The sequence below is a fragment of the Mobula birostris genome, chromosome 27 (genome assembly GCF_030028105.1).
Source record: "Mobula birostris isolate sMobBir1 chromosome 27, sMobBir1.hap1, whole genome shotgun sequence".
Taxonomy (NCBI): Eukaryota; Metazoa; Chordata; class Chondrichthyes; order Myliobatiformes; family Myliobatidae; genus Mobula; species Mobula birostris.
The window spans coordinates 24389355-24460976 of NC_092396.1; the positions used below are offsets into that span (position 1 = coordinate 24389355).

Here is a 71622-nt window from a genome sequence, read left to right on the forward strand (position 1 = left end):
GATTGGACACACTAGAGGCAGGAAACATGTTCCAGATGTTGGGGGAGTCCAGAACCAGAGGCCACAATTTGAGAATTAGGGGTAGGCCATTTAGTGCGGAGTTGAGGAAAAACTTTTTCACCCAGAGAGTTGTGGATCTGTGGAATGCTCTGCCTTAGAAGGCAGTGAGGCCAATTCTCTGGATGCTTTCAAGAAAGAGTTAGATAGAGCTCTTAATGATATCGGAGTCAAGGGATATGGGGAGAAGGCAGGAACGGGGTACTGATTGTAGATGATCAGCCATGGTCACAGTGAATGGCAGTGCTGGCTCGAAGGGCCGAATGGCCTACTCCTGCACCTAATGTCTATTGTCTATTGACCCTGAAGCAAAAGGCTCTTTATCTCCTGTAGTTCCCCTGTCATATCCACCCCCATTGACTCAGGCTCTGTAGTTAACTCAATTCCACCTGAGTCACTCTCGCTTTCTGAACACTTTTGAAGATTATGATCCTCTTCAGGGTCATCGCAATTGCTTGCTGCCAGTGTACTGGGCCTTAGAGAATAGGCTCACCCTTCTCCAAGCCTTTTAGGTTCCTTAATGTTTGCTGGGGTCAGCGGTTTTGACAATCAGCTTCTAGGGTTGCTGAAGATGCTGCATACCTTGACATCCTCTAGTGCTTCCATCTGGCCTCTGGGGGTGACATCCAGTTTGCTCTTGGCCCAGATAGATCACCCAACTGCATCAATAAGTGGTTGAAGTCACCAGTCAAAGGTCAGCATCAGTGTCGGCTGGAGGGTGGCCAGCCACTCACGTTTCAGAGTTGCACTTTGATAGCCAGAACTTCTGTACCTTACATCTGCTATGAGGAAACATCTGCCCTTAACCTCTCAGATTCAGTAATGATGAATATGACCCCCCCCCCCCCGCCAAACCCATGCATAATGCTCCGATGGCCATGACCATACAGACAGCCTGTAGCACCATCCTTGTGACCACTGCCTATAATTACCAAGTGCGCAAGAACAGCTTTGGCATTATTTTTGGCTTCGACATTGACAAGTTATCCTGAGGTCGCAATACGTTGCACCTTACTTCTTACAACCCTAATTGACGTGATTACTGTTTCAAACTTATAAAGTTCAAAGTCACCAAAACCCACAGCCACCTGTTCTGTGTACTAACGTGCCCAGCACTTAGTTCCCAGAGCCTGGCTTGACACCAACCTACTGTACCCTCTACTGTGCCTACTGTCTTGCTTATTATTTATTGTAGTGCCTGCACTGTTTTGTCCATTTTATGCGGTCCTGGATATGTCTGTAATCTAGTGTAGTTTTTGTGCTTTTTCTTACGTAGTTCAGTGTAGTGTCTGTATTGTTTCATGTAGCACCATGGTCCCGGAAAATGTTGTCTCATTTTTACTATGTTCTGTACCAGCAGTTATGGTTGAAGTGACAATAAAAAGTGACTTGGCTTGAATTCCGTAGGCTGCTGCCAGTGCAAGAGAGATGGAGGCGCAGGCTCTGCTCGCCCTCCACCCCCTCACGGACGTCTTCACCACCAGGGAACTTCTGAGCTCTTCCCCTGAGATGGGTGAAAATTGATCTGACCAGCCTGAAAATCAGTTTTAAAACAAAAATTGCGGTTGCTGGAAACGTGAAGCAAAGCCAGGAAATTCTCAACAGGCCGGGCTGCGTCTGTGGGCAGGGAAACATAGCCAGACTGGAGGGGAGTGACTGTTTTTGAGTGGGCTGGTCCTGGAATGGATGCTGCGTAGCCTCTTCGCTGATGGGGATGGGACAAACAGTCCATGAGCGGGGTGGGTGGGCTCCTTCACGGTATTGCTGTTCTTTTTCAGGGCACCTTTCTGCATGTATCTCCTTGAAGGCCAGCAGGCTGGGGTGCTGGTGATGGTGTGACGGGCAATTTTAACTACCCGTGGTAGAGCTCCGCATGGATCGAGCAGAGAAGCCGCAAATAAAGTTATCTAGTCAGTGCTTGAGGGTGAGAGGCAAAAGAATCGAAATGAATACTGTACTAGTTGTTCATTCCCCTCCATTGACGCTGCCTAACCCGCAGCATTTTATTTGTTGTCAACATCAAAGAATGTGAGTACGTGAGTATTGCGGAGGGTGGGTTCCTACGCAGCCGGTAAATCTGGGCTTGTTCACTCCCAGAGGGAGAGAGGAAAGGAACCAGCTGAGCTCAAAATGCCGACGGATGACGCAAACAGTCCGGGAGATCATCGTGGGACAGGGGGGTCACTGTGACAGTACGGGAGGGCACTACGTTAGAGTGGGAGGATTGAAGCCTTATCTAAGTTCAGGGCCGCCCCGCCACAGAGCGATCACCCAGTCTGCATCCGTCCCAACCCCGGTACACAGGAGATCACATTGTGAACGCAGCCTCCTGATTTAAAGATCCTCAGCCCAGCGCACCACGTCTCCCACGCCGGGCAGCCGGTGGGCGTGGCACGTCGGGAGGCGGGGCGCGATGCCGCGTTGCCATTGGTCGCTCCGGTGGGGGTGTGAATGGATTGTGGGCGTGGCGAGTGTTGATTGACGCAGAGACGAAGCTGGCAGGGTCCCTGGCGCCCGGGCTGCGCTGCTGGCTGCTGCCGCTACTGGCGGCCGGGTTGGCAGGGGATGGTGGGCTGAGCGGGCGATGGAGCACCGGAGCCAGGCGCTGGACTTCGCGCTGGGCGGCGCGGCGGCCGCCGGTGCCTGCGTGCTAACTAACCCGCTGGAGGTGGTGAAGACACGGATGCAGCTGCAGGGAGAGCTCCGCGCCCGGGGCTCCTACCCCCGACTCTACCGCAACGTCTTCCACGCACTGGTCCTCATCGCCCGGAAGGACGGGCTGCTGGGGCTGCAGAAGGGACTGACGGCCGCGATCTTGTACCAGGCGCTGATGAACGGCGTCCGCCTCGGCGCCTACTCGCAGCTGGAGGGACTGGGCTTCACTCGGCACCAGGACGGCAGGGTCAGCACCGCCTGCAGCATCGCGGCGGGGGCAGTGGCCGGAGCCATGGGCGCCGTGGTGGGCAGCCCTGCTTATTTGGTGAGTACCCGTGTGTCTGTGTGTGTGTGTGTCTGCGTATGTTGGCAGCTTCGGCGCAATGGTAACACCGCGGGCTGTTTACTCGGTGAGTTTGGGTGACAGAGTCACAGATACGTCATGGAAACGGGCCCCCCTGCCCATGGAAAAGAAGTGCGTTCGCAACTTCTGCCTGCAGACTCTACCACTCGGGACAATTTACAGTATCCAATTAACCACAGTGGGAGGGAGGCGGAGTAGTGGGTTCTATGCAAATAAAACAAATGCTGGAGATACTCGGGACAAGTAGAGTCGTGGGGGGGGGGGTGCAGAAGGCTGGAAGCAAGGACAGTTGATGCAGGACTCCGTTGGATTTCCAACCTTTTTTTATTTAAATCCCCCGTTTTTAGTTCAGATTTCCGGCGTCTGCGGTGTTTTGCTTTCCAGTCGTTGCACGAACGCTAATGGGGCCTCACCGGCTCTCCCACGAAACGGTGGTCTGACAGGATTTGGAGAGGTTGCAGGCCTGGCTGCTTGCTTGTGCACCGCCGGTAAAATCACGGGCGAAAACAGTTTTTTTTAAAGAAAGGGTTGCCGTGGTTGGGATTTATCTGGCCCGGCATTCGCCACTGGCAAATCCACTGAGTAAAGTAATTAGCCTGTGTCAACAGAGACCGCGACAACCTTCATTCTGCAACCTCAGTGTTTCAATAACTGTTATCAACTGTTGAACTTTACCCGTGTTCTTAATAACTTTAATTATGCATAGCTAAGCTGCCGATCATAATCTGTGTACATATATCTACTGATGCTTCTGGACACATCTTGAGTGATGTTCCTGGAATCATCGGGTGTTTCGGGTCTTTCAACATCATACAACCTCCTCCAGGTGACCCAGCCGGGGCTGATCAGACCCCAGCTTGTGGCCAGATGTCTAGCTACTTATGACTCCATGGCTCCCCTCTTTCGAGCCACAGCCATCTTGATGCCCTCTCCGCCGCATCAGTGGTACTGCGGATGGCTCTCCTCTTCCTCTCTCCCTCGATGCCCAAAATGCTGAAGGCTGTAACTAAAGAATGGGCTATGAATCCCCTACAACCAACCTCCACTGGGAGACACCTCGCTCTCCATCCAGCCTGCTGACAGTATGAGTTAGTTTAAATTGGAACGCGCCCTTCTATATCTCTGAACCTTGCACCGAGTGAAAAAAAATCATTTTAAGTGACGGGTAGACTCAACATATATTTCGTCCCATTAATCGGTGTTGGCTATTGGCAGCTTAGGGGTTAGCACAACGCCTTACAGTAATAACCCGGGTTCAATTCCCGCCGCTGCCTGTGACCACATGGGATTTTCCCCGGGTGCTCACAGTCCGAAGTCGTACCGGTTGGTAGGTTAATTGGTCATTGTAAATCGGGGGATTGCTGGTCGGCGTGGCTAGAAGTGTATTCCGCGGAGTGTCACAATAAATAAATAGGGGGCTGTCAGGTTTCAAAATGTCTTTCCCAGCAAAATCGCACACCTTCCTCCCTGTCGTCAGCCCAACATCCATCATCACACCCTTGTCAGTGCAATGCCTCCTTATTCCCCTTCAGTCCTGTCAGCTCCAGTTTGACCCGATGGCCCCGTCCATCGCGGGAAAAGCCCTGGCCAGCATGGAGCACGAGGGCCCCCACCCTCCGGGCCACGCTCTCCGTGCACTGTTGCTGTCGGGAAGGAGGTGCAGGAGCCTTAGGGTAAACACCACCACGTTCGAGAACAGCTATTACCCCTCAACCATCAGGCCCCTGAACCAGTGTAGATAACTCCACTCACCTCAACACTGAACTGATTCCACAACCTGCCTCCAAGGACTCTACAACTCATGTTCTCAGTTTAATTATTTTACCACTTATTACTATAATTTGCCTTATTTGTATCTGTAGCTTCTCTTTTGCACATTAGGTGTCATTGTGTGTAATTTTTCACTGATTTATTGATCTACTCTGAATGTTCTCAAGAAAACAAATCTCGGTACACAGTGACATGTATAGGATGTACTTAGAAAGTAAGTTTTCTTTGAACATTGAACTTTGATATGGAATCGTCAGCCAATACACAGCTGGAGCACCTTTACCCATCCACCATTCCCTGTCACCCCTCTCCCCAACTTCAAATTCTCTCCTTTTATCCCCACCGCAGGTCACGGTGACAGTTACAGATCCCGCAACCCGCCTGGGTCGCGTAGGCGCTGAGCAGGTGACCAGTTGCCTCCACCTCTCACGGCTGTGGGCGAGTGCCTGGGGTTGCGGCAATGTCTGCAACGTTGCCTGCCCATTTCTGCCTCTGTCTGCCCCCTTTTCCCTGCACCGTTCCCTCGTGCACAGGTTACCTTGTGCGTAATATCTCATATTTCATTCCATGTGCGACCTTGTTATTCCATTGCGTTCCTTGGGGTATTTTGCTGGTTGCTCCAAGGTTGGCTGCAGCAGCTATTGACACAGTAGATCAGAAAGCTTTTGGCTTTAATGATAACATCGGCTGTCGACAACAATAACGTCTGCCCTCTGCCTAACGCTCATAAACACAGCCTGGCTTAGGCAGATGAGGTCTTGTCAATGAGATAGAGACACGGGTGATTGCAAATGGTGGGGTTCCAGCCCAAAACATTGACAAAATCCTCCCCGGCCACTGATGCTACTTGACGTGCTGAATTCCTCTAGCTAGCAGACTGGTTGGTGCCAAAAGTTCACAGGACGATCTTAAAGAAGGAAAAAGAAGTGTGGAAGTCAGGAGGTTAGATCAGACCTTTGAACCTGAGCAGAAGGTATGACTTGGCAAAGGTAGAGTGGTGAAAAATTGAGAATTCTCCGTGGGCCAGAATCAGGGAATGCCGTCATCTCGGGGCATTTTGTGGCTAGGGGAGGTTATAGAGAGATGCAAGCTTGTGAAAGGGTTTAAAATCTGTTCTACAGGCACTATCACAGACCAGCAAGTTCAGAGATGGTGGGTAAGCGGTGTTACTGGAGACACAGGCAGAGATTTGGAAGGGGGTTTACAGGGAGTGTGTTGGGATACACTCAGTATTGATTGTCAGCTGGTTTGCTATCTGTGGATCGATTTTGAGTTTATTCAGAGGCTTTCAGCCACACCAGAAAGATATAACACGCCTTTAAGAGAGAGGAATGTGTACGGATGAATTCCTATGGCCATATTTCCTGCACCATCCAGGTGTAGCCATCCTATCGTCTCAGTTCTACACACAATCATAGCCCTATGGACCTTTGACTCCTTATGCCAACTACCTAATTACATTGATCCCATTCTCCCTACATTCCCATCAGCTTTCTGCAAATGCAGCCACTCAGCTGCACACTGGGGGACAGTTTATGGCGGCTACTTACCAAACTGCAGGTCTTCGGGAAATCAGGAGCACCCAGGGAGGAGGGGAAACTGTCGAGTCGCAGGGGGGGAGCAGGCGAACTCCACACAGACAGGTTTGGGTCCCTGATGCTGAGCAGTGAGGCAGAGCTCTGCTGTCAAACATTTATTAATGATCCCCCCCAGACCTGCGGCAATAAAAACTGCACAGTGCTGCGTCTTTGTTAAGTGCCAGCGAGTTGTCGTTGACTCATGGCCATCCTATGGATAGTGGCTCTGAATGAGTTTCGATCCTCGCAAAGGCGGCTCATTGTTGATAGCATTGGGTTCGTAGCTGCCCTTATTATGTTCAAACATCTGATTGGCGGCCTTACTCTTACCATTGTCCTCCACCTTGCCGAGCAAGATATCCTTTTCCAGGGAGCTGTTTCTTCGCATGATGTGCCCAAAGTACTACAGGCGGTATCTTGTCATTTGAGCCTCCAGAGAGAGAGAGAGAGAGAGACTTGGTTTGATCTCGTTGAGGACCGATTCATTTATTCTGTGAGAGGTCCATGTGATGTGTGATGTTTTTCCCCAGCACCACAGTACTCTGTTACTGCTTTCTGTATCATCTTCTGTAAGCATGTGTACTTTTCATGATAATAAGACCATAAGACAAAGGAGCAGGATTAGGCTACTTGGCCCATTGAGTCTGTTCAATAGTATTTTGTTAACTACTAACATAGCTTCCTTTTAAGTGTTGAAATGCCCTGATATGTTTGTTAAAGCACTTGAACACCAGAATATTGTATGGCATATTTTTGTGGAGATGCATTGTCTATAGGGGAGAGACAACAGTGTATTTGCAGTGTTCTATCTTTACAATATAGGAACATAAGAACTAGGAACAGGAGTCGGCCACCTGGCCCGTCGAACCTGCTCTGACATTCAATAAGATCATGGCTGATCTGACCATGGTCTCATGCCTACCTATCTGCCTTTTCCCCATAACCCTTAATTCCCCTACTATCCGACCTTGTCTTACATGTATATACTGAGGTAGCCTCCACTGCTTCATTGGGCAGAAAATTCCACAGATTCATCACTCTCTGGGAAAAGCAGTTCCTCCTCATCTCTAGCCTAAATCTGCTCCCCCGAATCTTGAGGCTATGTCCCCTAGTCTCACCTACCAGTGGAAACAACTTTCCTGCCTTTATCTTTTCTATCCCTTTCATGATTTTGTATGTTTCTATAAGATTTCTTCCCATTCTTCTGAATGCCAGCGAGTACAGTCCCAGGTGACTCAATCTCTCCTCATAGTCTAACCTCCTCATCTCTGGAATCAACCTGGTGAACCTCCTCTGCACCACCTCCAAAGCCAGTATATCCTTCCTCAAGTAAAGAGACCAGAACTGCACACAGTACTCCAGATGCGGCCTCACCAATACCTTATACAATTGCAACATAACCTCCCTGCCCTTAAATTCAATCCCTCTAGAAATGAAGGCCAACATTCCATTTGCCTTCTTGATAGCCTGCTGCACCTGCCAATCAAACTTTAGTGATTCATGCACAAGTACTCCCAAGTCCCTCTGCACAGCAGCATGCTGCAATCTTTCACCATTTAATTAATAATCTCGTTTTCCAAGAAGTGTGTGCCCCTATCCCCATGGAAACTAAGGACCTAGAGTAGCTTATCCAGGGGGAACCATGGCATGTCAGTGTGCACTACATTAAAAACGGGCTGGGAGTGAGACAGGGTTAAGGAGTGATAGCAGTGGTTTCGATACATGGACCAGACATCTGCTCCATGTCAGATTTGTGAACCAGTGTGAATGATTGACAGGGAGACGGATGGAGCCAGTGGCTAAAGGACAGGCTCTGTGGTGGGATCCCAAGATAATGGCTGTGGTCATCTCAGTCTCTATTGGGAGAAATTTCTGGCAGATTTGGGAGAAACAGGCTGGCAGTTTAGCACTTTGCGAGGTGGTGGGCAACCAGGGATGGGTGTCACTAGTGAACGTGTCTAAACTGACACCATACCTGGCGAGCGGGACGGAGGTCAGAAGCAGTCTTCTGAGACCGCTTCCAATCTTTGTCACCAGAGTTTTTTTTAAATTTCAAAATATACTTTATTCAAAAATAAATATATACAATAAACCATTCAATAACTTTCCATCCTTTACATACGTTTCCATTATAGTCAGTACATATCTGTATTTATAGCCACCTACGTGGCACTCCAGTAGTTCAGCTTAGCATATCATTGTTGAGGGGTTTACTCCCCACCCCGACCCCTCCCACTCCCACGGGTGGAGAAACCTATACTGTGGTCCTTCCCCACCGGGCCCTTGCGGTGGCTGCACCAAGTTTCACTGCGTCCCTCAGCACGTACTCCTGCAGCCGAGAATGTGCCGGTCGGCAGCATTCTCCCACGGACATCTCCATGTGCTGGTAGATCATCAAGTTTCGGGCTGACCAAAGAGCGGCTTTCACCGAGTTGATGATCTGCCAGCAGCACCGGATGTTGGTCTCCGTGTGCGTCCCCGGGAACAGCCCGTAGATCAGAGAGTCCTCTGTTACGCAGCTGCTGGGGATGAAACGTGACACTAGCCCGTCCATCCTCCTCCACACCCTCTTTGCGAACTGACAGTATGTGAAGAGGTGGGTCACAGACTGCTCCTCACTGCAGTCCTCCCATGGGCAGTGGGGTGCGGAGACGACATTCTGGGCGTACAGGAGGGATCTGACTGGGAGGGCGCCTCTCACCGCCAGCCAGGCGAGGTCCTGCTGCCTGTTGGTGAGATCTGGCGATGAGGCACTTTGCGAGATGAACTGGACGGTCTGCTCAGGCAACCACGCCACTGTGTCCATCACGTCCTTCTCCTGCAGTGCCTGCAGGACACTACGTGCCGACCACTGCCTGATGGCCCTGTGGTCAAAGGTGTTCTCCTGGAAGAACTTTTCTACGTAGGACAGGTATGCCGGCAACGACCAGTTGACTGGGGCGTTGCGCGGGAGTGGGGCCAGACCCATCCTTCATAGCCAGAGCGACAGATAGAACCTGGGCACATAGTGGTACTTGGTGCCCACATACCTGGGTTCTACGCACAGCCTGATGCAGCCACATACGAAGACAAAGACAAAGTATCTTTGTCACCAGAGTTATCCGACTGGGAGCAGGAAGCAAACCCATTGGAATTGATTTTCCGGCTATGAGTGGTGGATAAGGATGTACTCAGCTGCCCCATTTAGCTGATGGCAGTGGAGAAGAGTGGGGCGGTGTGGTCACCCGTGTTAAAGGCTACAGAAGGATGAGGACTGCCCGGTTACTCACACCTAGGTGACAAAGGATTGGCTTACTCCATCCATTATTTCAGTACAACAGTGGGAGCAGAAGCTAGCGAATTTTAATGACATAAAGACACTGATATTTGTACTGTCCTCACAGTCCATCAGGGAGGATAGGCCATGTTTGTGCTTCATTCTGAGGGGTTTTACAGGTCTGCTGCTTAGCTGAATAGATAATCCAAATGATTTTAAGGCAGTGTTTTTCTACTGAGGAGCCTGGTGAGGGCCCAGGTCCTTGCTGTCGCCTGTACAACACTTTTATCACCTAGTGAAGGCCCAGGTCCTTGCTGTGCAACACTTTTATCACCTAGTGAGGGCCCAGATCCTTGCTGTACAACATTTTCACCAACAACTCATACTTCCAGATGCAGCATGCCCCCGTCCTGTTGAAAATATCTGTCTTGACACAATAGCCCCGAATTCAGGTCTGCCCAACATTCAGGGATGGTACAGCATTTAGCAGCATTCCAGAAGTACTCCCATTGGCATTTACTGTCCAGTCTTTTTTTCACTCTTCACTTTCTGCCAGTGATCCCATTGGCAGTGTCAGTGTAGCTGGCAGCAGAGGTCAGGACTGATTCCTGTCGCCGAGCTATGAGGTTCCTGTAGCCTGTAACAAACACCAGCAAGCCCAGTAGCAACGATTACTGTTGGGAGGTCAGAAAGAATCCTCGCTCTCCATTTTCATAAAATTTTGCTGAAAATACTGAGCTGGGAAACCTAAAGGCAAACAGGATTAGAAGATTATTTTAGTGACCCCTGCTGTCGCAACACCCAGAAAGTGTCTCCACTTTACTTTGCCACAGTGGAGTGTCTCTGAAATGATTCACACCAGTTCTCCCATGCGTTCACTGACATGGCATTTCATTGTATCCAAGATTTCGTGGCATGCAACTTTTGCTTGAACGGCATCACCGTAGCAACACATTAACAAAGAGAACACGTCTAATTTTACTTGTAAAATAAAAAGTTGTGGGTGCTTGAAATCTGACAATGCAGGAAATACTCAACTGATCAGATGGCATATTTGGAGTGATAAACCGAGTTTGTACTTCAGGTCAATGAATTTAATTTCAAGACATCCACTGTTCTCATCGCATTCCGAGATCCATGCTTTATGCGGTGTGACAATATGTGGTGCTCTTGACCTCTCTCTCCTATAGCACTGACTTGCTCTAACTCAGTTCTGCCATCACACATCCAGTAAAGGAGCAATTTCTATCTACATCTGAAATTACAGATGTCAATTAGATTATGAGAACACTCAGTCCTCTTTTATTGTCATTCAGAAATGCATACATGCATTGAGAAATGATACAATGTTTCTCCGGCGTGATATCACAGAAAACAAGACAGATCAAAGACTAACACTGACTGAACCACATAATTATAACATATAGTTACAGCACTGCAAAATAATACCATAATTTGATGAAGAACAAACCATGGGCACGGTAAAAAAAATAGTCTCAAAGTCCCCGAGTCGATTGACTCCTGAGTCCCCGATAGCGGCAGCAAAAGGGAGAAACTCCCTGCCATAAACCTCCAGGCACCGTCAACTTGCCGATGCCTTGGAAGCAGCCGACCACAGCCGACACTGAGTCCATCCGTCCGAAAACTCCGAGCTTCCGAGCAGCCTCTCCGATACAGCCTCCCGAGCGCCATCCTCTGCCAAGCGCCCTTGACCTCTCCCCGGCCAATGAAACACGCAAAGCCGAGGATTTCGAGGCCTTCCGCTCCAGAGATTCCAGTTACCACACAGTAGCAGCGGTAGCAAAGCAGACATTTCAGAAGTTTTCCAGATGTTCCGCTGTGCTCTCACGTCTGTCTCCATCAAATCAGAATTGTGCACGGTCCCCTACTTGACAGATAATAGATATTCATCACCGGAGAGGCTGCGCGGGCTGTTGTCGTGCCGCCATCCTCTAGGGTTAATCTTCAATCGAGTGCTTCTCCGGAGCACTCTGCCCCATCACTTCCCTGGGAGCCTCGACTTTAATGCTACTCTACGCCACGTTCTCACCAGGCCTTCTAGATCTCAAATAGTTTGTCTTCACCGGAGGTCTCAGCTTCATCCTGTGGTAATGAATTCTGAGCCTGGCATGATATTGGACACTTCTTTGGCCTGTCTCGCCTCTGTGCCCACCCCTTCAGACAGGGAGGGCCATAGACCCTTCCTCCCATCTACAGAACTTCCGATCCATTGGACACCTTTCTCTGGCCTCTGAGCCTGACTATGCCCACTGATGATGAAATATTGACTTGGATTCCCTCTCCGGAGATGCTGCCTAACCTGCTGATTTTCTGTTTCTTTTAACTGCCCATTATGCTGCTGGCATTTAGGACAGCAATGAAAGTCCCCCATCTGTGTTTGTCCTTGCCGTCACACACAGATGAAGAAGGATTCTTCATTGCTGTGTGCAAACCAATTTATTTTGTGTCCAGTCAGTGTTGTTAGCCCTGGTGGACTGGTGGGTCACTCTTTGTCTGATCTCTGCCCTTTGACCTGTTTGGCACAGGTGACCCTACTGAGAGCCAACGCCCTGAGTCCAGCCAACATAGCTCTCCAGGTCATTGAGGCACGCAAGCCTCCGAACCCAACGGCAAGGTTGTGGTCCTCTTGGAGGTTTCTGGCTTGATCTGTGACATTTGCAGTGGCTGACAAGCTTGTTGCACCACACCTTCCAACAACAGACTTTCAACGGATGCTTTTCAGATGCCCACTCTCAACCTGACCTTACAGTGACACGCTCTTCACTCTCCCGGTCGACAAAATGCCAATAAAAAAGCCCAGATACCCAAAGGGCGAGAGAGTGTTACTGTGCACTTAAACTAACGGCCGTGCTGTGGGCTGTAAGTAGCCTAGTGGTTAGTTACAACATATCAGAGAGCAGTTGAAACTCAACCCCACTGCTGTGGGTCTGGAGCCACACGTCTGCCACACCAGGTAAGGATAACAAATTTCCACCTCTGCATGAATCTAAGTTTAAAAGAACAATTAAAGTTCAAAGTAAATTTACTATCAAAGTATATGTCACCATATACTACCTTGAGATTTATTTTCTTGCAGGCATTTACAGTAAAATAAATAAATACAATAGAATTTATGAAAAACTATGCTTAAAAAAGACTGACAAATATCCAGTGTACAAAAAAGGACAAATTGTGCAAATAATGAATAAGAAAATAAATAAATAATAGTGAGTCCTCGAAAGTGAGTCTGTGGTCGTTGTTAGACATTTTAATTCAGTTTTAAATTTCGCACCATCTGGTGTGGTGAGATTTGAACCCAAAGTCCCCAGGAATTTGCTCTGGGTATCTAGACAATTAATCCAGTGTGAAAACCTCTTCCCCCATCACCTCCGCTGCAAAGGTACAAATGATGAAACAATTAACCAGCTAATTTGGGGCCAGTAAGTGAGAAATGATAAGCAAGCCTAACACCAGAAAGTACTAAAAACACTCAGCAGCGTCTGTGGAGAGGAGATCTTTCAGGTCGATGAATGTTAATCAGCCCTTATGAAAACTCGCAAACACCAAACGTTAACTCTGTCTCTCTTGGCACAGGCAGTGCCTAACCTGCTAGGTATTGGCATTGCCTGATTTCAATTCAGCAATATTTGACTTCTGAATGATGAGGGACGGACAGTTGAGCATGTCATTGCTATGGAGGGGGCCTGCAAATTGAACTGGGCCATAACTGAACTGGGCCTACTCCTGTCACTTGTGATGGACAGCCAGTCTGACTCACTGACCTGGAGCCCAGGACCCTTCCCAGTTCATCCCTAGTAACCCCTTAATGATGCGAGAGGTATCAGATTGATAAAGTGTGGAAAATCAGTGATAATTAATCCGGTTTAGGTTCAGCCCTCCTACACCCATTTCTGAACCCCCAAGGTTATCCTGTTTTTTATCAATCTGTTTCTATGCACACTAGTCCTAAGCAAACAACTTGTCTTGCTACGGAAGTGTTCCATAGAAACCGTAGAAACCATAGAAAAACTACAGCACAGAAACAGGCCTTTTGGCCCTTCTTGGCTGTGCTGAACTATTTTCTGCCTAGTCCCACTGACCTGCACGTGGACCATATCCCTCCATACACCTCCCATCCATGTATCTGTCCAATTTATTCTTAAATGTTAAAAAAGAACCCGCATTTACCACCTCGTCTGGCAACTCATTCCACACTCCCACCACTCTCTGTGTGAAGAAGCCCCCCCTAATGTTCCCTTTAAACTTTTCCCCCCTCACCCTTAACCCATGCCCTCTGGTTTTTTTCTCCCCTTGCCTCAGTGGAAAAAGCCTGCTTGCATTCAGTCTATCTATACCCATCATAATTTTATATACCTCTATCAAATCTCCCCTCATTTTTCTACGCTCCAGGGAATAAAGTCCTAACCTATTCAACCTTTCTCTGTAACTGAGTTTCTCAAGTCTTGGCAACATCCTTGTAAACCTTCTCTGCACTCTTTCAACCTTATTAATATCCTTCCTGTAATTTGGTGACCAAAACTGAACACAATACTCCAGATTCGGCCTCACCAATGCCTTATACAATCCCATCATAACATTCCAGCTCTTATACTCAATACCTTGATTAATAAAGGCCAATGTATCAAAAGCTCTCTTCACGACCCTATCTTCTAGGCTTCCATTGTCTTCTAGGCTGTCATATATATATAAAAAAAACAGCTGACTTAATTTTGTATCAGTAGGAATAACCGTAACTGCAGACTTTATCCTGGTCCAGTTCTTCTCTCTAGACCAGGGGTTCCTAACCTTTTTTATGCCATGAACTAACACCATTAAGCAAGGGTCTGTAGATTCCAGGTGGGAAACCCCTGCTCTAGACTACCTGACACAATTAAAGACACCCGATTTCAAAATCCTTTCGTAATGCGATTAGAATATTTGTCTTACTTTGAATTGTAGAGTACGGACAGTTTCCCACAGCTAGTCCATGCCAGTGAGTACATACCACTCAGCCTTCTGTCTGACTTTCCCTCTCCATTCCGTTCACCCTTATTTGCACATTGAGTATCTCCTTAAATGCATCCATGCATTTGCTTCGGCCACTTTCTGTGGTAACAAGTTCTCTTCTAACTACTCTCAAAGAAGTATACTATTTAATTTCTTAGTGACTATTTTATATACAGTACTGCATGCGTGCACACACACACACATTTATCTTGGGTGCCTAACACTTTTGTACAATACTGTAATTAAATGTATGTATTGCGCTGTACTGCTGCTGCAAGAAAGAAAGTTAATGACAATGTGAGTAATGATAGACCTGATTCTGATCTGGGTCTCTATGGTGGACTGAGGGTGGGAAGGGAGCAGGGAGAGGGGAGTCATGGTTGGGAAAAAAGGGAAGGGAGCAGGAAGCACCATACTGTAACAGACATCCCACCCTGAAAAAACTCATTTCAGGGAGGTAGCACCATCAATTTGCAGGAGATTCCTTGGAGAGGTGAGATGTCTGCAATAGAGTAGCTCCTTAGCAGCCGGCCAGCTAGTTTAAATAACGTTAGCTATGCTAGTGAACGAATGACACCTGTTAAACTCACCTCAACATGTCTTTTACAGTCTTAACCCACCATGGGCAATAGAAAAGTCACTGTTGCAAACAGTGCAGCGAGCAACACTGTCATTATTTTGAGCCCTGTTAGGCAGGGGTACACTTTAGTGTAGTCTGGGGTGACGTACGTTTTATATGTTTTTTGGAACACTCTGCCACTCTGACTTTTTTTGGAACTCTCTCTCTCTCTCTCTCTCATGCACACGCGTTCTCTCGCTTGTTGTCGCTCTCTCTCGCGCTGGCTTTCTCGCTCTCGCGCTCTCTCTTTCGTGGTCGCTCTCACTCGCGCTCGCCCTCTCACTCTCGCACGCTTGCTCTCGCGCGCTCTCACTCGCGCTCGCTCTCTCATCTTGCGCTTGCTTTCTTGTGCGCTCTCTCACGCTCGCTCTCAAAAAAATCAGTTTCCGGGACATTGTATATAATTTGCGGGCATCAGGAAGCCGCTATTAATATGCAGGAGACTCCCGGAACTTCCGGGAAGGGTGGTATGTCTGCTGTAATGATCAATAAACCAATTGTTCGGATTCAAATAACCTTGCCTGGTTGAGTGTACCTGCACCTGTGCCACCCCCCACCCCGGGCACTCCTTCTCTGCCACCTGTCCCACAACCACCCCTCCATTCCCAATATCCTTTGCTCCCGGCAGATTTACAAACTCGCTCTCTGCTCCATGTTGACAAACACAGTACCGTGCGAAAGTTTTAGGCACCCTAGCCTAAGACCTTCGAACAGTGCTGTAGATAATCTTCAGTTTCGATCTTTCCCACATGTGGAATCCCATCAACAACTTCAAATATCTATCATTCTGCTATCTTGGCTGATGGTTTTAATGTGACACCCTTCCCAGCTTTCCACTAGAGAGCATGTAGAATGTTATAACAATTTTACTCCCCATTCTTCTAATTTGATTTCCTAATTGCCATTGTAATTGCTTTGATTATTTCCTGTAATCTTTTCTCCTTTGTTGCACACTCCCTGTTGTTCGTTAGTGCTGGTGAACACTCCTTCCCTCATCATTAATATGTCCCTTGTGTCATTATTAATTTATGATGTTTCATTATCTCTCCAAAATCTTGCTATTTGGAGACAGAACATTCCCACCTATGTCATCCTGCGAGGCTTTTTTCTGTCAGGGTAACAGATAACTTTTTGTTTTCCTTTAAGATGTATTTCCAAGCTGTTAATTTTCTTCTTTCCCACGCACACTTATGCTATGGGTTTGAATAGATTATATAGAACGCAAGCCAAAAGAAAAATAAAATTTCTGTAGGTTCCGGTTAATACCTGAACTCTCTTGGGGGCTTTGTTGGCACCGGACACAAGATCATACAGATTCGAGCTTCCAGTCGACCCTTTGGATGTGACGGGGACTCTCACACTGCGGAAAAAACATCCAGGGTTTCTGCTCTAGATCACCCATCTCCAGCTCCCCCACTGAAAGTTAAACTCTTCTCGGGCTTCCAGCTGGGTACAGGTATCGATTATAACTGCCAAACTCTGCCATCTTCATCAGGGATGTTGCCCTGGCATGTCTAGTCTGGTGGTATTTATACCCCCATCGTCCATCCTTCCTGATTGGTTAGTCCTCAACCAATCAGGTTTCCACTCCCACCATCTTTACAATCGAATCCCAGTTCTTACTCAGAGTGAGACCTTTGTCTTTGTTAAGATTCTTTTTCTCTAGTTTTATTTCAATGGCTTCCTTTACCAGGCCGACCCAAAAGCCATTGGTGTGGCACAGCAGTTTTGTACCATCCTATAGTCATTGTGAATGCAATGTGCTGCTACCGTCGATTTCTCCAGGTAAACCTAAACAGATAAACCTCCCATGCTCCTTGATGCGGGTCTCCACCGTCCGGCCGATATACCCTGCTCCACATTCACAGGGAATCCTGTAAGCATCAGCTGACCTGACTCCCAGCTCACCTTTGACCTGCATAAGCTGTGATCTGAGCTTCCCTACGGGATTGTGGATGGTATTAATCTGGTATTTCTTCAGGATCCTGACGATCCTCCCAGAAACCGTGGAAATACAGGAAAGACAGGCGGTAGTGACAGGTTCCTCCTCATTGTTTGGTTTCCTGGTTTTTCCAGGAGGGATGGACTATGGGCATGTAAATGCCAGCAGACTAGACATGCCCAGGCATGAAGATGGCAGAGTTTGGCATCGAAACATCGGTTATAATCGATACCTGTACCCATCTGGAAGACCGAGAAGAGCTTATTCGTCATATACACTGGGAAAACGCTACGTCCTTTTCCCCGCTGGAAGTTGCTTTTGTGGGTGAGATCAATGTTAATTTCACTTGTTGAGCAGCAACAGATATCCAGGTCTACAGAAGGAGAATGGCTGGCACTCCAGAAATGTGTGACAACAAGGGCCAGAGCCTTCAGAAGCAGGAGGAAGAATTCTGACACAGTGCTTAATTACACTGGTTTGCACCTTCTAATGACACCTACACAAACTATTAATTGGCTAGTGTTTGTCATTTGTTGTAGTGAGGTGTGAGTGCTGTAGCTTTCTAGGTTAATTTAAGGCTGATTGTTCTTGGGTCCTGGTAGACCAATTACAACCTTAACTGGACGGTATTATTTGTGTGAGGAGTTTAGTCTGTCTGATAGGGAACAACTGGTTCTTTGTCTCACTGAGATCACATCAACCATTAAGCATCCATTTCCATGAATCCCATTCGATCCACATTCCCCTTAGTTTCTCCCACCCACCGACACACGAGGGGCAATTTACAGTGGCCAGTTAACCTCCCACCATGGGAGGAAACTGGAACATCTGGAGGAGACCCATGCAAGCTCCAGAGTCTCGGACTGAACTCTCATCTCCGGCCTCTAAGTTGCTTATCCAGTAAAACTGTAAATCCAGCTTGTTAAATTACTGTTGAGTAAGAATTAGTTCAAGCGAATTTTGTTCATTTTACTTGGTACTCAGCGTTTTACGCATCTTGATCGTGGGATGTCAAGGTTCAGGTCTTGTGCCCACTGGTCCATTTTTTTTATTATAGATAATAATAACAGTGGGTGGCGGGGTGGAGATACGTCTCTACCAAAGGAGGTGTAAGGCACTCCTTCCCTCCGCTAGCCTGCAGGCCACCCTTGGGCAAGGTGAGCCTCTGGAGCATATCACAGGACCACTGACGCCGGGCAGACAATCTCTGAAGAGTATCGATAATAGCTGGGGTCACCCGTGTTGTAAAGACACTGCCCAGATGAAGGCAATAGCAAACCACTTAGAAACGTAGAAAACCTACAGCACAATACAGGCCCTTCGGCCCACAAAGTTGTGCCGAACATGTCCCTACCTTAGAAATTACTAGGGTTACCCACAGCCCTGTATTTTTCTAAGCTCCATGTACCTATCCTGGAGTCTCTTAAAAGACCCTATCGTATCCGCCTCCACCACTGTTGCCAGCAGACCGTTCCACGCACTCACCACTCTCTGTGTAAAAAACTTACCCCTGACATCTCCTCTGTACCTACTCCAAAGCACCTTAAACCTGTGCCTTCTTGTGGCAGCCATTTCAGCCCTGGGAAAAAGCCTCTGACTATTCACACAATCAATGCCTCTCATCATCTTATACACCTCTGTCAGGTCCCCTCTCATCTTCCGTCGCTCCAAGGGAAAACGGCCGAGTTCACTCAACCTGTTTTCATAAGGGAAGCTCCCCAGTCCAGGCAACATCCTTGTAAATCTCATGATTGGCTGATTAGATATTAGACTAATGAGGTGTACAGATGTACCTAGTAAAGTGGCTACTTAGAGCTTATCATTGGAAGATTTCATTTGCACAGCAATATATAAAACACACGAACATTCTTCAGTATACGAGCTCCCCTTCTGTAGAAAATTTGCCAAGAACGATCATGGTCAAGGTCACGTCATACGACAATGCAGATAATGATGATGATGAGTGACAAGGCTTCAGGCATATTAGACATACTAAGTCAACGTAATGTTGTTACAAGAGGACATTGTGATGAGCCTCGAACCGGATAATTTAAAATGAACATGTGGGACATCTGCCCTGAGTCATCGAGGCAAGTGCTTTTTGATTGGATCTTGGAAAATAAATAGAGATTTTCTTTGCCAATTGCAGCAAGATAATTAAGTGGATTCTGCAGCTACATAACTAAACAGTGTTTTGAGTTTCATTCTGAACAACAAAGGCAGGTGCTGTTATTGTCTCCCTCTGTCAGTCTCGGCTCATTTGGAGAAAATACTATTATTGCCTGAGGGGGGACGTGCTGTTAGTTGTGACAGGGAGAGAGGAGATGTTGCAAACCCACTGTGCTCGAGCTGCAGTACAGTCAGACAACATGGAAACAGGCCTTTCCACCCATCAAGTCCATGACAACCACCAAGCACCCCTCTCACAAATCCAACCCCATTCTTACTCCCCCCACATTTTGGGCAACTGGCCCCAGTTTCTGCCACTCACCTACATAATTTACAGTGGGCAATCAACCACCCAACCCACACATCTAATGTTCTGGGATCCTCATGGAAGCTGTGTCCTGCTGACGGGTCTCGACCCCCTCCTTATTTCCCTCCACAGATGCTGCCTGACCTGCTGAGTGTCTCCGACGTTCTGTGTGGGTTGCTCAAGATTTCCTGCGTCTGCAGAATCTCTTCTGTCTCTGTGTTTGTTACATCTTTTGTGCTGGCAGTGAAGCTTCCTGGAGGACATCACTAGGAGAGTTCGGCCATTGATGGAGGCTGAGGTTTCTAAGTCAATGTCCCCAAAGGAGGCTAAAGATGCACTAGTAAATGTGTTGATTGATGTTGCTGTTACGTCTCAAATTCAAGATCAAGTTTATTGTCATCTGACTGTACATATGCAACCAAACGAAACAAGGTTCCTCCGGATCATGGTGCACCCACAGAACATATAACCCTCAGCACATAAACCAAATATTACCATAACTAAGTTAATAAAATATAACTGAAAATGCATGCAGATCAGGTAAACAGCAAACAATACAGTATTCAGTAAACAGCACGCTGATCTAGTGACAAGACCTCAGCAGGGTATTCATTCATCTCACAGCCTGAGGGAAAGAGCTTTTACCCAGTCTGGTAGTCCTAGTCCTGGTTTTTCTGTACCTCCTTCCTGATGGAGATTGTGGGGATCCTCAACAATGCTTTGGTCCCTTCATCTGCAACACTCCCGGTAAATATCACAAATAGGCGGCAGGGGGTTTTAACTATCCTCTGCAGGGCCTTGTAGCCTCCATAGCACACAATGATGCAGCCAGACAGGACGCTGTCGATGGTGCTCCTGTAGAAAGTTGGGGGCGGGAGCCTCGCACACCTCGATCTCCTCAGGAAGTGTAGAAGGTGAAAGCAGGTGCTGTGGGTCCAGGTCAGATTGTCCATTATGTGCACACCAAGGAACTTAAGATCCAACTTGCTTCCATAAACTGCTGAATCAAATCAAAAAAGTTACGTCTACAGCAGACATCCCAAACCTTTCTAAGTGAGCTACCTTTTGGATTGAAGTCACTGTCAAATGCAGGAAGCGCAACAACCACCTTATGACAGACTGTGCCACATTGAGCAAGAGGAAAGAGCCCTGACTGTCTCTTTTGAAGGATGCTGTCCAGGATGGAAGGGCCAATCCCCATGTCCATCTTCCAGGTACAATGAAGGACAGACTGGATCTCTGTTTAACATCTCGTACAAAAGACAGCACCTCTGATTCTTCCGCGTATTGGACATCAAAGTGCAGCTAGGACTCACACTGTGACTCGGTGTGTTACCCTTGGAGATACAACAGTCACGCTATTGAGTTCATGTGTGAACAGCCCTCGTGACAGATGTCAGACGGTGATCCATGCTGGGCGTCTAGGAGAAGCCATGTGTGTCCTGGATCACCCCTGTCATCATTCCTGATGAAAGCCTATGTTCTTCCGATTGAAGTGGTTACAACATGGTTTTCGCCTTGTCGCTCTGAGGGTGCAGTTTCCACGCTGAGTAGCTCAGAATAGTGATCGGTGTGTGTCCTGGAATCATCATCGTGTTCTGCTCGCTGTTTCAGGTGAACTCCATGGCCCGGCTTTCGCTGAGTTGGATGGGCATCTTAGTCAGCATAGGGCAGTTGGGCCGAAGGGCCTGTATGTGCTGTATGAGTGTTAAAGGATGAAGGAGACGCTTCAGCCCATTTAGTAGATTCTGACTCAATGTGAAAACAATCCCGGTTCATCCCACTTCCCTGCTCCTCCTGCAGACCTGCAAATGCTTTGCTTTCAGGTGCTTGTTCAGCCCGTATACGAAAACTACAAATGAATCTGCCTCCACCACTACTGCAGAGAGCGTACTGTGGACCGTGACCTCCGACAGTAAAAAAAACCTTTGCTGGTTCCTTTCATCCTCAGTCCCCTAGTTCTTGACCCCTGTGCCAGTGGCAACACTCCCTGGTCGTGAATCCTCCTGTCAGGTTCCACGCACCATCTCCTCTCTTCATCCGGTGGGAATACTGGGCTGGCAGCTGTTCCTGTGTCTCCAGCCTGCAGCCACTTACCATCTTCTTTGAAGGTCCCCACACGCCGGAGATTTAAATAACCCTGGTGTCACATGGAGAGCCAGAGCTGTTCCAGTGACGCTGCAGAGGAAAACAACAGCTGCTTCTCCTCAGGCCGCCCGCTGTGGCTGTGCGTCTTGAGGTGACTTTGAAAGGAGCTGTGGGGACAGGGTCACACACTTACAATGTGGAAGAAGGCCATTTGGCACGTCGAGTCCGTACTAACTCTGTGTAAGATCAGTCTAGCTAGTACATTGCTGCAAGTTCTTTCCTCGCAGATAGGCACCCAGATCCACCACAGCTGAATCTGCTCACTACTAACCCTGGCAATGCACTCCCAGTGCTGCCCAATTTTCCACGTATCAGATCTCGTCCTTTTGGTAATCCCTTTGTTCCACTCTCAGTGGCCACTTTATTTGGTACCTCTTGTACCTAATAAAGTGGCCACTGAGTGTATGTTCGTGGTCTTCTGTTGCTGTAGCCCGTCCACTCCAAGGTTCGACCTGTTGTGAATTCATAGATGCTCTTCTGCCCACCACTGTTATACTGCTTGTTTATTTGAGTTATTGTTGCCTTCCTATCAACTTGAAACAGCCTGGTCTCTCTCATTAACAAGGCATTTCCCCCCACAGAACTGCCACTCACTGGATGTTTTTTTTGTTTTTCACACCATTCTCTGTAAACTCTAGAGACTGTTGTGTGTGAAAATCCCAGATCAGCAGCTTCTGAGATACTCAGACCACCCCATCTGGCACCAACAATCATCCCATGGTCAAAGTCACATAGTTCACTCTTCTTCCCCATTCTAATATTTGGCCTGATCAACAGCTGGACCTCTTGACCATGTCTGCATGCTTTTATGCATTGAGTTGCTGCCATATGATTGGCTGATTAGATTATTGCATTAACGAGCAGATGTACCTAACAAAGTGGTCACTGAGTGTCTGTTCCCTAGTCCTGAACTTCTTTGCAATGGGATATCTCCTATCTATTCATCTGTATCCTTCACAATGTTCAATATTTCTATCAGATCTCCTTGTCTCTGTACCAAAGAGGACAACACCATACCCGAAGCTCCTCATCTATAATAAATAATTTTCGAACTACCTTCTGCTCCTCCTCTACAGCTTTTGCATTTTCATAAAGTGCGGCACCCGAAACAAGATACAATACTTGAACTGTGACCAGACTAGTGTCTTATAAAGACTTTCCTGTTCAGGAACTCTGGTCCACCCTTGACAAAAGTCAAAAACCCAAACCTTCATTCAGCCTCTACTGCCACAATGCTGGGGTTAGCTGTTAGCTCCTCATGTGGGATTGAATCCATAAGCCTCCCAGAGGCCAGTCTTGGGACCTGACCACTGTCCATGCAGGGACGGTCGCCTCCTCAAAAATGGTTGAGAGGATTGGTGGTGATGGATCTTCCTCTTGTAACTAAGTTATTGGGGTACGGATGATCCTCGAGTTCATTGCTGGCAATTGATTCCATTCATTTACACTGAATGTGAGTAACGCTGCACAGGGAACGTCAGCTGGAAGGTGACATTTTGTATTATCAGTGGCCACTTTCCAGTCACCTGCAACTCTTGCTTGGTGCTGTCCGTTGTCTAAATGCTTTCTAGCTTCTTATTGACGGCCATTCCAAGGTCCCCACCCTCCTGTACAGAGAGCAGTCAGCAGTTGTGAGCTGCCGACCAGTGGACAGAAAAGTTGTGGAGGAGGTTCTGAATCAGCTTAAGATTCATTAACTCACTCGAAGTGGAGCACGCACCTTATTTTGTAAGACTGGCTTTAACTCAGGTAATAATTGAGAAGAGGTTTGATAGATAGGGTATATGAAAAAGAGTGTGGGCACGTGGCCAAGTGGTTAAGGCATTGGACTGGCGACCTGAAGGTCATGAGTTTGAGCCCCAGCCGAGGCAACGTGTTGTGTCCTTGAGCAAGGCACTTAACCACACATTGCTCTGCAATGACACTAGTGCCAAGCTGTATGGGTCCTAGTGCCCTTCCCTTGGACAACATTGGTGTCATGGAGAGGGGAGACTTGCAGCATGGGCAACTGCTGGTCTTCCATACAACCTTGCCCAGGCCTGCGCCCTGGAGAGTGAAGACTTTCCAGGCGCAGATCCATGGTCTCGCAAGACTAACTGATGCCTTTACTTTATGCAAAGAGGCTTTGTCCCACTGAGGTTGGGTGGGACTACAACCAAAGGTCAAGGATTAAAGGTGAAAGGTGAAACGCTTAAGGGGAACATGAGAGGGAACTTCTTCACGCAAAGGGTCTCGAGAGTGTGGAATGAGTTGCCAGCACAAATGGTGCCTGTGGGCTGGATTTCAACGATTAAGAGAAGTTTCGATAGATGCATGGATAGTAGAGGTATGGAGGGCGATGGTCCTGGTGCAGGTCAATGGGAGTACGCGGTTTAAATGGTTTGGCATGGACTAGATGGGCTGAAGGGGCGTGCTTCTGTGCTGCGCTTTTCTATGACTGTGTTTCTCTAATCTAAATAGTAGTGAAACGTATTCAATTTCCTGATTAGTGGTTATAAACAGATAACAGAATGCAGGAAAAGGCACATCTAAATCACTGGTGTTGATGAAGCAGTCCAAAGATCCTTTGGTGGAACAGTCATTCACCCTTCACTTGAATACCCATGGGTTTACTCAATCAACACGTGGGAATGCTGCACAGTAAAGGCATTTCAGCAATCATTTTAACTAAATAGACTGTCTGATTCTTTGCTCTCTAACCTTTTTGCTGGTTTCCGAAACGTGTTACCCACATTCCATCTACCGTTTGCAAGTGAATGTGTTCTGTCTCTTCCCAGGTAAAGACCCACCTGCAGTCCCAGTCTGCGGCAGTCATCGCTGTGGGACACCAGCATAACCATCAGGTACGTGCTGTCTGGAAGGAGAGGCTTGTGTCTTCTGTAAACAGAAATTTTGTAGGCTTTGAATTGCTTTGAAGTGTACAAATCAGCGTTCGTGTGAGAACCTGGGGTTCGAGTGCTCAGTGGGACTAGACATGTCTGGTCTCAGGCTGAGAGACTAATGTTAAGCCGGGACGGGGGGTGGGGTGGGGTGTGAACTGGGTACCATATTTCCTGCAGTGACATTAGATCATTAGATACTGGAGAAACTTAAAGCTTGGCTTTAAACCTTGACGCCACTCACAATGCAGGAAGTCCCTCGCTGCAGCAAGGAATGCCAGCCAGGATAACGTGTTGAAAATTTCAGGGAGGGCTTAAATGTATAAAACTCTCCACTATCTAGCCGGGGACTGCACAGCTTGCTAACTGCAGCAACATGAATACAGCCATGGGCTGCATCGGGTCAGAGATGAGCGCAGAGAAATAAATCTAATCGGAGAGGAAGTAAGGGGAGCAATGGGTGAACACAGAGTGAAGGAGAGGGGATAGTGGGTTTCTGGTTTACCCCTCTGTTCACTTCTACATGCTTGTGGTAATTTAGTAGATTAGCTGTGTTTGTATCGACCTACCTGATGCAATATTCATACACCTGAGGACAAGGTGAGCTATTGGACAGGGAAATAATTCTCCCCCTCCCCCACTACTCCACCCCCTCCCCCATACCCAGCAGGAGAAGCTTGAGACTCTATTCACACCATGTAAAACTGTTGGAGAAAGATCCAGTGACTGTGTGGCTAGGCGTAACTCAAATGCCATTCTATAAATTTGCTGATGATACAGCCATCGTTGGCAGAATTTCAGATGGTGATGAAGGACGTATTTCCTTGTGGCCAACCAGTTTAACTCCTAACCCCTTTTCATGAGGCCACACTCTTAGGGTGGAGGAATAACATCTCATAGTCCATCTAGGTAGCCTCCAACCTGACGGTACGAAGATCGATTTCTCCTGGTAATTTTTTCCTCTTTTTCTTTTTGCCTCTCCCTTCCTTCTTCTTCTGTTCCCCACTCTGGCCTCATACTTCTTCTCCTCACCTGCCTGTCACCTCCCATCTGGTGCCCCTCCTTCTTCCCTTTCTCCTGTAGTCCACTATCCTCTCCTATCAGATTCCTTCTTCTCCAGCCCTTTACCTTTCCCTCCCACCTGGCTTCACCTGTGAATATCTAGCGAGTCCTCCTTCCCCTCCCCCCACCTTTTTTACTCTGGCATCATCCCCCTCGCTTTCCAGTCCTGATGAAGGGTCTTGGCCCGAAATGCTGCCTGACCTCCAGCATTTTGTGTGTGTTGCTCTGGACTTCCAGCCCGTGCAGAATCTCTTGTGCTAGTGTGTATGCTGTCACTTGTTCTGAGAGAGGTCAATGTGCTGACTCTGTGTTCCTCCTGTCACAGATAGCTTGTTGTTCTGTTGGGAGCTGGCCTGTGGCAATCCACAGTAAAGGTCAATAATAGTGATTCAGTCAGTGATTAACCACAGTCAAAGCTGACAGATAAAGGGAAGGGTGGCCAAGTCTGGCCTGGCGTTAAGTGATGACAGTTTGCATTTTCCATTCTGAAGTTTAATCCTGACACTGAACATCTCATCACAACTGGAATTATTCCGTTAACTGAGGGGAGAGGCAGAGGAATCGGACACTGGTTCCTGTCACTGTGGAGTCACAACTGTGAACTGTGCAGAAGCACCCTTAGTTTGTTCAAGGTCAGGTAAAGCTGGTTAGGTTAACTGATTAAACTCGCCAGATTCAGCAGTGGCTAGATTTACTGATGTACCACAAACAGTATGTTTTCTCAGGATCATTCCTCCCTCAGAAACGCTCCACTCCTTTATCAATCACTCCTTCCTTGGAGACTCCAAACTAGATATGTCCGCCCAAAGGTTAATTTATTATCAAATTATGTCCACAGTGCACATCTCTGAGATTCATCTTTTCCAGATACTGATCTTTCGTGGTGAAACAAAGACCATGGAAGTTGTGCAAAGAAAACGTCAATCCCACCCCCCGCACAAAAAAAACCAAGAAGAAAATCAACCACCAAATCCCACCCCCCGCAGAAAAAAAACCAACAAGAAAATCAGCCACCAAATCCCCTCCCCTTGCACAAAAAAACTAACAAATCACATCACATAGCAGTAAGAAAGAATGGATGAAAACACAAAATATAAAAGCCATAAGACTGAAAAGTCCACAGACCATAGTCCAAACCCATAAACTCAGAACCGTGGTAACATCCTCCAACAGCATCAGGAGAGAGACCACTCAAATGCAGGGTATTCCCCGGCAACAGTGAGTGAGAGGCCTCCCTCTCCAACAGCGGAGATCCTTCGCTGTGGCAGAGTTCATGCTCTCCCCTTCTTCCCCTCCCCCTCCCCCTTCACTGTAGGTCAGAGTCATAGTCGGGAGCTTAATATCCAAGAATACATCTTGTATCAAAAGGTCAAGCAGGTAGGCCGAGGGGGTGGGTTGGCTCTGTAGGTAAAACATGAAACCAAATCCTTTGACTAGAATTGGATATGTAGAATCCTTGTGGGTAGAGTTAATAAACTCTGAGAGTAGAAAGATCCTGATTGGAGTTATATTCAGGCCCCCCAACGGTAGCCAGGATGTAGGATGTACATTTCAACAGGAAATAGAAAAGGCTTGTAATAAAGGTAATTTTGCAATAATCATAGCGGATTTCAATATGCAGGTAGACTCGGAAAATCTGGTTGCTCCTGGATCCCAAGAGGGGGAATTTGTAGAATGCCTATGAGATGGCCTTTTAGAGCAGCTTGTGGTTGAGCCCACTGGGGGATCAGCTATCCTGGACTGGGTGTTGTGCAATGAACCAGCTTTGATTATCGTAAAGGAACTCTTGGGAGGCAGTTATGATCATAATATGATAGAATTCACCCTGCGGTTTGAGAAGGAGAAAATAAAATCGGATGTGTCAGCATTACAGTAGAGTAAGGGGGAGGGAATTTACACTTCCAAGAGGACCACAACCTTATTGTGGTTTGGAGGCTTGCATGCCTCAATGGCCCTGAGACCTCTGTTGGCTGGAGTCAGGGCCCTATGCTTTGGCTTTTGGAAGGGTCACCCATGCCAAACAGGTCAAAGGGTAGAGGCCACACTAACAGTGGTCTACCTATCCTCCAGGTTCGGCGAGTTCAGCTCAGGGCTAACGACCCTGACTGGTAAACCAAAATGGTTATGGAAATAGCAATGTAGAATCCTTCTAAATCTGAGTGTGACAGTATTCCTGAGTCTCTACCCAGGACTTGCGCGATTGACTGTAGTGAAAACCGAGTGGAGGCTATTGACGTGATGAAGGAAGCCCTGAACACTGCCAGAGATGGAGGACCTTCATTGCTGTCCTAAATACCAGTGGCATAATGGGTAGTAAGTAAGTAAGTAAAGGGAATTACAGAGGCATGAGGAAGGAGCTGACCAAAGTGGAATGCAAGTGAACACTAGCAGGGATGATGGCACAACAGAAATGGCTGTAGTTTCTGGGGGCATGTCAAAAGGTGCAGGATAGATATATCCCAAAGATGAAAAAGAATTCTAGAAGGAAGATGAAGCAACTATGGTTGACAAGGGAAGTCAAATACAGCATGAAAGCAAATGACAGGCATATAATATAGCAAAAGTTAGAAGTTAGAGGTTTAGGAAGACTTTAAAAATCAACAGAAGGCAACTAAAAAAACATCAGGAGCAAAAAGGTGAAATATGAGGGTAAGCTAGTCAGAAATATAAAAGAAGATACCAAAAGACTTTTGGATAGATAAAAATTAAAAGGGTGGTGAGAATGGATATTGGGCCACTGGAAAAAGTCTCTGGAGAGATAATAATGAGGACAAAGAAATAGTGGATGAACTTAATGTATTTTGCATTCGTGTTCACTATGGAAGACATGAACAGTATGCCAGAAATTCAAGAGCATCAGGGGACAGAAGTGAGTGAAGTTACCATTACTAGGGAGGAGTTGCTTGGGAAACTGAAAGGTCTGAAGGTAGATAAGTCGCCTGGACCAAATGGACTACCTTTCAGGGTTCTGAAAGAGGTGGCTGAAGAGATTGTGGAGGCATTAGTAAGGATCTTTCAAGGATCAGTACTAGATACGGAGTGATTCAGGAGAACTGGAAAATTGCAACTGTCACTCCACTCTTTAAGAAGAAAGGAAATTAACGACCACTTAGCTTAAAATCAGTGGTTGGGAAGATGTTGGATCTCGAACAAGAGAAAGTCTGCAGATGCTGGAAATCCAAGCAATACACACAAAATGCTGGAGGAACTCAGCAGGCCAGGCAGCATCTCTGGAAAGGAGTACAATCAATGTTTTGGGCTGAGACCCTTCATCAGGACTGGAGAGTCAAAGTTGGACTCTATCTTATCTACAATAAGATAGATTCTTGGCCTCACAATCTACCTCTTGTGATCTTGCACTGTATCGTTTACTTGGACTGCACTTTTTCCAGTAGCTTTTACACTTTCCTTTGCATTGTTAGTATTTACCGTACTCTAACTCAATGCACTGTGTAATGATTTGATTTGTATAAGTAGTATGCAAGACAAACTTTTCACAGTATCTTGGTACATGTGACTATAATAAATCAATAAAACATGCCCTACTTGGACACACTGATGTGGCAAAAAGCCATGTATGGATGCCACACAAAGCAGTTTTTTTACACTAGCTAAGTATATATGATAATAATAAACCATTTACAATTACTCCCTAATCTTTACAACCCTCTACTTTGAGCCCTCTACCCTTTGCTTTGGAACTCCCCGTCAACCCTCTATAAAAGAAAGGGTAAGATGAGGGAACACACACCGGTCGTCACTGAGGGATCAGAAGTGGAAAGAGTGAGCAATTTCAAGTATCTAGGAGTCAACATCTCTTAGGATCAATCCTGGGCCTGACATAGCGATGCAGCTACAAAGAAGGCACGACAGCGGCTATATTCCATTAGAAAGTTAAGAAGATTTGTTATGTCTTCAAAAACACTTGCAAATTTCTACAGATGTACCGTGGAGAGCTTTCTAACTGGTTGCGCCACCGTCTGGTATGAGGGTGTGGGAGGAGGGGGCTAGAGCACAGGATCGAAATAAGCTGCAGAGATTTGTAAACTTTGTCAGATCCGTCACGGGCACCGGCCTCCATAGCATCCAGGACATCTTCAAGGAGTGATGCCTCAGAAAGGCAACATCCATTTTAAGGACCCCCATCTCTGGGGACATGCCCTCTTCTCATTGCTACCATCAGGAAGGAGGTACAGGAGCCTGAAAGCACACACTCAGCAATTCAGGAACAGCTTCTTCCCCTCTGCCATCCGATTTCTAAATGGACATTGAACCCGTGAACACTACCTCACCACTTTTTTTTTTGTAATACTTATTTAATTTAACTATTTTATATATATATATATATATATATATACACACACACACACACACACTGTAGTTCACAGTTCTTTCTCTATTATTATGTATTATATAAGAAGACAACAAATTTACTGACATATGCCAGTGATATTAAACCTGATTCTGATTCTGATAATTCCCTCCCCCCCATATTCCTTCCTCCCCTTCTCTCTCTCCCTACAAGAGAGTGTCATGTAAGGGTGAGGACGTGCCTGATTTTCTCAAGCATGGAGTGGTTTTTCTGAGCTTGCTGTGTTTCCAACCCCAGGGTGTTGGGACTGCCTTCTTGGCGATCTACAGGCGGCAAGGGTTCCAGGGACTCTGGCGAGGGGTGAGCGGCGCTGTTCCCCGGGTAATGATTGGATCTGCTGCCCAGCTTGCTACGTTTGACTCCGCCAAGCAGCTAGTGAAAGACCAGCAGGTGAGTGTCTCGCCGGATTAGGAACCGGCCCGGTGGAATGATGCCGTTTTAATGTACAATTAATAAGTGTACAATGAACTTAGCGCTTAGTTCTGGTCACCTCATTCTAGGAAGAATGTGGAAACTTTAGAAAGGCCGCAGAGAAGATTTACCATGCTGCTGCCTGGGTTAAAGAGTATGTCTTATGAGGGTAGGCTGAACAAGCCATGGCGTTTCTCTTTGGAGCCAAGGAGGATGAGAGGTGACTTGATAAAAATGTATACGATGATAAGAGGCATAGACAGTGTGGACATCTAGCGGCTTTTTCCCAGGGGCGCCAATGGCTAATTTTATGGCAATTGGAGGGAAGTATAGGGGGATGTCAAAGGAATGTGTTTCACATGGAGAGTGGTGGGTGTATGGGATACGCTTCCAGGGGTGGTGTTAAAGGCAGATACATCAGGGGCATTTAAGAGACTCTTCGATAGGCATATGGATGAAAGAAAAATGGAGGATTATGTGGGAGGAAAATGTTAGATTGATTTTAGAGTAGGTTAAAAGGGCAGCACAACCTGATGAACTGAAGGGGCTGTACTATGTTCTATGGTAATCCGGTTTTGATTACAACGGGGTTTTACTAGTGTGGAGCCCTGGGGTGTTTTGGTGTGAAAATAGGGAGGAGAAAGGGTAAAGAAGGCTCCTCTTCCTCTTAACTAAACCTATCAGAACAAAATTGACAGCACGGTGAGGCTGAACCACGCCATCCATTTTAAGCTCAGGTAACGTGTAGAGATTGGCTCCAGTAACCCGACTACCGAGGGGAAAATCAGCTCCGGATGCTGCTTCTGATCCATGTTCAAAGACAAGAAATAGGAGAAGGAGTAGGCCTCTCAGACCCTCGTACCTGCCGCACCGTTCAATTTTACCTCGAGACCACCAACTCATACGAACCCCTATCCCTTACCGCCCATAGTTCTGGACTGATCATAATTAGCAACTGAATCCCAATACTTCAGGGCAGAGAATTCCAAAGCTTCACCCTGAATCCTTCTTTCAGTTTTAAACAGTGACCCTTATTTTGACACTGTGACCCCAGTTCTATGCACTGCATTGAGGGGGGAAAAATCACCCTGCTATTTACCTTGCTAAACTCCAGAAGAACTTTGCGTATTTCAGTTGGATTGCCTCTCTTTGTTCTAAACTCCTCGGACTTTCGACCAATTATATTTAATCTTATAGATTAGTCACTCTCCATCCCAGTGTTTGACTTGGTTGCACTCTTTCTATCTCAAATGTAATCTTTCATTAGGGGGAACCAGACCAGTATACTATATTCCAGGTGTGGCCTTATCAGTTCCCTTCATTGTAACATCTGCAGGTGCCTCTATCACCTCTGATATGGACTATGGGGCATTAAGTTGATTTTGTTATAGTTACTATTTTATAGATTTGTTGAGTATGCTCACAGGAAAATGAATCTCAGGGTTGTATATGCTGACATATATGTGCTTAGATAATAAAATTTACTTTAAACTTTGAACTTAAATGCATAGAGATTCCAAAGCTGAGAACCATACTATAAAATCAGGGGCTACTCTGCTTCTGCTGAAGCAGGAGGGTCAAAAAGTGATTTAACAGAAGTGTTAAGGGGACTGAGGCAGGCGGTAACCTTGGCATCTTGTGCTGTCCTAAGCTGAATTTCCAGTCCTGTTCTATTACCACTATGAAAGTGGTCAGGTAGTCAACCTGTAGCTCCATTGAATTGCCCTTTGATTCACCTCGACTTCTGCCAAAGCCTACTCATATGCCCTACTTACATCCAGCCTCCATTACTTTCCTGCCCAGCTACACACCTTCCACCCTCAATCTGTCCAAGTCTGCGTGGCTTGTATCAGTCCCATTGCAGGTTGAACCAACTCCTGGATAAAGCAGCTGCCGCCAGGATCTGAAATGAAGAAGCAATTCGCTACCACTGCTTCAGGATGTTGTACGTTGATTGAAGCATCAGTGTTGGCCTGAGCAACCCAACTCCACCGTGGTTCCACGGCACAGTTATATCAACCTGAGATGACTGCAGAACCCCGGTTTAAGGTCCCATTTGCGAGTTGACACCTTTGATGCCCTCTAATCCTGGCGACATCCTGATCTAGGTGAGGCTCTTCTCGGCCCACTCCAAATCCTTCCTACAATGGGCTGATCAAAACTGAATGTGACACTCCAGATGCAGCCTGACTGGAGTTTTATAAAGATGCAATTTAACTTCCCAGCTCTTGCACTCATTACCTCGCCTGATAAAGGCAAGCATGTCATAAGCCTTCTCCACCACCCTTTCGACCTGTGTAGGCATTTTCAAGGAGCCATGGACTTGAACCCCAAGATCCCTTTGCACATCAACACTGTCCTGCGACCACCAGTGTGCTCTTTCCACAAAGTACCACGCTTCACATTTGGCTGGGTTAAAATCCATCAAAAATGTGGCTGGCAGAAGATTAGCGCTGGAGCTAGTACTGGTAAGAAGCTGATACAGACGAGTTTATTGTCGTATACACTATTGTGTGATGAAATCCCTTGCTCGTGTGGATCGTACAGAATAAACAGTACAAAGATTGTAGTAATAAGTACAACATTAAATCGAACAGTGAGTGCAAGGCAAAGGAATGGTGTCAAGTGTAGTAGAGCAAACTAAAGTAGTTCAGAGACACAGTCACGTAAGAGATAGAATGAAGTGTTTGCAAACACAGCAGCATTACCGGGAAGTAGGTGTGAAAGGGGCGATTGGTTCAGAATTCTGATAGCCATGGGGAAGAAAGTATTCTTAACTGTGTTTGTCCAGGTGCTCAGACTCCTGTATCTTTTCCTAGATGGCAGAAGAGAGAAATGGGGAGATGACTGCCATTGTTAATTAGAAACAGCGTTTGGAAGTATGCCCAACCACCAATTAGCATATCATTATTAATCTACAGTATACGCAAACTCAATGGAACTTTATACATTGCTCAGACATCAGTAAACATCCCAAAATGCTTCGAAACAACAAATTGGCCCATTTTTGTTTTTAAACTAATTGGGAGAAAAACTTGCTAGGAGTTTAGTCGAGTAAGTAAGGTTTAAGGAAGATCAAAGAGGAGATGAGGGAGATGTGGTGTAGGGAGACTATTCTCCAAGTTGAAGGGGATGGGAGAAGGACCAGAAGTGTGGGCGATCTGTTAGTTTTTTGTGTGCGAGAGAGCAGTTATGGGGGGTTTGATGTTAATGTTTTTTTCTCTCTGTGTTAACAATATGTTTGTTTTTTTTTTGTGAGAGATGGTTGGGGGTTTGGGGTTTGATGTTCCTGCTGCCATTTTTAGTGTGGGTGATCTATTAGTTTTTGTGCAAAGGAGGGGTTTGGGGGTTTGAGGTTTGCAAATTTTGTTTCTTTTTCATTTTTGTGTGAGGAGGGAGGGATTGATGTCTTTTCTTTCAACAACTTCCATGGTTTTTCTTTGTTTCGTGGCTATCTGGAGAAGACAAATCTCAGAGTTGTATTCTGCATGCATCTTTTGATAATAAAATGGACCTTTGAAGTTATTTATTGGAGAGATGTGGAGCGGGTGAAGAATACAGAGGCAACACTGCCTTGAAGGGGAAGCAGTAATTTCCCAGATCTTTAGATCTTTGCAAGGCATCAGTATAACTCAAGGAGCAGATGGGAAAGTGTGCAATTGAGTTTTATTGATGTCAGTAATATTGGATTCCAACTCTCTCGTATTGTCACGTGCAGTATTGCCAACTTAGGTATTGAGGGAGTTCATTAATAATTGAATTGAATAAAGGAGAATTCACAACTTTATCGTGTTTATTGTGATTTATTTTAATGTAGCTGTTCCACACTGACAGCTGGTTGTGCAGCTTACTGGGCGGGATGATGAGCAGTGTTGCTGTGGTGATCACCATGACGCCTTTCGATGTCATCAGTACCAGACTTTACAACCAACCGGTCGATGAGGTTGGCAAGGTAGGTGCCCGCACCACAGTCTAACCACTCGGGCAATTATCATGTAACTGTGGGATTATATCAGCTGACCCTGCCCCAGCCTCCACCCTCCCCCAATCACCCCATCTGTCATGGCTGGCATGGGGTGAATCTGTACTTACAGAAAAAGAAGTCCCAAGGAGAAGTAACCCATCTCCCCAATTCTTCGGCAAATGGACCAGCAGTCTTATCACTCGGAGAGGCAAACTATATAATTATCTCCAGTGGTGAGACGGGGAGGCTAAGTGGTCAAATTAGCCATGATCAACATTTGATACTTTGATCTATTCCTCTGTTCTGATTTCTCAACTGTTAAGTGCTCTTTCTGTATCACACTGAGCAGCAAGACTCTGGGTCTAATCCTTAACCTATTGCAATAAAACTAGTTAGCCTGAGCTCTGGAAGGGAACAACTCCAAACTGGGCTCCAAACCAGCCCTCTCAATGTCTGGATGTGACTCACGGCTGAAGTTAGGGTGTGAGTCAGTCCCATCCATTATCCGATAGTTTTCAGGCCAGTGGCAATGCAATGGGTTCATGGGGACAGACTGTTGCCGTGGTGATCACCATAGTGTCTGTCGGTGTCATCAGCAGTGAGAGACAGCGAGAGGCTCAAAGTTCAGAGTAAATTTATTATCAAACTAAGTGTACTGTATGTCACCGTACACAACTCTTGAGGTTCATTTTCTTGCAGGTATTCACAGTAGAACAAAGTAATGCAATAGAATCAATGAAAACCTGCACACGAAGACTAACAAACAGCCACTATGCAAAAGACAAGCTGTTCAAATACAAAATAAAAACAAATAATAATAATATATAGGTAATAGAACGTGAGGTGTAGAGTCCTCAAAAGTGAGTCCATAGGTTTTGGAATCAGCTGAGTGAAGTTATCCACGCTGGTTCAGAGGCCTGATGGTTGAAGGGTAATAACTGTCCCTCAACCTGGGTGGTGTGGGGCCTAAGGCTCCTGTGCCTTCTTCTTGATGGCAGCAATGTGAAGAGGGATTGCCTTGGATGCTGGGGCCTCTGCAACCAAACACAAATGCTGTTCCAACTCCCAGCTATTCTTGGTATCCAATTCAACTTTTAAAAAATATATACTGTCCAAATAACCTTAATCCTGTGTGCCAGGCTGCAACTGATTTGTTGCAATTTTCACCGGAGACAATTTTAACTCACTTCTCCCAAGGAACAGAGAGGGCCTCAGAATGGATCTGGTTGACTTGGCGCCTCATTGACAGTGATTGCTTGCTGACCACCGGTGTCCAAAGCATCAGACGTTTGAGAGTGTTTGACCTCCTCTTGCTCATACAAGTGGGGCACTCTCTCAGGAATCCACTGTGGGACTTTGAGGGATCAGTCTGTTGAGTTGCCTCACTGGGTGTCTGTGACCGACCCATAGCCCCAAAGTACAATGAACTCTTTGTTTTCTGAGTAGACACCAGTCAATGCACTTGGGCAGCCAGCCACCCTAAGGTCAAAGCCCTTTTCTTTTCATTTGAACTCTGCTTCTCAGTGCACTCTCAGGGTGGTGGGGTGGGGGGGGGGGGAGGTGTGATGTCCCTTTAAGAAGGACCTGCTTGATTTTAACCTTTTTATTCTTGTAGGGAAAGCATTACAGGGGATTCTGGGACTGCTTGCTGAAGGTCTCGAGTAAAGAAGGGCTCCTGGGTCTGTACAAGGGGATCGGACCCAGCTACTTCCGCCTGGGACCGCACACGGTGTTCAGCCTGCTCCTGTGGGACGAACTGAAGAAACTGGCGTACCCTAACTGCCAGGAGAAAATCTGAGCTCCCCCGGCAGCCGGGAGGTAAACGTACTGGGAGCAAGACTTCCTACTGTAGAAGGACAGAGAGGGGAATGTCCCCGTTGGTGAGAAAGAAAGGTGTTTCCGCTCACAAGTTAAGCGGAGAGACAGTTACTATTTAACTGCACTGAAAGACAGGCCACACCGCCGCTCATTTCTGCTGAAGTTCCCCTCACATCAAATGGATCGATTGCTCTGTGGTGTTGTAAACCCAGCCACGACCCCAGCTCCGCGCAATGAGGGAGTTACACTGGGTCCATTCGAAGGGCCTGTGGATAGATTTGCCCACATGTTGGTCTGGAGCAACAGCAGAAATAACTTGGGGACTAAGTCACAAGGAACAAACTTGTATTGATCTGTCCCATCAACATGCAAAAAGCCTTATCATGGCTGTCTTGTCACTTTCCCTGCTAGATCAGGACCCCTTCTCTCTCTCATAGACAGCACAGCCCACAACTGCAGTGGAAAAATAACCCTTGTTCTTCGTGGGATCGGGGCGACCCATTCTGTCTCCTTTTCAAGCCTCACTGTTGGGCAGTCCAACTTATCTAAAAATAGCGTTGAACATTCAGCTACCCGAGGGATGATAGTGCAGAGAAGTGGGTAGTGCAGGCATCCAGGGTCAGCACCAGGTGCCCCTTGGTCAGATTCCTCAGTGGTCCCCCATCAAACACGGCACAGGTCAGGTGTAACGCAGTAGTGGTACAGGTTAACTGTAGAGTAAGGTTCCTTTATGCTTCAAAACTCAGCAAAATTCACCACGGAGGGTCATAGAAAGATACAACATGGTCACAGGCCTTTCAGCCCACTGAGTCTGCACTCACCGTCAACACATTTTTTTCACGCGAAGGTCTTTTATTTTGCCCGCGTTCCCATGAACCCTTCCCCAGATCCTCCCACGCACCTACACAATAGGGGCCACTTTCAGTGTCCGGTCAGCTTACGAACCCGCATACCTGTGGGACGTGCGAGGAAACCAGAGCACCGGGTTAAAACACATGCAGTCACAGGGAGAACGTGCAGGCTCCATGCAGACAACACTGGAACGGAATCAAACTCTTGTGTGTGATGTTTTTGAATCTATAGTATGTGCCCCCCTCAGTCTCTTTAAGTTATGGATGGTTCTATTCTGACTGAGCTGAGGGCAATATTAACAATCAGAGCGAGGCTACCTGGGGCCAGATGTGGATCTACATGACGTTACCATACAGTGGAGGCCACTCCTCCAGACACTAATCATGAATGGAGTTCCATGTAACACTAGTCTTTTCTCAACCACAAAGCCAACTAATGCAAAACGCAATTCAATGTGAGGATAAACGCACAGCGCTGTTAAATTTTTGAAGAGGCTGCGTACATAAACTACACTGCTGTCAACGTCTCGCGGGCATTGCTCCCACCTGGGATCAGAAGGTCTGGGTTTTGGTTTATGGAACAGGCAGCGCAGTGCAGCGACTAATCAACTAATACTCCTTGAGATGCCTGCTGAAGTCAAAAGACTGAAACTTTGCAATGCTGGAGCAAGAGGTCCAGACTGCCGACGAGCTTAGCCAAAGCTGTACCAAAGTATGCCAGTGGGACCTCCAGTACCGTTGCTTTGCTGCCCGGATTACAGTCCTGAGCCACACACTGTCTGTGGCTTTCAAAGGAAAGATGCAGTCGATATGAGTTGTCTACTAACATTGAGACAGTTGATTTCTCAGTGAAGTGCCTTTCTTTGTAGTCTGGAATCTGAACCTCAGCACACTTGGATAGGCTGGAACTATCCTGAAGGATCACTCAGCTGATGCATCGTTCTGCATCCACTTCAACTGCAGCCGTACTACAGATCGTTGTGTGCCCTGCAGATCATTGTGTGCCCTGCAGATCATTGTGTGCCCTGCAGATCGTTGTGTGCCCTACAGATTGTTGTGTGCCCTGCAGATCATTGTGTGCCCTACAGATCATTGTGCAACTCGTGAATCATATGTACCCTGTCGGTCACTCGAACCGAACTTGTACGATTGACATTAAGGATCACTAATGCACCCAGCTGATCGTGTCCTGTAGAACACAGCCCACACAGGAGTTTACTGTACACCCAGTAAGCACTGATTGTTCTAAGGATTGCTTCTGCCATCCTGCGTCGTGGATTTTGTCCACGTGGATCGTGGTGTCCAGGGAATCACTCTAACCCTTTGTGCCTTTTACTCTTGTCTAACACTTCAAAAAAGACAAAAATAAATAAGAGTTGTGAATTGCGTTGAATTGTTGCAATTGTGGTCACGAGGGATTTAAGACTGGGCTAATGCGATGAGACCTGCAGCCAGTCACAAAACGGGCCGTGTTCACACTTAGAGTCGCAAACAGTGTACATGAGCCCAACAGAAAGGTTGGGGGGGGGCACGGGGAGGCTGGGGTGTGGTAGAGGTGACGGGTGATTGTGCTGGTTGATTCTCTGGAGCAGCAATAGTCTACTGGTGGAACTCAGAGGGCCAAGCAGCATCTGTGGCAAGAAGTTCCTTTCCGCACGTTTCCCCCAACCACCCACCCAACCCAAACCCCCTCCCCAAGTTTCTCTTAACAGATTGTTTGTTGCTCCTTATTCCAGAAATTGCTGTCTCTCGTGTCTCTGACTTGAATGCTGGTCTCCTTTGGCCTAATCAGCAGCAAGATGGAGTGAAGTTAATGTCTCCAGCTGGGTTTGGATCTAATAGGTACAGCCATTGGCAAAACCCACTCTCTCACTCAGTCCCGTTTTAACAGGTCTTCCTTCTGCTGCCTTTGTGAACCCACCAGAAACCACAGATCGTGACAAGCAGCTGTGCTATGTAGACCGTATAATAAGACCACAAGGCAGGGGAGCAGGAGCAGGCCATTCAGCCCATCAAGTCTGCTCCGCCATTCGATCATGGTTAGTTTATTTTCCCTCTCACCTACCATTCTTCTGCCTTCCCCCCCCCGTAACCTTTGACACTGTAACTAGAATAAGGAATGGAAAAAGAGGGAAGGAGGTTCGAAGCTCACCTGCTGTAGTTTCACATCAATGAAGACGGGAATGTTTTGGATGGGCCTGAAGTCACAGCTGGGCCAGATTTTGTTACCTACTGTTCATAAATCTCAAGCAAAACTTCAACAAAACATCAAAATGTAAGCAAAAATAAACTGACAAGATTTCTCCAAATTATAAGCCAAAGCTTCTGAAAACAAGTCCTAATTTTGGATTTGGGCATTATAAGCGAAGGAATAAAAGTACCTAATCGTACATTTCCTTGTAGTTTACAACACGATTTGAGACAACTGCCTTGGCAAAACTAATCTGGGGAACTACATGTGTGTATTTTCTAATCCATTGAAGGTATGTGGGGCCAGCCCTGACCCTGGGTAGCTACTGGCGAGGCGGGATTTTGGTGAAGGGCTTCCTTTGTGGCAAAGAGGTGGCAAGTGCAGGTGGTATGCAGGGAGACGTGAAGGTGTTGGCATTTCCACATCCGTGAGCCGCTTTTCCTTCCCGTTGCCATAAATCACGATTAGGGTGGAGGTGAATATTGGTGGCTTGGGTTGAGGCATTTGGTGTTGAGATGCTCGCCGAGCTGGGCAATTAGCTTGCAGACGTTTCGTCACGATATTGTTTATTTGTGGAGTTATCCTATCAAAGTCAATGCCATCTTCGAACTCCTAAGAGCCAATAGAATTCAACGGTCAGCTGAAGGGATAGCCAATCAGGACCTAGGCAAACGAACGAAGGGCATGCGTTTCCAGAGAGAAACGCCAACAACTGCGCACTGAGGATGTCACCTCGAATGGTGAAGAAACGTCTGCAAGCTAATTGCCAAGCTTGGCCAACACCGCAACGTCAAATAAATCACGTGTTGAAGAAGTTGTTCCATTTTAAGCAGATGTTACCCGTAGAAGGGACAATGCACTGCAGATGTTTACATACCACCCTAAATGGAATTTTCTGTCCTAAACTATAAAGAACATTGGTCAGCCAGCCTCAAAGCGAGAATAACATTCTGTGACATTAAATCTGTGATGGTATCTAAACACTGTCCTTGGATAGGCTTTATCCAGCTTATATCTCTGATTCCTTGTGCACTCAGTGCCACAGCTGGGAGAGGCAATAAATGGGTAAAAAGCAGGGCCTTTTTAAGACCATGAGGAGCAGAATTAGGCCATTCAGCCCATCGAGTCTGCTCTGCCTTTGATCATTGCTGATTTGTTTCATAGAACACTACAGAGAAACAGGACCTTGGGCTGATCTAGTCGGTACTGAAGCGTTAATCTGCCTAGCCCCATTGACCTGCACCCAGATCAGAGTCTTCCATTCTACACCCATCCACATACCTGTCCAAATTTCTCTTAAATGTTGAAATCGACCCCACATCCACCACTTGTGCTGGCAGATCACCATCCTCTGAGTGAAGAAGATCTCCCTCATGTTCTCATTAAATATTTCACCTTTCAGCTTTAACCAATGACCTCCTAGTTGTCGTCTCACTCCACCTCAGTGGAAAAGGCCTGCTTGCATTTACCCTATCCATATCCCTCATAATTTTGTATAACTCTATTAAATCTCCCCTCAATCTTCTCTGTTCTAGGGAATAAAATCCTAACTAACCTATTCAACCTTTTCCTAGAACTCAGGACTTCAAGTCTCGGTGTAAATTTTCTTTGCACTTTTTCAATCTATTTACATCTACTTGTAGGTCACCATCATTATGTACCGTGTTGTATGACATGGGCAATCATGTTCTTTCCAAGACGATGATTGTTTTTGGCTATTTGTCCTAGAGAAGTGGTTTGCCATTGCCTTCTTCTGCGCAGTGTCTTTACAAGATGGGTGACCCCAGCCATTATCAATATACTGTTCAGAGATTGTCCGCCTGGCGTCAGTGGTCGCATAACCAGGACTTGTGACAAGCACCAGCTGCTCATACCACCATCCACCACCTGCTTTCATGACACCTGTGACCCTGATCGGGGGGCTAAGCAGGTGTTACACCTTGCCCAACAGGCTAGCAGAGGGCAGGAGTGCCCTTACACCTCCTTTGTTACAGGCGTATCTCCTCCCTGCCACCCAGTTCAGGTAGATAGGTGACTAAAACTGCACACAATATTCAAAACTAGGCCTTGCCAACAATGTATACAACTTCAACATAAAATTCCACACCTGTACTCAATACATTGATTCATGAGGACCAAAGGCTTCCTTTACGACCCTATGCACATGCAATGCCATTTTCAAGGAATTTTGGATCTGTATTCCCAGATTCCTCACTACTCACTGTGTAAGACCACCCCCCCCCACCCCCCCCCCCTCACCGGCTTGTTCTCCAAAACTGCCACACTTCACGTTTGACTGCATTAAATTCCATCCGCCATTTTTCAGCTGATTTATCCAGCTGGTCCAGATCCCACTGCAAGCCAGGATAGCCTTCCTCACTTGTCCACTACACCCCTAATCTTGGTGCCATCTGCAAATTCGATGAACCAGTTTATCATCCAGATCATTGATACAGATGAGGAACAATAATGAACCCAGCACTCCTGTGGCACGTCACTAGCCACAGGACCCCAGTCAGAGAGGCGAACATCTACAACAATTCTCCGGCTTCTCCTGCAAAGCCGAAGTCTAATCCAGTTAACTACCTCATCTTGAATCCCAAGCAACTGAACCTTGTCAAGGGCCTTGCTAAAGTCCATATAGACAACATCTACTGCCTTGCATCATCAACTTTCCTGGTAACTTCCTCAAAAAATTCTATAAGATTGGTTAGACATAACCTACCACCCACAAAGCCATATTGACTATCCCTTAGAATACCTTTCCCAATACTGATGTCAGGCTCTCCAGCCTGTAATTTCCAGGTTTATTCTGAGAGCCTTTTTTAAACAACAGAACAACATTAGTTATCCTCCAGCCCTCCATGGCTAAGGACGTTTCAAATCTTCATCAAAGTCCCACATCAACCAGGCATGCTGTCTTCTTTCTGCTGCCATCAGGAAGAAGATACAGGAGCCTCAGGACTCACACCACCACGTTCAGGAACAGTTCTTACCCCTCAACCTTCAGACTCTTGAACCAGTGGGGATAACTTCACTCGCCCCTTCACTGAACTGTTCCCACAACCTATAGACTGGCTTTCAAGGACTCTTCATCTCTCGTTCTCGATATTTATTGCTTATTCATTTATTATTATTATTTTGTTTTTTTTTTATTTTGTATTTGCACAGTTTGTTTTCTTTTGCACATTTGGTCGTCCTTTTGGGTGTGGTCTTTAATTGATTCTATTATGTTTCCTGCATTTACTGAGTATGCCCTCGAGAAAAAGAAACACAGGGATGGATATGGTGAGATTCGCGTACTTTAATAATAAATTTACTTTGAACTTTGAACATTGAAATGTCTCTGCAAGGACCCCTGCAATTTCTGCACTAGCCTCCCACAGGGTCCGAAGCAACACCTTGTCGTGCCCCATGGATTTATCCCATCCTAATTTGCCTCAAGACAGCAAACATCTCCTCCTCTGTAATCTGTATTATGATCTCACTGCTGCATTGCCTCACTCCTGTAGACTCTGTGTCCATCTCCCAAATAAATACAGATGCAAAAATTCCATTTGAGACCTCCCCCATCTCCCATATTGTGAAAGGGCTGGATGGGAAAGAATTTACCAAATGTATTCAGGAAAGTTTCCTTAATCTGTAGATGGAAGTCCCAGCTAGAGAGAGTGACATATGAGATCTCCTATTAGGGCATGAGGCAGGGCAGATGACTGATGTTTGTGTAGTGCAGCACCTTGCCTGTAGTGACTATAATTAGGTTATGAGAACACTCAGTCCTCTTTTATTGTCATTTAGAAATGCTTGCATGCATTAAGAAATGATACAATGTTTCTCCAGAGTGATATCACAGAAAGCAGGACAAACCAAAGACTAACACTGACAGAACCACATAATTATAACATATAGTTCAGCAGTGCAAAACAATACCATAATTTGATAAAGAACTGACCATGGGCACGGTAAAAAAAAAGTCTCAAGTCCCGATCGACTCCTGAGTCCCTGATAGCAGGCAGCAAAAGGGAGAAACTCCCTGCCATAAACCTCCAAGGCACCGACAACTGCCGATACCTTGGAAGCAGCCGACACCGAGTCCGTCCATCCGAAAACTTCGAGCCTCCAACCAGCCCCTCCGATACAGCCTCCCGAGTGCCATCCTCTGCCAAGTGCCTCCGACCTAGCCCCAGCCGCTGAAACAAGCAAAACCGAGGATTCGGGGCCTTCTGCTCCGGAGATTCCGGTTACCACACAGTAGCAGCAGCAGCGAAGCGGGCATTTCAGAAGTTTTCCAGATGTTCCTCCGTACTCTCGCGTCTGTCTCCATCAAATCCCTACTTGACAGATTACAGATATTCACCGGAGAGGCCACGCACGCTGCGTCGCGTCGCCATCTTCTCTTCCTCCTAGATGCCATTAGTTTCAAAGTAATTATGGAAAAGAATAGGTGTGGACTACGGGTTGAGATTCTAAATTGGAGAAAGCCCAGTTTTGATGGTATCTGGCAGGTGTGGATTGAGACAGGTTATTTTCTGGCAAAGGTGTACTTGGTAAGTGGGAGGCCTTCAAAAGCGAAATTTTGAGACTACAGGGTTTGTAAAAGGCAAGGATAACAGGTTTAGGGAACCTTGTTTTTTAAGAGAGATTGAGGGCCCTGGTTGAGGAGGAGGTGCATAGCAGGAATAGGCAGGCAGGAACCAATGAGGTACTTGAGGAGTACAAGACATACAAGAGAACAGTTAAAAACCAAAGCAGGAGGCCTAAAAGGAGACTAGAGGTTGCTCCAGCAGACAAGGTGAAGAAGAATCCTAAGGAATTCTACTGATATATTAAGAGCAAAAGGATAGCGAGGAATAAAATTGGTCCTCTGGAAGACCAGAGTGGTAATCTATGTGTGGAGCCAAAAAGATCTTAAATGGATCTTTGTGTTTGTATTTACTCGGGAGGTGGACACAGACTCTGTAAAAGTGAGGCAAAGCTGTAGCAGGGCTATGGACCCCATACAGATTACAGAGGGGGAGCTGTTGGCTGTTTTGAGGCAAATTAGGTTGGATAAACCTCCAGGGACTGACAAGGTGTTCCCACGGACCCTGTGGGAGGCTAGTGCAGAAACTGCAGGGGTGCTAACCGAGATCTTTATAACATTTTTAGCTGCAGTTGAGGTCCTGGATGTTCGGGTTTGTGCATAGCAGATCATGTCTAACCAATCTTATAGAGCTTCTTGAGGAAGTTACCAGGAAAGTTGATGAAGGCAAATCAGTGGATAATGTCTACATAGACTTTATCAAGGCCTTTAATAAGATCCCCCATGGGATTAGAATTGGCTTCTCAGGAGAAGCCAGAGGATGGTAGTAGATGACTGTTCTCTGACTGGAGGTCTGTGACTAGTGGTGTGCTGCAGGTATCGGTGTTGGGACCATTGTTGCTCGTCACCTGGATTGGCATCAGCAAATTTGGAGATGACACCAAGATTAGGGGTGTAGTAAATCGTGAGGAAGACTATCAAATATTGCAGCGGGATCTGGACCAGCTGGTGAAATGGGCTGAAAAATAGCCGATGGAATTTAACACAGTCAAGTGTGAGGTGTGGCAATTTGGGAGGACCGACCAGAGTCGTACTTGTACGGTGAGAAATAGGGCACTGAGGAATGTGGTGGAACAGAGGGATCTGGGAATACAGATCTATAATTCATTGAAAGTGGCGTCAAGGTAGATAGGGTCATAAAGAAAGCTTTCGGCTCATTGGCCTTCATAAATCAATCTATTTGAGTACAGGAGTTGAGATGTTATGTTGAAATTGTTTAGTGGGGTCTAATTTGGAGTATTGTGTACAGCTTTTGGTCACCTACCTACAGGAAAGATGTAAATAAGATTGAAAGAGTGCAGAGAAAACCTACAAAGATGTTGCCGGGACTTGAGGGTCTGAGTGATAGGGCAAGGTTGAGTAGGTTAGAACTTCATTCCCTGGAGCACAGAAGATTGAGTGGAGATTGAATAGAGATACATAGAATTATGAGGAGTATAGAGAGGGTAAATGCAAGCAGGCTTTTTCCACAGAGGCTGGGTGAGACCACAACTAGAGGTCATGGGTTTAGGGTGACAGGTGGAATGTTGAAGGGGAGCATGGGGGGGAACTTCTTCACTCAGAGGGTGGTGAGAGTGTGGAACGAGCTGCCAGTGCAAGTGGTGGGTGCGGGTTTGATTTCAACATCCGTGAGAAATTTAGGTGGGTGCATGGATGGGAGGGGTAAGGAGGGGTATGATCTGAACGAGGGTCAATGGGAATAGGCAGATTAATGGTTTGGCATGGACTAGATGGGCCAAATAACCAAAAGTGGATTATGACTCCATGTGGGATATAGATAGGGTTAATGCAAGCAGGCTTGTTCCCTGGGGTTGGGTGAGACTAGGACTGGAGATCATAGGTTAAGGGTGGAAAGTGAAATATTTCAGGTGTACGGGGGGGGGGGCATCTTCACTCAGAGGGTGGCGCAAGTGCAGAACAAGCTGCCAGCAGAAATGGTGGGTGTGGATTTGATGGCAACGTTTCAGAGAAATTTGGATAAGTGCATGGATTGGAAGAGTGTGGAGGGCTATGGTCCAGGTGCTGGGCGATGGGACGAGGCAGAGTTTTGAGTTTGGCATGAACCAGACGGGCTGAAGGGCCTTGTTTCCGTGCTGAGGTGCTCCGTGACTCTGTATCAGGTGAACGATTGTCACCTGCGCTTCATCTGTATCTAATATACTCTGTACGCACAGGTGTAGAGCCACTATCGACACTCATCCAACCGCGCCAGCTCCCTGGTTTCGACGCTCTAACTCTCAGGAACAGGGATAGTTGGCACGGTCCCTCTAAAGATTCAGGACCGTCCCGCTAATCGGCGATCGTATTTTGGGCGACAAGAATTGAGTATTTAAAGAGCAGAGAATGGAACATTAGTGCTCCGTCGTAAGCCCAAACAGAGATACTGTATAGTGTTTTGTTGTGGGCGCAGTTCGCGATTCTAGCCTCGGATACTGCCGCGCTTGGGACCAAACCATCCTCGTCAAGGACTCTCGTCACACCCAGCTCCTGAGACGGTGACAATTGCGTTGGGTTTGCACATTTGCCCCGCAGCTGCAGGGATTTCCTTGGGGTGCTCCGGTTTCCTTTCACGTTACGGGGGCAGCTGGGTGGGTCGTTCAGGTGGTCACCGTGAATTGCCACCAGTGAGGAGAAACACGCGGGATTAATGGCAACACGGAGGGAAGGCTACAGGAAAATTAGTGAGGAGTGCGATCATTCTGTGAACCAGCAGAGACCCAGTGGGCGGAAATACCTCCTTCCGGGTCATGAGGGGAGAATGGACACCAGACCCAAGGGGCGAATGGACACTAGACCCAGGGAGAAAGGACACTAGACCCAAGGGGAGAATGTACATTAGACCCAAGGGAGAATGGACACCAGACCCAAGGGGAGAATGGACACTAGACCCAAGGGAGAATGGACACGAGACCCAAGGGGACGATGGACACTAGACCCAAGGGGACAATGGACACCAGACCCAAGGGAGAATGGACACCGGACCCAAAGGGAGAATGGACACTAGACCCAGTGGAGAATGGACACCAGACCCAAGGGGAGAATGGACACCAGACCCAGGGGAGAATGGACACCAGACCCCAGGGAGAATGGACACCAGACCCAAGGGGAGAATGGACACTAGACCCAGCGGAGAATGGACACCAGACCCAAGGGGAGATTGGACACCAGACCCAGGGGAGAATGGACACCAGACCCAGGGGAGAATGGACACCAGACCCAAGGGAGAATGGACACTAGACCAAAGGGGAGAATGGACACTAGACCCAAGGGGAGAATGTACACTAGACCCAAGGGAGAATGGACACCAGACCCAAGGGGAGAATGGACACTAGACCCAAGGGGAGAATGGACACTAGACCCAGGGAGAATGGACACCAGACCCAAGGGGACAATGGACACTCGATCCAAGGGGAGAATGGACACCGTCCCAAGGGGACAATGGACACTAGACCCAAGGGGACAATGGACACCAGACCCAAGGGAGAATGGACACTAGACCCAAGGGGAGAATGGACACCGGACCCAAAGGGAGAATGGACACTAGACCCCAGGTAGAATGAAGACCAGACCCAAGGGGACAATGGACACTAGACCCAAGGGGAGAATGGACACCGGACCCAAAGGGAGAATGGACACTAGACCCCAGGTAGAATGGAGACCAGACCCAAGGGGACAATGGACACTAGACCCAAGGGGAGAATGGAGACTAGACCCAGGGGCGAATGGACACTAGACCCAAGGGAGAATGGACACTAGACCCAAGGGGAGAATGGACACCAGACCCAAGGGTGTCTGCGGAGCAACACACAGCCTGCTGGAGGAACTCAGCAGGTCGGGCAGCATCTATGGAGGGGAATAAACAGTGGATGTTTCGGGCCGATACTCTTCATCAGGACTGGAAAGGAAGGGGGAAGGGAGCCGGAATAAGAAGGTGGGGAAGGGAAGAAGTAGTAAGAAGCTGGGATGTGATGGGTGGAAGAGGTAAAGGGCTGAAGAAACAGACCATGGGAGATAGGGACGGAGGAGGCGAACCAAGGGGAGATGATGGGCAGGTGAGGAGAAGGGAGAGGATAAATTGTGGGGGGGGGGGGCTAGGCGGTGCTAGAAACGAAATTGGAAAAAAAAGAGTGGGGGTGGGGGAAGAAATTACCAGAAGTGAGAGAAATCAATGTTCGTGTCATCAGGTCGGAGGCTACCCAGACAGAATTGAGATTTGGCCGCAGAGGAGGCCATGGACTGCCATGTCGGAATGGGAGTGGGAAGTAGAATTAAAATGGCTGGCTACCGGGGAATCCTACTTGTCGTGGCGGACATTGCCACCAGAGCCGCGGGGAGTAAGTGCGTTAGAATGTATGGCGCTGTCTTGAATAAGGAGACGGTTCTGCCCGGGATCCCAGTTGACACTCTTCCATCGTCCAACTTCACACACATCACGGGCTTAAAAAGTAATTTGGTTGTCCGTGGAGTGCAAACGGCGCATTAGAAATGTAAGGTGAGGTCGCGGCCCCAATTTCAGAAGCGGCTGGAACCCGTCTGACTCGGCGCTCTGCCAGTGTTGGGATAATTAACGCACTGGAGGAACTCAGCAGGCCAGGCAGCATCTATGATGGGGAAAAGTACAGTCGGCGTTTCCGCCAGCATTTTGTGTGTGTTGTTCGGACTTCCAGCATCTGCAGATTTCCTCTTGATTGTGATAAGGATAATTTTAAGTTGCCGGGCGTGTCTGGGAGACAATGGGCCGGCAGTGGAGGATCATTGTGCTTCTTTTGGAAGTTTGGAGTTGTCTGATGCTGTTCCCAGTGGGACGGTGTTGAAAGATGATGGTTTTGGTCATAGACAGTATTAACAGGGCTTGTGTTAATGAGATGGGAAAATCCATCAGAGGCTTCGAGTGTGTTGTAGATAATGGCATTTTAATTTGAAACTATAAATAGTTATGTATTTATTATCGTATAGTGATTTTGTTGGTGAATAAACTTTTGTAAATAATGGTAAGATGCTGGCAGAGTTGGGGAATACTATACTTGCAGCGTTTGAGGACTTGTAAATCGGTGTCTCCTTACCGCATTGATAATCTTAACGCAGTTCTGAGGGTTGGTTCGTAATCCTGATGTGTACCGTAGTTCCGCGGTAAGTGCGGAGCAGTTTCAGGCCTCACGGAGACCGAGAAAGACTGGTGGATGGCTGCCGGGTTTAATGGGCTGATCTGTTTTAAGTTATTCGCCTCGGGATTTTCACTTCAAATGGGTTAGTTGGGGTTAGGGTGAGGTTGTCGGCCGGCATCTGGATTTGAGTTTTGCCTCCCGCTACCGCCGGGCGGTGCTGAACCCAACGCAAGGCGTGGGTGACTGGGACGGACTTTGATCCACGACCTGGACGGACGGAGCTGGGAAAATGTGGGGCTTTTTCCGAAGCTGCATTCCCAGTTTTGGGTGGATTTTCCAGGGAATCAATACCGTTGACAGCCTCCTACAGGGTGAGGAGCCCGACCGGAGGGTGGGAGATCGGGAGCTGAGAGGCTGGGAGGAGGGGAGCCTGGTTGGACAGGATGGAGGTGGGGAGACAATGAGGAGGGGAAGGAGGGGACGGATGGCGTAGAGAGAGAGAGAGACAGAGTGACCTACCTACCCACCCTTGGGGTGGGAGAACAAAGGAGTGAGGTAGTCTTGGGGGACAAGAAGGGGCAAGGACTGGTGAAAGAGGCAGGCTGGGGGTGAATGAGGGTCCTATCACAGCTCAGGGCAGAGGGCGGGAGAGAGGCAGGGCGGGATGTTGTGGTTAGAGAGCTTGAGCGAGGGGAGAAAGAGCAGGGAGCTCCGGCTGGGGATGGGAGAGGTCGAGGCAACTGAGACAGTGTGGGATTGGGTTGGGGTGTCAGTGGCCATGAGGGCTGGAGTGGGGTAACTCGTTGTGGGGTGTTGGAGGACCCGAGGGATCTTGTGTTGGGAGTGCGTGTGGGCCGGCTTTAACATTACCCCCTGACTCTAGGTGTGATTGCCGCCTGTGCCGTCTCCATTCTCAATCACTTGCTGCGGATCTACTTTCACATCCAACGTCTCAAGTAAGTTTTTGGTTTTTTTTTAAATTTTGGTGGGTTTTCGCTGGAGACTTGCCATTGATTTTAATCGCAATCTAGGTTTCTGGATCTAATCCCCGGTAATCTCCTAGTATAAATGTATCCAACTCAAATCCTCTTGGGACCTGATGTGGGGTCCTGACGGAAAACGTTGTCTGGTGCATTTTGGCTCCACAGATACCATGTGACCCACTGAGTTCTATCAGGGTTCCCTTTTTCTGCCGATCAGCGTCTGCAGTCTCGCTATCCTCTGATGTGTTTGTGTGCCGGGCTACCACACTGAGCTTGATGGTTCAGTGCTTCACAGTGTACCTGCGATCAGAGTTTTCCCAATCCTGTATACGTTTCCCTGCGTCCCTCAGCTCAAGAATGTTTGGTTAGCTTGCCTTGTGTTGTCGGGCATATCAGGGCAGAGAGTGCAAAGGGCCAGTGCAATGTTTGTGAACAATGGGGCCAACAGTCTAATCTCCTCCATGCGAGTTACGGATTGGCAGGACAAAATTAAATTAGTAAGAAAACAGAGCGGGTTAAATGTCAAGGGGAAAGAAAACTTCAAATGCTTGATCTCCAAACTAATTTTATTCCTTGCCAGGATCAGAATGTACAGTTTAAACCGTTGCTATGAATTCACATGACTTTAACAGTTATTACATTGTTAAATGCTATCTTTCTGTAGTAAAGGTACTTAACGTGCAGTCCCAGTGTCCCACTGAGGTTGTAAGTGAACTGCTTACCTGTAGCCTTTGTGACTGATACCAGGACTGCTCCTCCTGACACCTCCCCGCCCGCTCACGCAGGCACCTCCCGGTCTCCACCCTGCTAATATGATTCACCTGCCACTCATTCCAGATTCGTCACCTGCAACCTATTTAAACCCCAGTTCTCATCCACAGTCCCCGTTCACTTATCGAAGCAGCTGGCCTCAAACCAATTGCTCCTGGCTTCCCCTCCCCCTGCCGAATGTTTACGTCATTGCCTGTTGTGTTCAGTTTCTGTTCACTCTCGAGTTGTGGCCCCTCATGGCTTGCTATTATTAAAAGTTATCGTTTACTGCTGAATTGTCTCTGCTGCTCTGCTTTTGGGTCAAGCCTCCTCCACGTTTCCTGACAGGATGAGTGAACCGCTGACTGGCCCAGCAGCGTATGCTCACCTAAAGGAAGTCGTCCGTCAACACGAGAACACAACCCAGAAGCAGCAGGAAGCCATTGGCTATCTGTCCGTCATCCTCATCCATCCCTCTGCCATGGTGCAGCAGCTCCTGCTCCCTTTGAGCTCCCGATTCCCATGCCCGAACACTCCAACCTGATGCCGCAACTCCCTGTCCCAGTGCACCTTACACTCTGTTCCAACTGTGTCTGTATTCTGTGGAGGGGTTCATCATCTCTCCCCTGACTGGGCAAGCTCTGACCCGGGCCACCCCTAAACTGGGATGGCAAAGCCACCATTTGCAACAAATACGGAATGTGGCGGGTCTGGAAAGGCAGCAGCGGATCTGATACTGCACCTGCACCAAGGCTCGCGCTCCGTGCCGGATTACACCGTGGAATTCAGGACCCTCTCGGCAGAGCGCAGCTGGAATGCAGAACTGCTGCTGGTCCGTTATCATCACGGCAAAAAGGGATCAGCCGTGACTGAATGGCGGAGCAGACTCGATGGGCCAAATGGCCTAATTTTGCTCCGTGTCTTATGGCCTCTGGTCATCTCAGAGGGATTGAAAGGTGAGCTGTCTACCTGGCAGGTGCCCTCTGACCTCAAAAGCCTCGTCACTCTGGCTCTCCATCAGCAGCCAGACCCCCAGTTCCATTTCCAGAACCTTTGCAGGGTGCAGGACCCTCATCCCTAATGCTTCCAGAACCCTTGCAGTAAGGGAGAGCTCCCTTAACCCCCACCCCTGCCCCGCTGGTGGAGAAGCAACTTCTGTGCTTCTTGAGGACCAACCGGCCACCAACGCATCAAATGCCCACTGGTCGCCAGGTAGAAGCGAGGGTCTTTTCTGTCTGACCAGCTCTCCCCAGCCCCTCATTCCAGCACTATAGCCTGTCTCACTCCCTTTGTCCTCTCCCACGTCTGTCAGCTCTATATGCACAGGAGGCTCTAGTGATGCTGGTGCAGCAGACAACCTTCCGGATAGGACTCTGTGTGTGTGTGTGTGTGTGTGTGTGTGTAGCTTGAACCCTTTACCAAACCTGTCTCTCATCCCTTCAACATCGTGGCCATTGACGGATGTCTTTTGCAGTCTGGGATAGCCAGGGCATGCACACGAATGACCCTTTGCACGTGAGCACTGGCGGGCACCGTGAGTCCATTCAGTTCCTCCTGATCAACTCACCCAACACTCGTCTCGTCCTCAAAGTTCAAAGTTGTTACCACAGTACATATACCATGTACAACCTCGAGACTTATCTTCTTCCAGGCAGCCTCAAAGCGAAGACACACAATAAAATTCATGAAAAAAATCCACACCACAAGTGCTGTCAAACCTCCAATGTGCAAAGCGAGAGAACAAATCGTGCAAACGCTAATAAAAAGAAAAGCAAATAACAGTCCACAGATCTTGCATGGCAGAGTCCCCGGAAGTGCACAGGCACAGAGCCAGTCCAAGAGCCCAAGAGCTATAGGCCACAGCCACCGAGCCAGGTTCAGAGCTGCAGCCAGTAACGTGTCATGGAATAGTGAGCTGAATCACCCTCGATGCCTTAATGTATTCACTCCTGGCTCTCCACTCAGACTCTCCTGTTGCCTGGTAAACTGGTTCACTGCTGAGTGGGACACACCTGCCTACAACCTCAGTTGACCTCCCCCCATAAATCTGTGGAGACAGAGGGAACCCTCAGCCTCACCAAACTACGGGAACATCACGACTTAGCCATAGCCTCCAGTAAAAGGGAAGACAGCACCCTCCCACCTCACAGACCACGCAGCTGCGTGATCAACCTCCGCCTGGGCACCAACCCTCCCCTCTGTCGCCTATTCTCCCTCTCCTCTCCTGAGACACAAGCCATGAATGACTACATCACCAAAGCACTGTGGCATGGCTCATTCCAGACTCATTACCTGCAGCCTATTTAAACCCAATTCTCATCCACGGACCTTATTCACTCATCAAAGCAGCCAGACTCAACCAATTGCTCCTGGAATTCACTCTCCCTGCCTAAAGTTTACCTCATTGCCTATTGTTTAGTTTCTATTCTGTCTTATTTTGTGGCCCCTCATGACTTGTTGCTTTCCTGTCTATTATTAAATTTGTTGTTTACTGTGCTACATCGTCTCTGCTGCTCTGCTTTTGGGTCAAGCCTCCTGACAATTGGTAGATCTTATTTTAGCCAAAGTTGCTGTGTGCTGAACCGTTCATTAATGGTGAAGGTCTTTGCCTGCAATGCTTCGTTCTCTGGTTTTAACAAAGCCAGGGTGTAGCAACAGTGAAAGGAGTGACAAACACCAGGTCCGTCACTGGCATATGTTGTGAAATTTGTTGTTTTGTGGCAGCAGTACATTGCAATGTTTAAAAATCGCTATAACAAGAAACGCATATTTAAAAATTCATTAATTAGTTCAAAAAGAGAGCAAACTAGTGAGGTGTTGTTCCTGGGTTCACAGTCTGTTCAGAGATCTGATGGCAGAGAGCACAAAGTGTTTCTACCATGTTGAGTGTGCGTCTTCAAGCTCCTGTACCCTCTCCTTGATGGTAGTAGTGAGACGAGGGCAGGTCCTGGGTGCAATGATCAGTGAACGGCTTACTTCTGGCCTTCTGACGGAAGGAAGGTTGACTATGAAGCAACTGAAGGCATTTTGTCCTTGGGAAGTCAGAATCAAATCAGTTTTAATATCACTGACATACGTCTTGAAATTTGTTTTGCTGCAGCAGTACAGTGCAATACAAAAAAACTATAAATTACTATTAAAATGCACTGCATGTAAAATGAGTAGTGCAAAAGAGAGTAAAGAAAGTGAGGTAGTGCCCATGTGTTCAGAAATCTGATGGTGGGGGGGAAGAAGCTGTTGAGTGTGTGTCTTCAGTCTGCTGAACTCCTCCTTGATGGTAATAAGAAGAGAACGTGTCCTGGGTGATGGGGAGGCTGGTGCCCATGGATCTGGCTGAGTTTGCAACCCTCTGCAGCTTTTTCCAATCCTGTGCAGTGGCTCCACCTAACCAGAAGGTGATGCAACCGGTCAGGATGTTCCCACGGTGCAGCTGTAGAAATTTGTGAGTGTCTTTGGTGAGATATCAGATCTCCTCAGTCTCCTAATGAATTATAGTAGCTGTCGTGCTTTCCTTGCGATTGCATCAATATGCCGGAGCTAGGATAAGTGCTCAGAGAGGCTGAAACCACTCACCGTTTCCACAGTGACGACAGCCGGGGCTCCATTCACTAGAGTCCCTCCGACCTGTTGCTGTCAGGGGGCGGCACGAGATGGGAAGGAAGAGTTCGTGGTGACGAAAGGCTGTTGTCTTGTTGTTTCAGTGACCCTGTGCACGATGGCACTGCAGCTGCTAAGCTGCACCCACCACAACGGATCCTGCAAACTCTGTACCTCTGCGTCCTGACCGTCCTATTCTCCCTCATCGGATCGAGGGTGGCATCTCTCACGGTGCTGGAATTCTCACTTCGAACAATTTCCATATTGCTTTCCAACAACCAGGTAAGGGCCAGTGATTTTTATTACCTTTGCTAGAAGGGGAAAAAAACATTCTTGTCCATTCAAAATTGAGTAACAATAGACTGCAGGTTCTGCGGCAACGCACAAAGTGCCATCAGGAAGCATCTGCGGAGGGAAATGTACGGTCAAGACACTTCACCTGGTCTGTTACTCTTGCCCGATTAGTTTGACAGCATTTGAAGGTTTCAGATAAATGAGTCCAATCATGAATGGTGCTGAGGATGAGGTAGTTGGTTTATAAACAGAGGCAGGTGTGTAGTGAGACTGCTAGCACGGGGAGATCGAGGAAAGGGCAAAATTGCAGTCAACAGGATGAGTTTGAATGTAATAGGTGGACAAAATCGAAAAGGGTGAATACAGAACTGAAGATGTTGTATTTGAATTCACGCAACATACAGAATAAGGTAGATGAACTTGTCGCACAACTACAGGTTAGCAGGTATGGTGTTGTGGGCATCACTGAATCATGCTTGAAAGGAGATTATAGCTGGGAGCTCAATATCCAAGGATACACATTGTATCGAAAGGACAGGCGGGGAGGCAGAGGGGGTGGCGTGGGCCTGTTGGTTTAAAAAAAATGAAATCAAGTCATTAAAAAAAGGTGACAGCGGATTGGAAAGTGTTGAGTTATTGTGGGTAGAGTTAAGGAACTGAAAGGGTAAAAACTCCTTGATGGGAGTTATATACCAACCCCCAAACAGTAGTAAGGATATGGTCTACAAATTACAACAAGAGATGGAAATTGCTTGCCAAAAGGGCAATGTTACAAAAGTTGTGGGGATTTCAATATGCAGGTAAATTGGGAAAATCAGGTTGGTGCTGGATCCCAAGAGAGGGAAATTTCTGGAATGCACACGAGATGGCTTTTTGGAGCAGTTTATGGTTGAGCCCATTAGGGGATCAATTATTGTGGATTGGGTGTTGCGCAGTGAACCGGAATTGATTAGAGAGCTTAAAGTAAAGGAACCCTTTGGGGAAAGCAATCATAATATGATCGAATTCACTCTGAAATTTGAGAAGCTAAAGTCAGATGTATCAGTATTACAGTGGAGTAAAGGGAATTACAGAGGCATATGAAAGGAGATGGCTAAAACTGATTGGGAAAAGAACCCTGCAGGGATGATAGCAGAGCAGCAATGGCTGGAATTTCTGGTGCAATTAAGAAGGTGCAGGATATATACACTCCAAGAGGAAGAAGTATTCTAAAGGCAAGATAACACAACCGTGGCTGATGAGAAGTCAAAGCCAACATAAAAGACAAACAATGGCATATAAAAGATTGGTGGGGTGTTAGAGGATTGGAAAGCTTTTAAAAACCAAAAGGAGGCAACTAAAAAGTCATTAAGAAGGAAAAGATGGCATACGAAGATAAGCTAGCCAATAACAGAGGATGCCAAAAGTTTCTTCAGATACATAAAAGTGTAAAAGGGAAGTGAGAGTGCATATCAGACCACTGGAAAGTAATTCTGGAGAGATAGTAACACACATAAAAGTTGCTGGTGAATGCAGCAGGCCAGGCAGCATCTCTAGGAAGTGCAGTCGACGTTTCAGGCCGAGACCCTTTGTCAAGACCTGACGAAGGGGCTCGGCCTGAAACGTCAGTCCTGACGAAGGGTCTCGGCCTGAAACATTGACTGCACCTCTTCCTAGAGATGCTGCCTGGCCTGCTGCGTTCACCAGAAACTTTGATGTGTTTTGCTTGAATTTCCAGCATCTGCAGAATTCCTGTTGTCTGGAGAGATAGTAATGGGGGACAAGGAAATGGCAGACGAACTGAATAAGCATTTTGCATCAGTCTTCACTGTGGAAGTCGCTCGCAGTATGGTTCAAGTTCAACTGCCAGGGGGCAGAAGTGTGTGAAATTGCCAGCACTAGGGTGAAGGTTCTTGGGAAACTGAAAGGCCTGTAGGTAGATAAGTTACCTGGACCAGACAGTATACAGTCTGGGTTCTGAAAGGGGTGGATGAAGAGATTGTGGAGGCATTAATAATGACCTTTCAAAAATCAATTGTTTCTGGGATGGTTCTGGAGGAATGGAAAATTGTAAATGTTACCCCACTCTTCAAGAAGGGAGAGAGGCAGAAGAAGGGAAATTATAGGACAGTTAGTCTGATTTCAGTGGTTAGGAAGATGTTGGAGTCACTTGTTGAGGATGTAGTTTTGGGGTTTTTAGAGGCACATGATAAAATAAGCCGCAGTCACCATGGTTTCCTCAAGGGAAAATCTTGCCTGACAAACCTGTTGGAATTCTTTGAAGAAATAAGAAGCAGGGTAGACAAAGGAGAATCGATGGGTGTTGTATACTTGGATTTTCAGAAGGCCTTTGACATGGTGCCACACATGAGGCTGCCTAACAAGCTAAGAGCACATAGTATTACAGGAAAGATACTAGCACAGATAAAGCAGTGGCTGATTGGCAGGAGGAAAAGAGTGGGAATAAAGGAAACTTTTTCTGGTTGGCTGCTGGTGGAACATAAGGGTCCGTGTTGGGACCACTTCTTTTTCAATAGGTTTCAGTAGGTACTTTTCATGTCAGAGAAATGTATACAATATACATTCTGAAATTCTTTTTCTTCACAAACATCCATGAAAACAGAGGAGTGTCCCAAAGAATGAATGACAGTTAAATGTTAGAACCCCAAAGCCCCCCCAGTCCCCCCCCAACACACAAGCAGCAGCAAAGCAACGAATCCCCCCTCTCTACCAGCAACAAAGCACCGGCACCCTCCCCACCAAGCACTCAAGCGTGCAGCAAAGCATCAGTAAAGACACAGACTTGCAGTACCCCAAAGACTACTCGTCCAACCAGTAATTCGACACACCACAGGCTCTCTCTCTCCCGAACAAGGGAAAAAGACGTGTCCCCATTTCACAGCGAGAGGGGAGATGTAACAAACAACTCACTGATTTATGGTGTTAAAAGTCTGTTGCGTCGCTTTTTCCGAGTTCTGTGCCCAAAGAACTCGGGTCTCCATCACTTCCTTTGACATGTCCTTCCAAATGATCATCACTCTGTGTGGAGGAAAAACAGAAAATGAGATCTCTTTTGAATTTCTCCTTTCTCACCTTAAATCTATGTCCTCTACTTGTAGACTCCACTGACATAGGAAAGATACTCTGATTATCCACCCTATCTGTGCCCCTCATAATTTTTATAAACCCCTTAAGTTCACCTCTCAGTCTTCTACATTCCAGTGGGAATAAACCAATTTCTTATTGACCCTCCATTCTAGGCAACATCCTGCAGAATCTCTTCTGCATGCTTTCTAATGCTACCACATCCTCCCTGTAGTGCGCTGACCAGAACTGTGCATGATACTCCAGTGCGGCCTGAGCTTTTGTACGGCGGCAACGTGACATCCCAAATCAACGCTCTCCTTTTCAGATCCTGGACCTGAAACGTATGCTGTTTCTCTCTCCACAGATGCTGCCCAACCTGCTGAGTGTTTCAGGCATTTTGTGTTTTCTTCATGAGGGCTCTTGCTCTCAAAAATTGAGGGGAGACTTTGGGGAGATAAGATGGTCAGTAGACTACAAGACCATGAGTCATTGGAGCAGAATTAGGCCATTCGGCCCATCAAATCTGCTCTGTCATTCCAGTATGGGCATTATCAGTCTCTGGAAGGTAGTAGACCTCTTTGAGCAGGGACATGAGTGTAGAGTGGGCATTGGGGAACAGCTGTGGGCTCTGTTGGTATTCAACGTTCAATGTAAATGTATTATCAAAGTACAATTATGTCACCATATCAAAAAAAAGGCATCTGTTAGTCTTGCGAGACCATGGATCTGCACCTGGAAAGTCTTCACTCTCCAGGGCGCAGGCCTGGGCAAGGTCGCATGGAAGACCCATGCTGCAAGTCTCCCCTCTCCATGACACTGATGTTGTCCAAGGGAAGGGCATTAGGACCCATACAGCTTGGCACCAGTGTCGTCGCAGAGCAATGTGTGGTTAAGTGCCTTGCTCAAGGACACAGCATGCTGCTGCCTCGGCTGGGGCTTGAACTCACGACCTTCAGATCGCTAGTCGAACGCCTTAACCACTTGGCCACGTGCCCACACATATGTCACCATACACTACACTGAGACTCATTTTTTGTGGGCATTCATAGAAACACAATAGAATCAGTGAAAGCCTGAACATAAACAATGACAAACATTGTGCAAATTTAAAAAAAGAAAAATCAAAATAATAATAATAAATAAGTAAATAATATTGAGAACATGAGTCCTTGAAAGTGAGTCCATAGGTTGTGGAATCAGTTCAGTGTTGGGGTGAGTGACGTTATCCACACTGGTTCAAGAGCCTGATGACTGCGGGGTAATAACTGTTCCTGAACCTGGCTGTATAGGACATGAGGCTCCTGTACCACCTTCCCAATTGCAGCGGCAAGAAGAGAGCAAGACCTCTCTTGATGGGGGTCCTTGAAGATGGATGCTGCTTTCCTGGGGCAGCGTTCCTCGTAGATGTGTTCAGTGGTGGGAGGGCTTTACCCGTGACCGATTCAGAATGCTGAGCGTCTATTTTATAAATCTCAAGTCAATTTTCTGTTTGGTAGTCACAGAGGACGTGTCCGGACCTTTGTGTTTCAGCTCACGTCCAATATACAGATCTTCCTCCTGTGCCAGTTCTCCTTGGGATGTGGGATGACAGCCAGCCTGAGCTACCTGAATGAGGGGGCGCCTCACTCGACGTTAAGCCTGATGCTCAGTGCTGGTCTGGCCGGGCTGATTATGTTCTACATGTGGAAGCTCTCAAAGCACACCAGCCTGATGTATGAGCTGCACAGCAAGGAACGATACTGCGGGATCTGCATCCTCCTCCTGACCACCTGGCACGGCATCCCTCAGCTGCTGTGCAACGCCCTGAAAATCGTGTTCCTGGTGGCAGATGTGGCAGCCATATTCCTCATCAACAGAGACTTCATCACCACCTCAGAGGCAGTAAGGTTCTGGACACCCCTGACCATCTGTTACACACTGCTGATCATCTACATGCAAGGTGAGGACGACTGAGGGCAAAGCTGTCTATTTTATCCACTGGCTGTGAAGTGTAAGGGGAAACTGTTCCATGACACCTAGGTTAATGTATCAGTTGAGGAGATGTACAGGTCAATGTGGTCATGGTCTGGATTCCAAATCGGGGCAGAATGTCTATCCCAAGGTTAAAGAAGAAAAGAAAAAGCAACAGTCACAAAGTTCTCATCTTGATAGCTATTCAGTGACACTTGGGGACTGCAGCAGAGAGCTGAGGAGTGGAATGAGCAATCAGTGCAACTAATAAAGTTCTACTACCTATGGTTAGGTGTAAAAGAGAGTTGTGACCTGGATGGGAGCCAGTAGCGTTGGAAGGGAATCAAAATCTTTCTGGGAAAAGGGGCGTGTTAGAAAAGTTTCCGTAGTGGATAATTCTGTCTGTTTGAGGTGTTTCCCCAGTTTGGTCTGGCTCTGGTGCTCCCTTTGCAGCCTGCCAGCTTTGTAAACTGTTCTAAATGTGGCTGTAATTTGGGAGACGAGGATATTTTGACTTGGTGTGTTGATAGTTTCCCCTCCACCCTGCCCCACAAAGAGTGTGGACTGTGCCTGGTCAAAGAGACATGTGTCCACCAGCTTTTAAAAACATCTCGATGAACTCCTGATGTACTTAGGCAGAGAGGGAAATAGATCAGGATCTGGGAAATGGGACTCTTCAATTCAAGTTTAATTATCATTCGACCGTACATGAATACAGCCAAGCGAAACGGAGTTCCACTGGGGCCAAGGTGCAAAACGTACACAGCACATTCAAAATAGTGAGCGCGCGCACACAGTCACGCAAAAAAAAAACATAGCCAAGTCCTGGAGTGACGTGTCCCGCAAATTGATGGTTCAGTTCCTTGTAGTGTGCAGACAAAACATATGCACGCAATCCGGCCTGACATTCCACCGATCGAACACTGGGGGGCAGCACCGGTTGGAGAGGCCAGCCCCCGGCCGAACATAGATGACACGCTACACCACCTCCAGCCTGTCCTCTCCTGGACCGCAGCAGCAGGCAAGCCTGCAGCTGGAGGCCTAGCCCTTGTAACAACTGAGGCCACACGGCTCCCCTGCCATCTGTCCTGTCAGCAAGTAACAGAACCAGGCCTGCGGCACTTTACATTATCAATGTCCAACAGGGTCTCACGATCGGAAGGTAAAAGGTCCAAGACAGTCACCCACGGTTACACTGTGCGCTGCCTTCACACACTGACTTTAATGCCTTCCTGTAGCGGGCAGCAACACAGTCCAGCTCCTCCGACCAATGAACAACTCACTGATGAGGTAGACCTGCAGTACCCAAAGTTCTTGGAGTCCAGCATTGTCTTGTGATCATTTTAAATAACAAAAACACTTATCAGAGAAAAGAAAGCGCCTTTGGTTGGCCCCTGAGAGGCCGTTGTATCCGTATGCACTACAGTCTTACCGGAAGTCCGGAAATCTTGTCGAGGGGTGACCACTGGCTAGGGTAGATGAGCTGGCCTGAAAGGCTGGTTGCCATTGCAACACAATTGTGTGGTTTGATACGCTCACAGCAAGAGTAATCAGACTGAGTTTTCAGGGAGGAATAGAGATACATCTGTACTCTTGTATGGCCATTTCCTCTTTCTCTTGTCCCACCAGTCACCGCAGGACCTTCGGGGACCTCTGTGCTATTCTTTGGAACTCTGCACCCTGTCTATGTGGAAACCATGGAAAGGGTACAGAGGAGATTCACAAGGATGTTGCCTGGATTGGGGAGCATGCCTTATGAGAATAGGTTGAGTGAACTCAGCCTTTTCTCCTTGGAGTGACGGAGGATGAGAGGTGACCTGATAGAGGTGTATAAGATGATGAGAGGCATTGATCGTGTGGATAGTCAGAGGCTTTTTCCCAGGGCTGAAATGGCAGGCACGAGAGGACACAGATTTAAGGTGCTGGGGAGTAGATACAGAGGAGATGTCAGGGGTAAGTTTTTTTACTCAGAGTGGTGAGTGCATGGAATGGGCTGCCAGCAACGGTGGTGGAGGCGAATACGATAGGGTCTTTTCACAGACTTTTAGAGAGGTACATGGAGCTCAGTAAAATAGAGGGCTATAGGTAAGCCTAGTAATTTCTAAGGTAGGGACATGTTCGGCACAACTCTGTGGGCTGAAGAGCCTGTAATGTGCTGTAGGCTTTCTGTGTTTCTATGTTTCTAACTGTTTCCTAAATGTGCTTGTTTACAACTCTTAGACATCATGCCCTTGACTTAGCCGTCCCGTGTTCATCTGCTCATCCCTGCTTCAATATTTAGTTTTGCTCAGCCTATTACACAGGATTTGATAACACACAGCGGGTGATTGAAGCCAACCAGAGCCAGAGAGAGTGTTCTATACAGGCCCCTATCCATGTTTTTTAATTCCATCCTATCAGTAAACCCTCTGATTCCACTCTTCCTAAAATGCACCGATACCAGTCACCCCAAATACTTCTCACTTCAGCAGGTTCTGTGTAAGGTTTGCTCGGTGAGCAGGGTTTCTCTTTGAGTTTTTTTACTTGGATTTATTAGTGATTATCCTGTGATTATGGCCTCGATCTTTGGATTTCCTCACAGCTGAAATACCTTCAATGTTTAAATTAAATTGGATAGCTATATGGACAGGAAAGGAATGGAGGGTTATGGGCCGAGTGCGGGTCGGTGGGACTAGGTGAGAGTAAGAGTTCGGCACGGACTGGAAGGGCCGAGATGGCCTGTTTCCATGCTGTAATTGTTATATGGTTACATGGTTTCTACTGTATAGCAAACTTCCTTAATTTTATCAAGTTCAAACAGGTTTTCTTTTCGGGGAGTGGAAGTGGCACTTCCGGTATCTCTCGTTAGCTGGAAAATCTCGCCTCTGGTTTCATTGTTGCAGCTTTCACATCTTTGCTTTCTTGCTCATAGGAGGCCATTCAGCCCATTGAGTCGATTCCATCTTCCAGAGTAGTCCATTCCTTGCCATCTTCCTTGTAATCTAATTCTCTCTCTCCCCATCAACTCCCTTCGCTGCTCCCTGACTCTATCGTTCACTTGCACACTACGCTGGCCCATTGTGTCTTTGGGATTTTATTTATTTAGCGGTACAGTGTGAAACAGGACCTTCGAGCCACTCTGCCCAGCAACCCCCGATTTAACCCAATCCAAATCAAGGGACAATTTACAAAGACCAATCAACCTACTAACCGGTACGTCTTTGGACTGTGGGAGGAAACCGGAGCACCCGGAGGAAACCCGCACATTCCACAGGGAGGATGTACAGCTCCTTACAGAGGCAGCCAGGATTGAACTCTGAACTTCGATGCCCCGAGCTGTAAAAGTGAGGTGTTAATTGCCAAACCACCGTGTGTTTGGGGGTGGGGGGTCGGGCAGAGGAACAAAGGCACCTGAGAGAAGCTCGTGTGTTTTTTTTTTGGGAAAACATGTAAACTCCATTCAGACAGCACTCGTGGTCAGGATAAACTTGGCTCACTGGAACGATGAGGTAGTAACACAACTCTGCCATAGCTTCCCTGTCCTTTACAGTGCAACATCTGGTCTTAAAATGTTCTGTTGAGTGTCCTTCATGTATAAGGCTCCAGATTTATTTAACATAAACTCTCCACTTGAAATGAATGCCTGTGTAATGTCCGGATATTTTGATAGTAAATGTATTGCTACTTCGGAGCATAAATCTGTTTCCCAGTTCTCTCTATGGTAGAGATTCTACATAAATGCAAGTTCTAACAGTGAGAGTCCACATTACTCTAGCTTTTATCATTGGTTTATTATTGAATGTATTGAGAGACAGTGAAGCATTTTTATATATTTGTGTTCCATCCAGAGGGATGATGTGATACATCGGTATTTTGAGGTAAAGAGAAAAATAGAATGTGGAAATATAATGCATATAAAATGTTGTGACTGTGTACAAGGTCACCGGCGAGACACTGAAGCTGGTGGGTATAGAAGTCTTTCTTCAGCAAAATGAGCAACAGGCATCACATCCGAGACACCCTTGGAAGAAGTGGCCTGCCTGACCCAATATTACATGATATGTTATACGCTGAAGATCAAAGGTAACAATGGGACAATTCTGTCGTAACAATCTAACTACAATGCTTCCTTTGGATTACATACATTTTTCAAACACTTGCATCTTGACACTGACACCCCAGACACCCAAAATGAATGCTAATTCCCACTGACTCTGGGCCGCATTCATGCAGGTGTAGGCACTCGATGTCAAATGCAATTGAATTCTCCAACTTTCGGTAATTCCCTCCTCCTCCCTTCCCCCATCCCAGTTTCACTCTGCCCCCTCCCCCAGCTGCCTATCACCTCCTTCATGGTTCCGCCTCCTTCTACTACCCATTGTGCTTTCCCCTATTCCTCCTTCACCTTTCCTGCCTATCACCTCCCTGCTTCCCCTCCCCCACCCCTTTATCTTTCCCCTTACTGGTTTTTCACCTGGAACCTACCAGCCTTCTCCTTCCCACCTTCTTTATAGGGCCTCTGCCCCTTCCCTCTTCAGTCCTAACGAAGGGTTCTGGCCCAAAACATTGACTGATCATTTTCACGGATGCTGCCCGACCTGCTGAGTTCCCCCAGCATGTTGTGAGTGTTGCAGTGTTTCTTTGTTTGCCATTGACCCCAAAATGCAGCTCCAGGAAGACCATTGTTCAGAGCTGCATTTTAAACTCAACCTACAATCCATGTTCAGGTCTGAAGGCCGGCTGCTGGTGAAATTAGTATCTGCTATATAACACAGCTCCAGAATCCCTGACATTAGCGATGCAATAGAAAGTGTGGAGCACATAGGCACAGTGCGAGGGCCATGACAGTGGACTGGGAGATCAAGATTTGATCTTTCAGAGTATGAGAGGTCTGATAACGGCGGAATAGATGGCTGTCCTTTGGTCTGGTGGTACGTGATCTCCCATTTGTGTAATTGCTGACGACCCTGTGAGTTATTTTTTCCTATTGTTTCAGAAGAGCAGAAGCAGCACCCAAGCGAGCAGATGGCTTACCAGACGGTGGGTGTGAGGATGGGCGGGCTGCTGATCCTAACCCTGACGGTGGGGAGATGGATAGATGTGGCCCACGTGCTGCTGTCCGTGTTTGGGGAAATGTGGTGCCTGGTCCAGGCCGGGGCAATGTTGGAGATCTGCAGACAACAACAGGTGAGTAAACCCTTCTCATTCTCTCGGTCACCGGCTTTGAGCTGCAGGGCCATCGCTAATGATGAGCGCGCCAAGACTTTGATCTGATTTGTATCTTTAAATATTATTTCATTGACCCGGAGAGAGTAGTTATTCCTCGGGGTTTAATCATGGACAGGTAAATTTTGGGGCGAACTCCCTTTGGATATTAGTTGCGAGCCAACTGAAAATTGCTGCATTCTTTCTGATTGCTGCGTTAGTCTGTTACTTTGAAATGGTTAAACAATAAAATTAGGATGCTGGGATCAGGCCAGTGGCTGGCATGAGCCGGTCTATGCAGTGATGCCCTGTAAGCTGTTGCTGCGAACCATGGGCAGAGCCTTTGCACAGATTTTTAGAGATCTTTCTGATCGTCTGAAGCATCACCGTAAAATCAATTAATTGCGGGCTTTGCCTTAGCTTTTTGAATTTTTTTTTAAAGTTGCTGCTATTTCTATATTTCTGTTTCCCTCTCAGATAAACAACAGTTGTGTGTGTTTTCACACAGGGGAAGCATCAACAGGGTAGGCACATCCCTCCATGTTCATACTTGATCATGTCTGCATCTACCCGTATTTGTTAGTTACAGTCAGAGCTACAGCGCGGGAAACGGTCTTCCAGCAGATGAGTCACGAGAATCAATCAGCCATTTACACTAATTGTACATTAATATTCTTCCGTGTTTATAACTCAGTTGCATTTATTTGCCCCGAGTCTCCTTTCCTGGCGTTTGAATTATTTTTCGAGGTTTGGTAACATTTAATGGGTTATAATTTCCCTACCTTGCCTGCAGGGATTAAGCGGGAGGAAGGCTGGGAAGTGACACCGGACCGAACCGACCCGCTTCTACTAATCACGGACCTGTGTTGGGTGCCTGAGAACTGAAGTGTGTGTGTGAGTGTGAGAGAGAGAGAGTGTGTGTGAGTGTGTGTGTGTGAGTGTGTGTGTGTGTGTGTGTGTGTGTGTGTGTGTGTATCAGCACCTTCAGACCCAGCGGAATTTAACATCAGGGCAAGTTTTAATCGGCGTTTCCGTGCTGTTTTATAGGATCCCTCAAGCCCCCGTCACAGAAGACAACCTCGGCTCGGCGCGCAGAGGAGACCGAAAGAAATTGACGGTCAAACTTCAGATTATTAAAGACAGCAGCTCACTGTGAAGTTGACTATTTCAACATGTTTTTTTACAGTATTTGTAACAACTCGGAGGGAAGAGAAAAGTTGCCGACAGTCAAACTCTAAAACAATAATTCTCTCAAAAACAGGGGTTTGTTGGTGACGATGAAGAGGTGGAGGGATTGGTTATTAATTACCCGGAGGCATCTCCTTGAAACAACTTCTGGGAATCTCAAACAGTTCAGTAAATAGTATGTGTTTGTGGGAGGAGGCAGCTCCCTGCATTGACTCTGCTACTTTCCATTTTTGCAACCCCTCCCCCCAACCACAAGTATTTTTTAAATAGAGCGGTGTGCTGCAATTTCCTTGGATCATGCAAGCTAAGGGGGGGACAGAAACATTTCTTATATTCAAATCGTTACTTATCTGTAAAAATGGTGATTGTTGATTATTTCTGGTTGTCTTGGGGTCTATGCTCAGCCTTGCTTGCTACATTAAGACTTCTGGCTGATTCAAATTTTTCGGCTGAGATTTCTCCACAAATGTATTTACCTTCCCCTCTCATCTGCAAGGTGCAAAAAAAAATTGCAGGAAAAAGAAAATATTTGATGTCACATAAAAATGGGATGTTATTTATTCATGGATAATATTTCTGACATTATTTCTGTCCAGTATCGCCTCTGAGGGACTTCTCAGTAAGCTAGGACGTAAACCAACACAAATATGTTAAACCATTAAATCGAGAAAGTCTTGCAGATGCTGGAAATCCAAAGAGACACCTACAAAGTGCTGGAGGAACTCAGCAGGTTGGGCAGCGTTGGACTGCCCGAGTTTTCAGAGAAACTTGTGGTAATGACGTTTGTGTCCGCTAGGTGGTGAGGCCGGTCTTGTTGGGTTAATTTCTTTACATTATCGTTTTATTCCCCTCAAATGCATTTGCTTTTCTCTCTCATCTGCAAGGTGCGAAAAAAAATGCCGGGGAGAGAAAGTATTTGACGCCAAATGAAAACGTTATTTATTCAGAGATAACATATACTGTTATTTATTTCTGACTAGTCTTGCCTCTAAGCACAGCAGAGCAAAGAGCAAGCTACACTTTGAAATCCAGCGACAAGCTAAAGAAATACCATGGACCTGCATCTGAAAAGGCCATCAGTGAACTGTAACCCCGCTCTTGCTCTGTCTGATGGTAATAAACACGCTTTCCCAGTGCTCTCTCAGTGTTAGGTTTTGAGGGCTGTGAGAGGTGTAATTCCACTTACATGGGTCAATTCAGCCAGGTTTTTATGTGAACACACGAGCAACTCACCCATAATAAAACCTTGTCCCAATTAAATAATTCAGGTGTTATAAACCAGTCTACACTCAGTGGGCACTTTACTGGGTATCTCCTGTACCTAATAAAGTGGCCACAAAGTGTATGTTAGTGGTCTTTTTCTGCTGTGACCCATCCACTTCAATGTTCAATGTGTTGTGCGTTCAGAGATGCTCTTCTGCACACCACTGTGGTAACTTGTAGTTATTTGAGTTACTGTCGCCTTCCTGTCAGCTTGAACCAGTCTGGCCATTCTCCTCTGACCTCTCTCCTCTCTCATTAATAAGGCGTTTTCACCCATAGAACTGCTGCTCACTGGATTTTTTTTTGTTTTTGCCCCGTTCTCTGTAAACTCTAGAGGTTGCTGTGCATGAAAATTCCAGGAGATCAGCGATTTCCGAGATACTCAAACCACCCCGTTTGGCACCAACAGTCATTCCACAGTTAACGTCATTTAGACCACATTTCTTCCCTCATTCTGATGTTTGGTCTGAACAACAATTGAACCTCTCGACCATGTTGGTATGCTTTTATGTATTAAGTTGCTGCCCCATGATTGGCTGAGTATATATTTGCATTAACAAGTGGGTGTACCGAATAAAATGGCCACTGCATATATTAATCTGAATACGCTGTTGAGGAGGAGAGGTTAATTGTCAATTCACAAAAACTTCCCCTCAGGACAAAACACATAATTTAATCATTCATATAATTTAATCTGGGTTATTACATGCCATTATTTTTGCTGAAGTATTTGTGTAAGATGCAGGGAGGGCTCGCCCAAGGCACACATGGTTAATCTGATGATCTGGTCCATGGAATCACGTGTAAGGCCTGGGCTTCAGGTGATTCACTGTGTGTGCGTAAAATGATCTGCAGCCATTCCCCTCACAACCTCCTGTAAATGTAGTAAGTCAGGGACATGGTGGTTAGTAGGAGTAACATTCCACAGCATACTCGAATCACCATGTTTTCTGGCTCTTCCTTCTCGGCGTAGCGCTCCACGAAACCAGACTGAGAAAGAAAGAAGACAGCGTGGTTTGAACTTTAAACACTTGGATCATGTGTTACTGATAACATTGTACAGCCGGAAGCTCAGCGAAACCTCAAGCCGGCAATGACACCAGCTTGTCAGTTTTTGATGCTGTTAGTTCAAGGTCTATTGGTAACCAGGAAATCTCAAGATTTTGTTCAGATAGTGTCAGAGAATTTTTAACATTTGCCTGTTTTCTGTCCTGACGAAGGGTATCGACCTGAAATGTCGACTGCACCTCTTCCTACAGATGCTGCCTGGCCTGCTGCGTTCACCAGCAACTTTGATGTGTGTTGGTTCTGTGAGACCTGTTTCTTTAGCATTTCAGCCAAAGACCTCTGGTGCTTTGCTTTGAATTAAAAGCAATTGTGTCTCCCCATGTTGGGTATATTTCCATCAGCTGAGGGTTCGGAGGATTAGGTATCAGTGGCTTTGGTTACATCTTTGCCCAGACTCTGTTTCAACCATTCAGAGTGGTGTGACTCCTGCAACTGTCGGGACGGTGTTCCCTCCCTCTTTACAGTTGATCCTGTGATTTGGGAAAGAGGATGTCCATATAATAAGATTACATTCAAATAACTACATCCCAAGAGACTGAGGTCTCCTTCGGTTTTTGTGATGTCTCTAACCACTAAAAATAACTGAGATGTACCTGAGGGGGGACATCTTCACTCAGACGGTGGCGCAAGTGCAGAACAAGCTGCCAGCAGAAATGGTGGGTGTGGATTTGATGGCAACGTTTAAGCATAGTTTGGGTAAGTACGTGGATTGGAAAGGTGTGGAACTCCAGGTGCTGGGCGATGGGACGAGGCACAGTTTTGAATCTGGCGTGGCCCAGATGGGTTAAAGGGTCTTGTTTCTGTGCTGAGGTGCTCCATGACTCTGTATCAGGCCAACGGGACCTTGCAGAGTGACCGGTCGACATGGTCTGGATTAGATGTCTCTCTCTCTCTCTCTCTCTGTGCTGTAGTGCTCCTTGATTCTCCAACTCTATCTGTTTTGTTCTAAACCACCCTTCACCTTCCAACCTTTCACCTGCAAACTTCATTTTGTTTGTGTCTGCAGCAGCACTTCACCCGTATGCAATGTACAGTGAAGCAAAAACCTTTTAAACGTATAGAGCTGCTGCCCAACAGGTAATCGGTTCAGGGTGAAAGGTGAAATGTTGAAGGGGAGCATGGGAGGGAACTTCTTCACTCAGAGGGTGGTGAGAATGTGGAACGAGCTTCCAGCACAAGTGGTAGATGTAGGGTTCATTTCAACGTTTAAGAGAAATTTGGATCGGTACATGGATTTAAGAGAAGTTTGAGTAGGTCCTGTAAATGGGTGAGATGTGGGCTATGGTCTGGGTGTGAGTAGATGGGACTAGGCAGGAGAAACAAGACAGCATAAAATAGATGGGCCAAAGGGCCTTGTTTTGTGCCAGAGTGCCCTGTGACTCATAGCATGACAGAATTATTCAGCTTTGGGACATGTTCCTCATACCACTGAGGCTGGACCCACCCCATCAACAACCCACACACACTAGTGCCATTTTATTCTCCCTTACTTTCCCATAACTTTCTCCAAATGCTAACACTCGCCTGCATAAGACCAGAATTAAGGATATCTGGCCCATCAAAACTGCTCTGACATTTCATAATGGCTGATCCAATTTTCCTCTCAGCCACAATTTCCTGCCTTCTCTTTGTATCCCTTCATGCCCTGACCAATCAAGAATCTATTATCCCTTTCATTAAATATACATAAAGACTTGGCCTCCACGGCTGCCTGTGGCAAAGAATTCCAGATTCACCACTCCCTGGCTGAAGAAATTCCACCTCATCTCTGTTCTGAAAGGACACCCCTCTATTCTGAGGCTGTGTCCCCTGGACTTAGACTCTCCCATCATAGGAAACACATGACCATCCACAATTCGATAGCTTTCAATGAGGTCTCCCCTCATTCTTCTGAACGCTAGTGAATACAGGCCCCGAGTAGGGGCAGTTTAAAGCAGCCACTTCCTCTGCCAATGCACATGCACTCGGGATGTGAGAGGAATCCTATAATGAGAGCGTGCAAACTCCACATGTAGCACTGGGCCCAAGGACTGAATTGGAATCGAGGCAGCGGTTCAGCGGTATGACTACTGCCTTTAAGGATCAGGAATGCTCCTGCTGCTCGTTACTTGGAGTTGAACAGCGTGGAAACAGGCCCTTGGGAACGTGTCCCAACGTGTCCATGACGACCAAAGCTTACGTAAACTAATCCCACTTGCCTTTGATTCAGCCTAAAACTTTCCTATCCACAGACCTGACCAAATGTCTTTTAAATGTAATTATACCTGCTTCTGCTACCTCCTCCAGCAACTCACTCCGCATACCCACCACCCTCTGTGTGAAAAAAGTTGTTGCTCACGTACCCCTTAAATCTCTCGTTTCAGACTCTGCTAATCTAGGACAAATACTCGGAATATTCTTGTATATAGTGGATAGCCAGAGAAATTTGGAAATGGCCAGTACAAGGATCCATAATTTTAAGGCATTTGGGAGGTTGGAGGTAAGTTCTTTACAAAGAGAGTGGCGGGTGTGTGGAACGCCTTTCTGGGGTGGTGGTGGGGGCAGACATATTAAGGGCATTTAAGAAACTCTTAAATAGGCATTGGGGCCATAGAAAAATGGATGTCTATGAAAGAGGGAAGGGTTAGAACTGTTAGACTGATCTTGGTGTAGCTTCAAAGGTTGGTACAACATTTTGGGCCAAAGGGCCTGTATTTTGCTTATTTTTTAGCGTGTCGCACCAGACAGTCAGCCATTCTTGTCTGGCCCATGGTGTCAGGATTGGTCTCCTTTCAGATTAATCGGGTCACGATAAGAACGTTCCGGACTGGACCCATTTTTTTTCACAAGGCCGAGTGGCTAGCTGGACACTCAACCCGGCACAGATGGACAGCGTGCTTGATGGGGGGGTGGTCCGACTTGGATTCGAACTCGGGAACCTTCGCTCCAGAGTCCGGCGCTGATGCCATTGCACCACCAGCCCTATTGTGCCGTAATGTTTTATGTTCTATTCACCTCATCTATGCCCCCCTTAATTTTATATACCTCTGCAACACAAATACAATGCTGGATGAGCTCAGCAGGTCAGCCTACGTCTATGGAAATAGTTGGGCTGAGACCCCTCTTCAGGACTGGAGAAGAAGACAGAATAAGAAGGTGAGGGAGAGGTAGAAATACGAGCTGGTAGGTGATGT

General features: G+C 47.0%; 3 protein-coding genes across 4 annotated transcripts in view; 2 read left to right on the forward strand and 1 right to left on the reverse strand.

Annotated features, from left to right (window-relative positions):
• The first annotated feature begins 2313 nt into the window (after window positions 1–2313).
• On the forward strand, window positions 2314–38621 carry LOC140188579 (solute carrier family 25 member 35-like). Its single transcript, XM_072244995.1, has 5 exons — window positions 2314–3037; window positions 24649–24714; window positions 30422–30574; window positions 34413–34547; window positions 36175–38621. The coding sequence occupies exons 1-5, from the start codon at window positions 2642–2644 to the stop codon at window positions 36355–36357; spliced, it is 933 nt and encodes a 310-aa protein (XP_072101096.1). The 5' UTR covers window positions 2314–2641; the 3' UTR covers window positions 36358–38621.
• Window positions 38622–49139: 10518 nt separating this feature from the next.
• On the forward strand, window positions 49140–68360 carry tmem82 (transmembrane protein 82). Of its 2 annotated transcripts, none has more exons than XM_072245047.1 (6): window positions 49140–49248; window positions 49990–50062; window positions 54541–54718; window positions 59327–59735; window positions 64722–64912; window positions 65978–68360. In XM_072245047.1, the coding sequence occupies exons 1-6, from the start codon at window positions 49182–49184 to the stop codon at window positions 66065–66067; spliced, it is 1008 nt and encodes a 335-aa protein (XP_072101148.1). In that variant the 5' UTR covers window positions 49140–49181; the 3' UTR covers window positions 66068–68360. The 2 variants fall into 2 exon arrangements, with proteins under 2 accessions (XP_072101148.1, XP_072101146.1); XM_072245045.1 differs by lacking the exon at window positions 49140–49248 and adding an exon at window positions 49274–49477.
• Window positions 67047–71622, reverse strand: part of bcl2l16 (BCL2 like 16) — an 18226-nt gene continuing 13650 nt past the window's right edge. Inside the window, exon 2 of the mRNA XM_072245048.1 lies at window positions 67047–68371. Within this exon, the coding sequence (XP_072101149.1) occupies window positions 68246–68371 (126 nt within the window). The 3' untranslated portion in view covers window positions 67047–68245. The remainder of the gene's footprint in view (window positions 68372–71622) is intronic.

Bases quoted from the DNA above. Each gene is read 5' to 3' on its own strand.
- LOC140188579 (XM_072244995.1), top strand. From the start codon at position 2,642: ATGGAGCACCGGAGCCAGGCGCTGGACTTCGCGCTGGGCGGCGCGGCG. The intron at 3,038-24,648 runs GTGAGTACCCGT...GTCTCTTCCCAG, and splicing joins TGGGCAGCCCTGCTTATTTG to GTAAAGACCCACCTGCAGTC. The intron at 30,575-34,412 runs GTGAGTGTCTCG...ATTTTAATGTAG, and splicing joins AGCTAGTGAAAGACCAGCAG to CTGTTCCACACTGACAGCTG.
- tmem82 (XM_072245045.1), top strand. From the start codon at position 49,396: ATGTGGGGCTTTTTCCGAAGCTGCATTCCCAGTTTTGGGTGGATTTTC. The intron at 59,736-64,721 runs GTGAGGACGACT...CTATTGTTTCAG, and splicing joins GCTGATCATCTACATGCAAG to AAGAGCAGAAGCAGCACCCA. The intron at 64,913-65,977 runs GTGAGTAAACCC...GCTGTTTTATAG, and splicing joins AGATCTGCAGACAACAACAG to GATCCCTCAAGCCCCCGTCA.